This window comes from Hemiscyllium ocellatum, chromosome 32, assembly GCF_020745735.1.
Source record: "Hemiscyllium ocellatum isolate sHemOce1 chromosome 32, sHemOce1.pat.X.cur, whole genome shotgun sequence".
Classification (NCBI taxonomy): domain Eukaryota; kingdom Metazoa; phylum Chordata; class Chondrichthyes; order Orectolobiformes; family Hemiscylliidae; genus Hemiscyllium; species Hemiscyllium ocellatum.
Window position 1 is genome coordinate 43,055,325 of NC_083432.1, and position 72,089 is coordinate 43,127,413.

At 44.4% G+C, this 72,089-nt stretch overlaps 1 protein-coding gene across 1 annotated transcript; it reads right to left on the minus strand.

The window, feature by feature from the left end:
* Positions 1-4,825: 4,825 nt before the first annotated feature.
* Positions 4,826-42,874, minus strand: LOC132830950 (alpha-2,8-sialyltransferase 8F-like). Its single transcript, XM_060848913.1, has 8 exons — positions 42,828-42,874; positions 41,316-41,402; positions 36,863-36,937; positions 31,825-31,908; positions 23,868-24,012; positions 16,682-16,794; positions 6,562-6,654; positions 4,826-5,649 (listed from the first exon to the last, which is right to left on the minus strand). The coding sequence occupies exons 1-8, from the start codon at positions 42,872-42,874 to the stop codon at positions 5,181-5,183; spliced, it is 1,113 nt and encodes a 370-aa protein (XP_060704896.1). The 3' UTR covers positions 4,826-5,180.
* Positions 42,875-72,089: the final 29,215 nt, after the last annotated feature.

Consider the following 72,089-nt stretch of genomic DNA (forward strand, 5'->3'; position numbering starts at 1 on the left):
GCAGCATCTATATTTACCTTCATATGCATACATGAAGGGTAATATGTACGGTATTGCATTTTGATGGGCATTCATTCGTGCATACATCTCTGTATCCACAGTGTATAATCGCATATGCAAGATATGTGCAAATTCACACTTCATTGTCTCCGGGTCAAATCTCTGGAATTCCCTGACAGTGCTAATGGAAACACCATCACCAAACAGTGTGCAGTAATTCCAGATGGAGAGCCTTCATTTTCTCAAAAGGTAACTATGGCATAAGCATTAAATGCTGCCCTTGTTGGTAATGCTGTTGAGAATGAACGTGAAACTAAAGAAACCATATAAAATGTCCATTTAGATGAATTTGAAAGGCCAGTAGTTTTCTAAAATTTTTCACATTAACAATTAGCATGTGTTATAATTCCCTCCCCACACCTTCTTAAAATAACCATTAATAAAGGACAAGAACCACCAAAGCTTCAAAATTAAATCAAATCAATTCAAAATTAAAATTGCCTTCCTGTGGGTGATGTCAATGTTAGTGATTGTCTTTTAAATACAGAGGCAGATTGGACAATATAACAGCCAGGATACCTTTCCACCTACAATGGCCCACCTGAGAGCTGGGCAGTGGCAGAAAATCTATCACCAGAGACTATCCATTGATAGTGGCTGAGTGACCGGATCAGCTGCTAGGTAATCCATGGATACAGACTGCTCTGTAATCAGGGGATTGAGAGGATGGATCCCAACGTTTCTGTGCATCTCAAAATAACAATCCCAGTCCATCCAGGACCCAGAATGATGTGGAACTAAAATCGTGACGCCAAGCTGTTGGCTTGGCCCAGTAAGAAACTCACTGCTGCCTCCCATCAGGTGCTGAGTTAAAGTTGGCATCATCCAAACTCTCCATGTGTAATAAACAGGGCCCTGCAAGTTAACAACATTTTCTTGACTCTCTGCAGCTCCAGGGCATGTCAATCACTTGGTTTGGTTTAACTTTCCATTTGTTTTCCTAAACATGATCCCACTCAGACACACGTTCAGAATGCTGACAGCCACACAAACTGCTGGCATGCATTTCCACACATGTGCAGTTGAGCTTCTCAACGTGCAGTCACAAGTTGTAAGGCAGCCATACCTCTGTGAATTTCTAAGTTATGAACAGTTGGACAGTTGTCCTCCCGCTCCCTGAGTTCCAACTGAGGGGTCATAGCAATCTTCGAGCCTTAGAACGGTGTTATAGAGGAGAAACATTTGACTTATGTCAAATTGCACTGACTTACAGTCCCAAATACACATATGCATAGCCAGATATATTCAAACAGATAGGCACTTGAGTTATTACGTTCTTAAAAACATATGTAGCCTCAGACATACACAAACAAACTTGAATCAACGTGTATAACTTTAAGAAAGCAATTTTCAGAATTGCTGGTAATGCAACTTACCCTAAAGTGCTTCATCTTATGAATGAAAGTTTAGCTGCAGTCTGAAAATAATTGTACTTTAAACATCCTTAATGACTTTCCCTGTGTTAAACTACTCAAGCGTACATCATAGCTTTAAGTCTAACTGAATCTTCTCTCAGTGTCACTCTGAAAGTTCTCTGGAGGCAGTACACATGTTTATCTGAAAACCAAGGAGGGTTTTCTTCACTATGTAAACGTCAAGCTGAAATCGGGTGCAAATTATCATTCTCTAAATGACAAAGGGTCAGTTTTCCCAAAGTCGGGGCATATTTTTGTGCTAAAGGTTTTCAACTTCCTGGAGAGTCCTACTTAGGAATTGTGGAGACATGGTGTATGTAAGAAATGCCTGGAGCTGCAGAGTCAAAAAGAATTATTATTGGACTCTCTTTGTCCCTCCCCAGGTTATTACAACAAAAGCAAGGGACAACAAGCTTAAAAGTAATTTGTTACCCCTTGTTAAATCAGCTAAATCATTGAAAGTGCTCTACTCAGGTGGCACTGAACTAAGCAGAACAAGAGATCTGCAGGAAACCCCATGGTGTAGGGACCCTTTATGTTGGGTTACTAACCTGGGTAAATGAGGTTAAAGTGCCAATCAGTCACAATATAACTGAATGATGGAACAGGCCAAAGAATCAGAGTCATACAGCAGACACAAGACCCTTCAGCCCATTGAGTCTGCACAGACCTACTTACCCTAAACGCACTTTACAGCACTTGGCCCTTAAATTGCCATGACATTCAAGGCACGGTGGCACAGTGGCTAGCACTGCTGCCTCACAGCGCCAGAGACCTGGGTTCAATTCCTGCCTCAGGCAACTATCTCTGTGGAGTTTGCATATTCTCCCCTGGTCTGCGTGGGTTTTCTCCGGGTGCCCCGGTTTCCTCCCACCATCCAAAAACGTGCAGGTTAGGTGAATTGGCCAGGCTAAATTGCCTGTAGTGTTAGGTGTAGGGGAATGGGCCTGGTTTACTCTTTGGCGGGTCGGTGTGGACTTGTCGGGCTGCAGAGCCTGTTTCCACATTGTAAGTAATCTAGTCTAATCTATGGGCTAAATGCAAGAAGTGGTGCAGGTAGGTTAGCATCCTATGGGCTGAAGGGCCTCATCTCTGCTGTATGACTGACACAGGCTGTTTTATTCTTCGATTATATCGTGACTGAACAACACCTTTACCATGCTTGGTACCCCAGCATTTTAAAAGTATTGCCAAACCAAAATAAAATAAATTTGAAGATTTTCTTTGGATCCCTGCTCCAATTCCCCACCCGTCCATTTGAAATACTTCAACTAGATATCTCGTTAATCTTCCAAACATAACAGAATATGAATCTATGCATCCCATCATCAATTAATGATAAATTCAGCTCATATTATTCTAATGAATCTACATTGCTTCCTGGTAACGTCACAATATCATTGCAAACATTGACGATATTAGTCATGAATCTAGAGTACAATCCTTTGTCATTCCTTTGCTGCTCTAGCAATGGCATTAACATAAAATGGATTTGAACCATTAGACAGAGGTCACAGAAGGACCTTAGTTTAGTTGGGTGCACACTTGCCTCTCAGTCATGGGTTTGTTGACTGAAGTCCCATCCAGAGGCTACAGCCTGAAATCTAGTGTGATGCTTGCACAGCACTATAGAGAGAGTGCTGCAGTGTTGGAGGTAGCAACTTCTCAATGAGAAATGTCCCTTTAAGTAGGCATAAGAGTTTCCATGGCTATTGTTTTCAGAAAAAGAGAGGTGCAAAAGGAACTTCTCATGTCCGACTCAATATTGATCCTGTAACCATCAGATCATCTGTCCATTATCACTATTTGTGGGATCCTGCTGTGCTCAAATTAACAGTTGCGTTTCCTATATTATAACAGTTACATTTCAAAAAATTCTTCAGTGGCCAAAAGGTATTTTGGAATGTCCTGAGGTCGTGAAAAAGTGCTATGTGGAAGTAAATTCTTGCTTTCTTGCAGCTTGCACTGGTCCAAACCAGTTCATTTGACATAAAGCACAGCTGGAGAGTGGGACATTATGATCCCAAAGAAATCCATCGACAAATAAAAGAGAGAGGCAGGTACAGTAGTGGTGTGGCATTTTGTACAGTTACATGCTTAACATTTGAATTCAAAGCCAGCAACAGGTTTTGCAGCAAAAATTTGTTTCCTCCTGCCCATGAAAATGGAAGACTATAAATCATGTGTTTCATTTCAATGCCACTGCCCTTTGTGGGTCCAGCAGGAGGCTGGCACAGAAAGGCTGCCGAGACAGAGAGGTTGTACAACTTTCGCTCACACGGCAGACTGCAATAAATGGTGATGGATCCACAGTAGGGAGATGGGGGTTTCAAGGGCTAGGGAAGGGGTTGGTGGCCATAGGAAAACAATAGCATTCCTATCCTCCTGACTGCATTAAAAAGAAAATGGCAGACTTACAATGGAGGTTTCTGTCTCCAGAGTAGCTGCACTCCTGCTTCAACCGAGCACAAACACAAGACTGGTCCCCAGCTACAGACCCCAGCTAAAGGTCAATCTTTTGGCCCAATGATTGTCGCAACATTCTGATGTGCTTCAGCTCAGAAGGTCCCAACCATTGCCTTTTGGTGGCTGTGCTGGAAATTCCCAAGCTTAAAAACTTGTAAGGGTTAGGTTCTGAATGGATGAGCAACCAACTCCTTTTGGAAAAACTACTATCCAGCTGCTGTGTTTTAAGAGCAGGCTGTGGATGAGGGATGGGTGGTAGGGGGAATACTAAAACAAAGGGTTAAAATGCACACACACACACACACACACACACATTAAGCTGACTGTCTCAATGAACAGAGCTGAAAATGTGTTGCTGAAAAAGTGCAGCAGGTCAGGCAGCATCCAAGGAGCAGGAGAATTGACGTTTCGGGCATGAGCCCTTCTTCGGGAGCTGAAAAAGGGCTCATGCCCGAAACGTCAATTCTCCTGCTCCTTGGATGCTGCCTGACCTGCTGCGCTTTTCCAGCAACACATTTTCAGCTCTGATCTCCAGCATCTACAGTCCTCACTTACTCCTGTCTCGATGAACAGACAATAAAAGATGCAGAGACAGACAATAGTGCTGGTTGTCTGATTGTTATCCATGCTGCACCACGCTGCCTGGTCTGGACCAGAAATCCAAACTCAAGGGGAAAATCAAACTTGAAACTGAAATTTGATAGAAATGAATGCTTGTTTGTTTGTTTGTGTCGGAACATTCTCGAGAGATGAAAAATATTCCACGTTGACCGCATCTTCCAACAGAAATTAGCTTTTACTCCATTAAAACAAATTTCTGATCAGCAGGTGAAGGAGGATCCAGGAAAAACGGAGAATGAGAAACTGTACAAGTAAAAATGTTGAGAAGGGGAGATGTTTGTAGAAAAGGAAGAGGCAAGAGCTTTCCTCGCTCTTTCTTCAGTTATTGTGCTTCAGGATCATTCTCCATGATTAAACTCCTGAGCTCCTTATTAGGCTATCCCCATTTTCAACGCAAGGTTTTGGCTCAGGTCAAGAAACCCATTTTATTGATTGGTTAATTGTCAGTGATGATGGGATAACCCCTAGCTCCAATCTATATCTATGTTTTGTCTCCAAACAAGTTACAGTGAGACAAGTGAACTTAAGCGATGATCTAAAGAGCTTGCTGGTTGGAAGTGAAGCTCTTCATAGCTCATTTCACCCAGTCAGAATATTATTCTAACTCAAAATTGTGTTTTACTCCACCTGGCACCGAGCCAGCTGAAGTTTGAGAATTCCTTTACTGTGCATTCGTAGAAGATGTTGGAACTCTGTTGGCATAGAGTGGACATGTCGTTTGGGCAACTCATTGTCATAGTAGTGATGTTGTATGGCTTTACCTTCAATATTTTTTGCAAAGGGCCAGAAGCCATAAATCAACACTTCGTCACACAGTTCCACTGCAAGGCTTATAATCATTAAGCCAGTGGAGAGACGATTCACTTTAATGCCTTTGGAAAGCCAAAACCTGCTCAAGTCTTGCATGTACTTGGGGTGAAAAAACACAACTTTCTGCTTTGCCTGGAAATCTTCAAGTGTATAAAGAGCCCTGAAACTGAGAGCCGTGTTCTGGCCGTAGGAAAAAGCAGGAAAGAGGAGAAGGGCTTCATTGTAGACAATGGTGTCAGTATAAAAAGATTTTCTCCTATTGAGGAGTCCTGCATATCTGTCAGAGAAAATAAAAGCATTCACTTTTACTTCACAATATTTTTATTCGTTGAATATACAGCTTTCTCCCTTACCCCTTTATCAATAATATTTAACTACCACTACCTATCCCCACTTTTGTATGCATCCTATTTACTCCATTCAACATGGAAGCAATACCAACTATTTCTAAACTTCTAGTTAGAATAATAGTTTGTTTAGAACAAAAGAATAAACTCTTGGTCTATACACTGTGCCTGCTTTAAACATCTGCAGAGGAACTATATTTCAGATGAGAGACTGAACTGAGGCCCTTCCTGCCTGATCAGGGAAAGATATGTGAAAGATGTCAGAATTCAATGAAGAGCTTTCTATTAGTTCACTTTCCTCTGCAGTATGTCCAATTTCACCCTGTGAAATAGATGCAATCTCACTTGTTGACAATGTTTTGCAATACTCAAGTCACTGAGAAGCCCTTGCTCATTTTTTCACAGTACATTAAACAAATGATCAATAAATGATCACTGAATGTCATAAATCCAATGCTTCTTGCCAAATTACTGGATTCAATCATTAACCAAGAGAAGACAATGGATTTCCTCAGAGGTTCCTACTAAATAAACTGCCTTAGCCAGCAACTGGGCAGAGCCAAAGTCCCATCGCTTGGTTTAATCTTCGCCTCAATACTCCTCCAGTGTTCAGAATATCTCTGGACATCTCCCCCTCCCCCCCTCCAAAACAACATTGGTTGAGGCGCCACCTTGGGCTGGTGCGTCAAGCCCAATAGCCTAAGGCAACCCGAAACATCAAGTTCGTGCTTTTCCCCCATTTCCACACATCACCAATTCCCTCTTTACCCACCACAAAGGATGGAAGCATTCAAAATACGGAGCAACTAGAGGTGTTTGAGTAGCTAAAGGCGGGCTCTCACCTATTTGCAATGATGCTTGGATTTGCTGTCACCAAATTAGTTTTTATTCCAACATCTTGGGTAAACTTCCCACCCACTGGAGGGAGGTTGCACCTGGAAAAAGAACACAAATGTTGTTACGGAACAGACCAAACCCCCTCAAAATATTCAGAAGATAGTCTGAACGCTAACTTCTATTTATTTTACAGTGTTACATTCCAGATTCAATTCGATTGGTCAAACTACTGGATTTAAAACAAAATGCAACTAGAAAGAAGAAATGGGAATCACTTAACTCCATTGAAAATCTTTAACAGGACAATAGATACATTCATTATTACTAATTAACTGTTGCTATAATAACATCCTATAATCACACCTTTGGCAAAAGGCAAATTCCGAAAACTAATTGTCTCAGATGTAATTCCCTGAGCAGACAGATAACCCCTAGCTTTTGGTTATAACTGAGAGAGAGAAAAAAATAACTTACACTTCTTCAAGACCCCAACAGCAAAAGCTGCTGAAAGCAAAAACTGAAAACCCTGCTTCTGTTGGAGCTTGACTCCACCCATTCGGGCTGCAACTATTGTTCCATTTTTAAAAAAAACTATGGCTTCACACATTGTTTGCTCTAGAGGCTCTGGTAGACTGCTCGCTCCCTCTGCCTTAAAATACACTTCAAAAAAAAGGTCAAAATACACCTCCTAAAACCACAGTATCATCACAACATTCAGTTCAAGAACTCCCCAGAAGGATTCACATTTGGGAGCTTGGCACAGTGATCCAGCCAAATTAAAAGATTATCTTCACAGTGCTCTCCCAACATAAAACTACTACACTCCAGGACTGATAAACAGAGGTAGGGTCTGAAGGGCTAATCTAGATTTGCTGAACAGAATTGTTCAAGGTTCAGTAATTGTTTTGAGTAAAAAGTGAGGACTGCAGATGCTGGAGATCAGAGCTGAAAATGTGTTGCTAGAAAAGCGCAGCAGGTCAGGCAGCATCCAAGGAACAGGAAATTCGACGTTTCGGGCACAAGCATCATTTTCCTGATGAAGGGCTTGTGCCCGAAAAGTCAAATTTCCTGTTCCTTGGATGCTGCCTGACCTGCTGCGCTTTTCCAGCAACACATTTTCAGCTCAGTAATTGTTTCAGCTAGGAAACATACACTACATTTTCATAGTGCAACTAGTTACATGTACTACATCCCGGTTACATTCTCATTAGAATGTTTCTTTCTTAAAGTGATATGAGATCAACATTCACCTCTCCAAGAGTGTGTCCTGCACACAAGAGAAACCAGAGTCTTTTCGTTTTGGGTCACCACTGTGTAAATGTGGCACAGGATGCAAGGGAATTACAGGATGTTAAATCATTGCCTTGTTTGTAATTCACTTGAGGGATATGGGGATCACTGGCTTTTATTGCCCATCCCTGGTTGCCCTTGTGAAAGTGGTGGTGAGCTGCCTTCTTGAACTGCTGCAGTTCATGTGCTGTAGGTGCTTGACAAGGCATGATGTGGAGGAGCTGGCTCAAAGTGGACAGGATCTCTAAGAAGATCACGCATATCCGTATAGATGTCAAGTTTCTGCAGAAATGCAACAAAGGAGGAAAGATCCCAAAAGGATTACGGATTATGAACCCACTCAAGTCGACCTACAACACAGGCTATGCTGATAGATTTTGCTGCCACACCTCTTGCAAACAATGCCCATTGGGAGGGAGAACCAGGATTTTGACCCAACAACACTGAAAGAACAGCAATATATTTCCAAGTCAGATGATGAGGGACTTGGAGGGAACATGCAGTGGACATGATCCCATGCATCTACTGCCCTTGTCCTTTCAACCTCCTAGCCCTTTACCTGTAAATCTATTGCTATGAAGAGAAATGAGATATGATGGGGTTATTTCCTATACATCACAGAAGGCTTAGAAGAGATCTGACTGAGGTGTGAAGATCTGAGGGATATAGATAGGGTCAATAAAATTAAACTTTTCCCGTTAGTAGAGAGGTCAATAACCAGGGGTACAGGTAAGGGCTAGGAGGTTGAAAGAAAATTTGAGGAAAATCTTCTCACTCAGAGGACTGTTGGCAGCTCAACTCACTGCCTCAAAGGTTTGTAGAAGTGTATTTAGTAGTATTTAGGTGAGCAATTTTCATCTTTCATGAGATGTGAGCATTGCTAGAAATGAGCACTGTTGCCCATTCTTAATTGCCCTTGGGAGAGTATTAATCAGATACTGCAGTCCATCCTGTGTAGAAATACGCCAATATCATTAAAGTTCCTCCAGAGTGAGGAGTAAATCGCTCAATTCCATCCGTCAATGCTCTCACTAATGCTTTCTTCCAATCTCTTCTGTCAGGCAGAAGATACAGAAGCTTGAACACATGCACCATCAGGTTCGAGAACAGATTATTAGACTGATGAATAAATTCTCAAACTTCAAATAATGTTGACCTTGCTTTGTGCAACTCCTGTGCAGTTGTAACCTGTATGCCTTACTTTGTATATCCTTGCTTGCTATGATCTGCCTGCTCGCAAATAAAGCTTTTCATTGTACTTAGGTACACGTGACTATAATAAATCAAAGTTTAGATCAGAGTGGTGCTGGAAAAGCACAGCACGTCAGGCAGCATCCAAGAAGCAAGAAAATCGACGTTTCGGGCAAAAGCCCTTCATCAGGAATACAGGCAGGGAGTCTCCAGGGTGGAGAGATAAATGGGTGGTGGGGAGAAGGTAGCAAAGAGTACAATGGGTGAATGGGGGTGAGGATGGAGATGATAGGTCAGAGGGGAGGGTGGGGGAAGGTAGCAAAGAGTGCAATAGGGATTGGAGGTGGGGATGGAGATGATAGGTTAGAGGGGAGGGTGGGGGAAGGTAGCAAACAGTGCAATAGGAGAATGGGGGTGGGGATGGAGGTGATAGGTCAGAGGGGAGGGTGGGGGAAGGTAGCAAAGAGTACAATAGGTAAATGGGGGTGGAGATGGAGGTGATAGGTCAGAGGGGAGGGTGGAGTGGATAGGTGGGAAGGGAGATTGGCAGGTAGGGCAAGTCAGGAGGATGGTGTTGAGCTGGAAGGTTGGAACTGGGGTGAGGTGGGGGGGGAGGGGAAATGAGGAAACTTGTGACGTCCACATTGATGCCCTGGGGTTGAAGTGTTCCGAGGTGGAAGATGAGGCATACTTCCTCCAGGCGTCGGGTGGTGAGGGAGCAGCGGTCAAAATCAGCTGTTGAGGAGGAGTTCCAGGATTTTGACCCAGCAACACAGAAAGAACGGAGATATATTTCTAAGTCAGGTTGGCAAGTGGTTGAAACGGGAACTGACAGTTGGTGCTCCCATTTATCTCTGTTCTCATCATTCTAAGTGGTTAGAGGTCAGTTTTGGAAGATGCTGTTAAAACACTCTTGGATTATAGATGGTGCAGCCTACTGCAACTGTATGTATGTTCTCCATCAAAACTGACTTATTCATATATATGGCATTGTTTAGTAGAAGCAAGACTGCAACTCTTATATAATGCTTTGAAAGGTGCTATTAATATTTCCGATCATTGTAGTGGAGAAATAGCTGGATGGAGTCATAACAATAAGCCTAGATTCTTTATTCACACCCTTATTTCAGAAACAAACTGTATAACAAACAAGTTTAACTTAATGTGAGGAGTCACAAAAAAGCATTGGGCAGAAACTGTGAAAGTAATTCTTGGCATCACTCAGTTCTTTCACTATTCATAGACCAACCTTTTTACTATTCCTTTTGAACCTCTGAATTTATTTGGAGACACAATTCATGTCCAACCCTACTTTTAAAAAAAATCACAAAGAAACAATACTTTAAATTGACATAATTTTGCTTTAATTATTCGTTGTCAAGCACCAAGTTATTACCTCTAGTTTTCTGCATGGAGAGACCACTTTTGGCTAGCAAACATTTGCAAGACTGCACTTATTAACGTCTGAACTTTTGTGTTGTGAAAATGCGGGGTATCTGTGAGACATTGAAAAGCTGGAAAATGTTGTTAATAGGAAAGGATCTGTACTCAGGAGATTAGACAAGATGCCGTTTTTTCTGTATCATTGTCACATTGGTCTAGGATTTTTAACAGAATACCACAGCACTTCCGACAGTAATGAGAGTTTCTCTTTTACAAAACGCGCTGTAATCTGTTCCTGATGAAATTTCACATCACAATTTATTCTGAAGGGGATTTGATAATTAATCTCCATTTAATAGATAGAGAAAAGGTTTGAATTCACGATGATTTTGACTTTGTGCCAAGCACAGTTTTTTGGAAAACTCTCTAAGCACTTATCTCTCTGAGATGTGAATACAGATTTTTAAAACATGCACACTTTTCTAACATCTTGTAGTCAGTTACCTGGACGGCTGGTTTGAGATACAGAATGACACCAACAGTGTGGATTCAATTCCTGCATTGACTGAAGAACATCACTTCTCAACCTTTCCCCTTGCCTGAGAGGTGGTGAGGAGAAAGTGAGGTCTGCAGATGCTGGAGATCAGAGCTGAAAATGTGTTGCTGGAAAAGCACAGCAGGTCAGGCAGCATCCAAGGAACAGGAGATTTGACGTTTCGGGCATAAGCCCTTCTTCAGGAATGAGCAAAGTGTGGAACGTGCACCACCACAACGCCTCATGTGTGGCGTTGTGGTTGTGTAGGTGATGACTCTCAGGTGCAACCACTAACCAGTAGTCTCTCTCTCATGAGAGAACAGCTCTATGGTCTGGGAATACTATTGAGACTTTAACTTCATCTGTACGGTACTTGTTATTTCAGCTGTGCCACAAAGACACATGGAATTGAGCCATTTGCTCCTCATTTCTGGCATAGATTTATAATCTTGATCATCCTATGGTGGAGAGTGGGAATCCTTTTCTGGTTTGAGAAATGTTAAAACAGCAGATCTTAAGATTCACATTCCTTGTTTTCAAATCCTTCCATGCTTTCTCCCTTTTTCTATCTCTGCAAATATGCTCCATCTCCACCACATCGGGATAGTTTTGTTCCTTTATTTTGGATACTTTAATATCTCCAGGTTTAACTGGCCCCATAGCACACCACCGTTGGAATAGCCTTCTTACACTTCTCCATGTGTGTCTATCTCACTAATGTCCTTCAGTATATTGCTGAGGGGGAGTATGTGGGCGAGAAGGAGATGAGCAGCAAAGAATATCTCCTTGGAGGCTTTGGAGGAATTGTATGAGGGTTGGGAGGAGAAAGAGGAGAAGCCATGGCTGAAGAGGTTCTTTCATCAAGTTTTGAGAAGATTTGCAGGTCAGGTTGAGATTCTGGATGGAATCTCAAGGAAACCTAAACACATAAATAGAAAGCGGGTCATAACACCAGCGCTCCACCTGAGGCTCACTGATGATGTTACCTAGTACGGTGATGAAACCTTCCAGCTCAGCGAGCAAACTTATATCTAGATGCTCGTTCATATTCAGGTTTCCAGAGAAAGTAATGCTGTAGAGGTGCACAGTGAAGTGACGTTTCTGGATGTGTAGTTATCAGTGTCCAATGCTGCAGGATGAAGGATAAATAAAACACCACTGTTGCTGTCATAGGATATTTGCAACTTGCATTAGAGATAAAGTTAAAAATTGCACAACACCAGGTTATAGTCCAACAGGTTTAATTGGAAGCACACTAGCTTTCGGAGCGACGCTCCTTCATCAGGTGATTGTGAAGGGCTCGATCGTAACACAGAATTTATAGCAAAAATTTGCAGTGTGATGTAACTGAAATTATACATTGAAAAACTGATTGTTTTTCAATTTTTCAATGTATAATTTCAGTTACATCACACTGCAAATTTTTGCTATAAATTCTGTGTTACGATCGAGCCTTTCACAATCACCTGATGAAGGAGCGTCGCTCCGAAAGCTAGTGTGCTTCCAATTAAACCTGTTGGACTATAACCTGGTGTTGTGCGATTTTTAACTTTGTCCACCCTAGTCCAACATCAGCATCTCCAAATCATGGATTAGAGATGTTCTACTGCAGTGTTGCAAGTGGATGGACGCCAAATTGGATTGATTGTTAAAAGACTGTTTGGGAGAGATGGATCCTAAGTTAGGCAGCAACTACCTGGGGAAAGGAGATGAAAGATAGAACATGGATTGATAAGAAACAAATGCAGAAATAGGAGTATAGGAGTCTTGCTGTGGCTGTACCGGACATTGTTTAGGCCACATTGGAATATTGTGCGCAATTCTGGTCTCCCTTCTATCGGAAGGATGTTGTGAAACTTGAAATGGTTCAAAAATTATTTATAAGGATGTTGCCAGGTTTGAGCTCCGGGAGAAGCTGGGGCTGTTTTTCCTGGAACGTCAGAGGCTGAGGGATGACCTTATCGAGGTTTACAAAATTATCAGGGGCATGGGTAGGATAAATAGACAAGGTCCTTTTCTTGGGGTGTGGGAGTCAAACACTACAGGGCTTGGTTTTAGGGTGAGAGGGGAAAAATTTTAAATTCAGCCAAATGGGGGAGGGTGGTGGTGGGAGCGGACAGTTCAGGCCTTTGCTCTGGGAAGAAGCTGAGAGCCCTGAGACCATTCTGTAGGGGATGGATGTGTAAAGGGATTGCATGTCCATGGGAAAGAAGACTGCAAATTGGAAACTCCGAAACTGGGTGTAGAGCGTCAGAGGAATCGCGGAAGGATTCAGGAGGATTTTCAAAAACATTGTAATGCTTTGAAGTTTGTTAGGAAAATGGAACAAGTTAAGGAGGAATCATTGATCACCTTCACCAGGAGGAAGTGAGAGTTGAGTGGTCAGGGAAAGGGAAAATCAATAAATAAATAGAAAACAACAACAATGTTTCTGAATCATTTTCGAAGTACGAGAAACATTCAGTTTAGAACATACAGGAGGGAAGCAGAGGACGGATAGTGAAGCTGCAAAGATGGGAATTCAGGGTTAGAGCAGACAGAAGGGTGGAGACACGAGGGCAGTTACTGGGAGGGTGGGGAGAATTAGAGAAAACATCTCAGACTTTATGTCAAACTTAGTGACAAATAGACCCCTTAGATCCTCCAACCGAAGGGATAATTTTTTAACTTTGAATCTTATTTCAAGCCCAAAAGTATTTTAAAAAATATTTGGTGTTCTAATAAACTACCAAACAAATAATTTATTACATACTTCCAAGTATGAAACAGAGTGACAGTATCTGATCTTTTCTATCGCAAAGAGCTTCCAGTTTATGTATTAATTGCTTTGGAGATGTGGAGTTAGAATTTAACTCTGTTTGGAAATATTGAATATTGTGTATTTATGCTGTAATTTTGTTTTCTTGAAATAAATTGCTTGCCACCATCACTAATGGCTGTATTTTTTGTATATTTTACATTGAATTCAAGTACTACCATCTGCAGTGGCAGGACTCAAACCCAGGTCCCCAGGAGATTATCTGGGTTGCTGGATTAACAGTCTAGCCATAATACCACGAGTCCACTGCCTTTCCAATCTTTGTGTCACAACTGTGTTTCCTCAAAAAGAAGTTCATTTGGATTGTCCTGACCTAGCAATTGTGACAAGTCCAAATTTTTATTTGTCTCAGCTGCCGTGTGGATGTCTGCTGCTGTCCACTTGCCGGTTTTCCGGATGCTATTTAAAAGGAAAGCACAGCAGGTATGTGAGCAATGTACAGTTACACACTCCATTCCCAGAAGAGGCTAAATCTCAAGCGTTTTTTGATTAATCCCTGAGTTATTTCAATGGGAGGCTAAGTTGGTACCTGCTCCTGCAGGGAGCTTGACCGATAAGATGGGTGAACGTGGAGAATTGATCAGTATTTGGGAATATGATATTGTTACAATTGCCGAGGCATGGTTGGAGGAAGGACAGGGCTGGCAGCTCAACAGGAGTTTTAGTCAGGATGGTGGGGAGCGGAGGAATAAGATAGGTGGGGCATTGCGTTATTGGTAAAGGAAACAACGGTCATAAGGAAGGGCATCATGCAAGGGTCTTCAATGTGGTCATCTGGACAGAGCTTAAAGGGGTGATTACCTCGCTAGGATTGTACTACGGGGCTCCCAATAGCAAGCTAGAGGAGCAGTTATGTAAGCAAATCCAAGGACGATGTGAGAAAAAACACAGGGGACTTTCTTAACATTAACTGGGATCATCTCAGCGCGAAAGGATCAGACAGGGTGGAATTTTGTGAAAGACATTCAGGAGAGCTTTTTGTGCCAGTTTGTAAATAATCCTATTAGAGATGGCACACTGCTAGATTTGGGATTTGTTGGTCAGTGTAGACAATGATGGGCTGAAGGGCCTATTTCTCTGCCCTTCGACGCTGAGTGCTTAAGGAAATGGAGAGGCTACGAATCAAGCTGACTGCTTGGTCCTAGACATTCCTGATGAAGAGCTTATGCTCGAAACATCAACTCTCTTACTCCTCGGATGTCGGCTGACCTGTTGTGCTTTTCCAGCACCACACATTTGACTCCGATCTCCAGCATCTGCAGTCCTCACTTTCTCCTTGTCCTGGAAATTGTCGACCGATGTGTTGTTGAAGTAGAACTCATCCAGACAAGTGCAGAGCACTCAATCACACTCCTGACTTCTATCTTGGTGGTAGCAGACAGGTACTGGGCTGTCAGGAAGTGAGTTGCTTACCACAATGGCCAGCCACTGACCAATTCCTGGGGCCACAGTATGGCTGATCCAATGCAGTTTCGAACCAACAGTGTTTGCTGACAGTGGAGGATTTCAGCAACAGTGACACTGTTGATGGTTATAGTCTGAACCTGGTCCAAGTCTTTCCCAATGAATGTGGACTCTGCCTGACTCTTCTCTGTTACTTGCGATTTATCAGCCCCAGTCTGATATTATCGAGGGCTTGCTGCATATGGACATGGATTGCTTCATTATTGGAGGAATCGTAAATAGTGCTAAATATCCAACAATGACATCCCATTGCTAACCTCACAATGTCAGGAAGATCATTGGGGTGGCACGGTTGCTCAGTGGTTAGCTCTGCTGCCTCACAGCACCAGGGTCCTGGGTTCAATTTGTGGAGTTTGCACATTCTCCCTGTGTCTGCGTGGATTTCCTCCAGGTACTCCGGTTTCCTCCCACAATCCAAAGATGTGCAGGTCAGGTGAATTGGCCATGCTAAATTGCCCACACAGTGTTAGGTGCATTAGTCTGGGGTAAACCTAGGGTAGGGGAATGGGTTTGGACAGGCAATTCAGAGGGGTGCTGTGGACTTGTTGGGCTGAAGGGCCTGTTTCCACACTGTAGAGAATCTACTCATCGATGAAGATGGTTGGACCGAGGACTCGAGTTATGTCTTAGAGCTGAGGTGATAGACTCCTGTAACCACCACCATCTTCTACAATGCTCGGGATGACTCCAAACAGCAGAGATATTTCCCTCTGAATCCCATTGTCTTCAGATAAATTTGGGCTCTTTGATGGCACATTCTCAAATGTTGCTTGAATGGCAATTGCAATAATTCTCGCATCACCTCCTGATGCTAGCGCTGTAGTGACAGCATGTTGCAATGTTGCGATCTGCTCTCTCAGATTAGCCGGTCTGCCTTGGCCAATATTTACCCCTTAAATCAGCATTACAAAAACAAGTTACCTCGTCACTATCACACGGCCACATGTAAGAGCTTGACATGTGTAAAACAGCTGCTGCATTTCCCGCACTTTCAGAATGGCTACACTTCAGCAGAAGTGCTTCATTGTTCGAAAACAATTGCCTGACGTTGTGAAACGTGCCAGTTATTTCTCCCAGTTTGCAACTTCACACAAAAACAACATGCCGAGGTGTTGGACTGGGGTGGACAAAATTAAAAATCACACAAGACCAGGTTATAGTCCAACAGGTTTTTTGGATTTTCAATTAAACCTGTTGGGGCGATAATCTGGTGTGATATTTTTAACTTATTACACAACAACAACACTGCCCAAGAGTTTTCGTTCTTGGATCAGAACAAGGGAACTGTTGCATTGACAATCTGCAACAAAAGATTTGCTTGTTGGTTTGCACAACTCAGTGCAACCATTCGTCTCGTTCCCTCCCCTCCCCTGAGCCAGGTTCTGCTTCGAGTGAATGGACTCCTTCGTTTGACCAGGATTTAGTTTGTTGCTGCGAAACTTACCGGAAAACAAAATCGGCCTGATCGATTTCAGCCCCACAACTGCTGTTAACCAAGTTCCCACCATTGCCTACGACTGCACATCGTTTGTTTTGCAGGTTGATAAAGGACATATTCTACAAAAGAAGGACAAATAAACCTTCAAAATTAGGGAAAGATGGTCCTGGTGAAACAACACCTGATGGTTAACGGGCCAGGTGCTGGCAAGTGGGACTTATCTGGTCAGCTTGGATGAGTTGGACAGTCTGTTTCCGTGCTGTACATCTCTGTGACTCTATGACTCCCTTAACATATAAGAAATCAAGGCAATTCACAGTTGTATGCCAAATGAGCAGACACCTGGCAAATGAATCTCAATGCAGAATAATGTGAGGTAAGGCATTTTAGCAGAAGAAAGACAGAGACAATACAGGCTCAGTGATATATCCCTGAGAGGAATTCAGGAGCAGAGGGACATTGGGGTTTATTGCATGATTCTCTGAAGGTGACCAGGCAAGTTGAAATAATTGCAAAGAAGATTTGGAGGCTCAGAGTATAAAAACAAGGAAGTGGTGCTTCACCTCTACAAATAATTAGAGGGACCACATTTGGAGTATTGTATTCTAAGCACCTTATTTAACGAAGGATGTTAAAGCTCTGGAGACAGAGTTCAAACAAGATTGACAAGAGTGTTTCTAGAATGAAGGATTTTAGATCGAAGGAAAGATGAGAGAGATTGGGCTTGCTCTCCTCGAAGCACAGAAGATTAAGAGGTAACTGTATCGAGTGTTCAAATTACAAATGATTTTGGTAGGGTAACGAAGGAAATTCTGTTTCCACTAGTTAGTATGTTATAAACTAAGGGTCAACATTTCAAGACTATCAGCAAGAGAGCCAAGAGTGAGATGGGGAGAAACTTCTTTACTCAGAGAGTCGGTAGGATTTGGAATGGGCTGCCTGGGAGGCAGATTCCCAGAAGGTTTCAGAATCAAGCTGGAGATATGTTTGAAAGGGAGAAAGTAGAGGGTTATGGAGATAGGACTGAAGAGTGGGACTGGTACAGAATGGGGCTGAATGGCCTCCTACTGTCCTGTAAAGATTTTACAATTCTACGTATTATTAGAATGCTCACTGATTTTTCTGTTTTGGCTTGGAGCTGTGAACGGAGCTGAACACTGAAGGCTATCTTTGGGCTGAGAGCAGCAGCCACAGGAGTTCCCTGACTGGTGCTATTAACTTGGTCCAATCAGGGAGTCCTGGCTGACAGATATTAACAGGAGTGTCACAGAGGCTCTGTTCACTCTGGGATGCTGTTCTGAGCTAGCTGGGTCAGTGAAACATACCATGCACTGTGTGTACATAAAGGGTGGCTTAATGATCGGATACCCTCTTCAAGGAGTTATTTCACATTGGAGGCTGCCAAATAAGGTAAGAGCCAATGTTGTTAGGGGCAAGGTACTCACAACAGATACAGAATTGGCTGACTGGCAGAAGGCAGACAGTAGGGATGCCAACTGGTGACTAGTGGAGTTCCACAGGGGTCTGTGTTGGCAGCGCAACTTTTCCTGTTATACATTAACAATCTGCATGAAGGAACTGAGGGCATTGTTGTTAAATTCACAGATGACATAAAGATAGATGAAGGCAAAGGCAGTGTTGAGAAAGTTGGGGGGGGGGGGCTGCAGAAGGACTTGGACAGGCTAGGAGAGTGGGCAAAGAAGTGGCAGATGGAATGCAATGTCAGAAAGTGTGAGGCTATGTAATTTGGTAGGAAGAGCAGAGGCATTGATTATTTTCTAAGTGGGGAAAGGTTTTGGAAGTCCGAAGCACAAAGAGACTTGGGAATCCTAGTTCGGGATTCTCTTAAGATTAACATGCAGGTTCAGTTAGCAGTTAGGAAAGCAAATGCAATGTGAGCATCTTAAATGATGGGAGGGGCAGAACTTTAGAGTTCCCCTTCAGACAGGTGGCGGGGTAATGCTAATTGTGGAATAGTAATGCAGAACCTTGGACTTGTGTTGTCAGGAGGGGAGACTGAATCCCACCACACAAAATGGTGAAATTTGAATTCAATTTAAGAAAAATCTAGTCAGGTGATGATAATGTAGCCATCATCATAAAGATCTATCTGCTTCAACAATGTTCTTTAGGGAAGGAAATCTGTCATCCTTATCTGGTCTGACCAACATGTGACCTCAGATCCACATCAATGATTCAATCTTAAAGGCCCTTTGAAACAGCCCGATGAGCAACTCAGTTCAAAGGGCAATTAGGGACTGGCAATAAACACTGGACTCGGCAGGGACACCCATATCCCACAAACAAATATACAAGGAATCTTGGAGCTAATGGGCCAGGCAGCTGAAGGTACAGCCATTGGGGAAGCAAACAGAATCATGGATGTGGAATTAGGGCCAACATTGGAGATGTGCAGAGATTCCAGAGGTCAAGATATGATTACAGAATTAAGGAGGGTCAACAGCGTGGAGGAAACTGAAAGCAAAAGCAAAAGGCAGGGTTTTTTTTTTAAACAGCAAGGTATTCCTGGACTGAGAACCAAAGTATGTCAGAGAGCATATGGAAAATGGAAGTGTAGTGATTGGCACCATGGTCAAGTGGATCTCTGACTGAGATCCTTGATTGGGGTTCTTAACCTGGGCCAATCAGGGAGCCCTGGCTGACAGAAATAAACAGGAGATGGGCACTACTTGTCACAGGCCACTCGGGTGTTTCCCTATCTTCCTTCTGGTGGAAATTGAATAAAGATTCATGCACTTTGTGTCTCTCACTGTGTCTCACACACACCAAGGGTGCTGGGGAAAAATAAGCACTACCGCAGTTAGGCAGTACTGTGGGGGTTAAATTAAAAAAAAATAAAAATTGCACAGAGCATTTAAAAAAAAATAAACAGGAGATGGGCACTGCTTGTCACTGGCCACTCGGATGTTGCCTTTCTTCCTGGTGGTGGAACATCAATAAAGATTTACACGCTTGTAGTTCTTCACTGTGTCTGACACCTGCACACACACGACATGGGTGCTGGGGAAAAACAAACACTACCGCTGCTAGGCGGTACTGTGGGGGAAGATTAAAGAAAAGGAAAGAGAAAAAAACTAAGAAGAGTGTCAGAGGTTCTGTTCACTCTGAGAGCTGCCTCTGAGGGAGCTGGGTCAGTGAGTGAAGGACTCTCCACTTTTCTGTGTTAAGGAGGAGAGGGGAGGAGACTGACTTCTGAACAGCCTTGAACCACACAGTCAGTGCCTTATTTACAGCTGTTGGTGCCTTCCTATTGAGGAGGGGTTTATTTTGAATTGTTGTTTTTCTTTATTGTTTATTGTGATTGTTTGTTTTCTGGCTTTTCTTTCTGCTTATTTCTGTATGAAAACAAAAGAAAAAATAAACGGGAGATGGGCACTGCTGGTCACTGGCCACTCGGGTGTTGCCTTTAATACAGATTTACACGCTTGTAGTTCTTCACTGTGTCTGACACCTGCACACACACACAACATGGGTGCTAGGGAAAATATAAGTGTGAGGGAAGGAAAATAAAGGAAAAATTAAAAAAAATAAACAGGGGTGTCAGACATCCTGCTGACTGGGAGCTGCATCAATGGTAAAGGACTCTCCATTCTGTCTGTTAAAGAGGGAGACTGACCTCTTAAATGCCTAGACCACACAGTCACTGTGTTAATGCTGCTGTTGGGTTTCCTACTGAGGAAGAGAGTTTTCTTTTTTCCTTTCCCCTTGTTTTAAAAAGAATAAACAGGACATGCCTCAGGCGACTGACTGGGTGGAGTTTGCACGTTCTCCCCGTGTCTGCGTGGGTTTCCTCCGGGTGCTCCGGTTTCCTCCCACAGTCCAAAGATGTGCGGGTCAAGTGAATTGGCCATGCTAAATTGCCCGTAGTGTTAGGTAAGGGGTAAATGTAGGGGTATGGGTGGGTTGCGCTTCGGCGGGTCGGTGTGGACTTGTTGGGCCGAAGGGCCTGTTTCCACACTGTAAGTAATCTAATCTAAATTTGAAATGCCGTGTGTTGGGGACAGACAGAGACAGAGAGACAGAGACAGACAGAGAGAGAGAGACACAGAGACAGAGAAACAGAGACAGAGACAGAGACACAGAGACAGAGAGACAGAGACAAAGAGAGAGAGACAGACAGACAGACAGACAGACAGAGAGACAGTGAGAGAAAACTGGTGGTGGTTTAATCTGAGGATCACCATGTCTGGGGGAGGGAGGTGGGGACACTGTTGAGAAGGAGAGGGTCCTTCATGGTGACCTCAGCCAGTGTGGGACTTAAACCCACACTGTTGGCTTCACTGAGTAAATAGATGGAGCTACGGACTGATAAACCCCAGGGTGGTAATCAACTTGATCCTCAGGATTTAAATCAAGCTGATCACGAGGTAATAGGAGCATTGGTGTTGAACTTTAAAACATTTGCTAGCTCCTGGAAAATATCCATCAGATTGGAAAGCAGGAAATATAATTCCTCTGTTCAAGAATGGAGAAAGGGAGAAAATAGAAACAGTTGACCAATTGGCTTGATGTTTGCTGTGGGGAAGGTGTGAAAATTAATTAAAGAGACTATAGCTAGGCACTTGGAAAAACTCAAGGTAGTTGGAAAAAGTCAGCAAAGGTTTATGAAAGAGAAGTCGTGTTTAACCAACTTACTAGAGTTCTTTGAAAGAGTAACATGCATAGTGGTAAAGGGGAGCCTGTAGTCTCACTGTATGTACTTGGATTCTATGAAGTGTTTAACAAGGTGCATTGAAAAGGGTATTGTGCAAAGGAGCAGATTAGATTAGATTAGACTTACAGTGTGGAAACAGGCCCTTCGGCCCAACAAGTCCACACCGACCCGCCGAAGCGCAACCCACCCATACCCCTACATTTACCCCTTACCTAACACTACGGGCAATTTAGCTTGGTCAATTCACCTGACCCGCACATCTTTGGACTGTGGGAGGAAACCGGAGCACCCGGAGGAAACCCACGCAGACACGGGGAGAACGTAGCTGGCTGGCAGAAAACAGAGTGTAGGAGAAAGGGAGGACTGCAGATGCTGGAGATCAGAGTTGAGAGTGTGATGCTGGAAAAGCACAGCAGGTTGTGGCAGCATCCGAGGAGCAGGAGAATCGATGTTTCATGCATAAGCCCTTCATCAAAAAGGAAAACAGAGTGTACCTAAACGTGACAGAATCCAGCAGCGGTCTGTGCCTGAGTTTTTTTTACAATTTATATCAATCACCCAAACAAAAGGATGAAAGACTGGGTAGGTACATGTTCAAATGACATAAATGTCACAAAGTATTTGAACAGGACTTACAGAGGGTGCACAAAGGTACAGATAAGGTGAAGTGAGTGGGAAAAGATCTGGCTGATAGTGTATAATATGGGAAAATGTGAAGTAGTTTGCAGGAAGAATAAAGCATTACTGAATTCTAGAATGACTACAGAATGACTACAGAAATGTTTTCTCGCACGAGTCACAGTACATTAATATGCAGGTACAGCAAGTAACGGAAGAATAGCATTCCAATAATGCTTTTATTACAACTGACATCAAACATAAAAGGAAGGATGTTGTGCCTGAGTTAAAAAGGGCACTGGGGAGACCACAGTATGAATATTTAAATAAAGATGTAAATAATATGGAGGCAGTTGAGAGGTTTATTAGATCAATACCTAGAATGATTGGGGAGTTTATGAGGAACAGATTTGGACTCTTCACTGGAGTTTATAAAAGATCCTCAGATGAAACCACCATCAGTTTTCTCTCTCTGTCTCTCTCTCTCTCTCTCTGTCTCTCTCTCTCTCTCTCTGTCTCTGTGTGTCTCTCTTTCTGTCTCTGTGTCTCTGTCTCTCTGTTTCTGTGTGTGTCTCTCTCTCTGTCTCCGTCTGATTAGATTGATGTTTACAAGATTCTGAATGGTCTTGACAAGGTGAAAGAATGTTTCCTCTTGTGGGTGAATCCAGAATTAGGGGGCATTGTTTTAAAAATTAGGGTGATGAGAAATTTTTCCCTCTCAGTTGTGCAAATATGGAATTCTCACCTCAAAGAGTGGTGAGAGAGACTCAGTGATGCTGATTTTTGAGATGAAATTTGACAGATTGTTATTGAGCAATCATATGAAATGGTTAATAGGGAGTTGATAAACTTTGAAACCCAATATGTTCAGCCACAATCATATTGAAGCACACCGCAAGCTATCGGGACAGCCCAAATGCTTCTAATTCATTTGTTATTTCTCTATTCACCTGTGATTGATGACAAATGGCTCATGATTGAAAGAGCAATTCCTCACAGATGACCACTGGTGGTCTTGTGGTATCATTGTGGGGTTGTTAATCCAGAGGCCCAGCTCAAGTTCCCGGGAACTGGGTTTGAATCCCGCCACAGCAGATGGCGAAATTTGAATTCAATAAAAATGCAAAATTAGAAATCTAATGATGACCGTGAAGTCATTGCCAATTGCTGAGACATATGGCAGGCAGGATTCTGACACCCAAGGCCATAGAGTCCTGCAGCACGGAAACAGATCCTTCAGGCCAACCATAATCCCAAAACTAACCTAGTCCCACCTGCCTGCTCTTGGCCCATATCCCTCCAAACCTTTCCTCTTCCGATCCAAATGTCTTATAAATATTCTAACTGTACCCACTTCCTCAGACGTTTGTTCCACACACAAACCACTCTCTGTGTAATAAATTTGCCCCCATGTCTTTTTTTTTAAATCTCCCCCGTCACCTTAAAAACATGCCCCCGAGTCTTGAAATCTCCCATCCTATAGGAAAGATGCCGCCATTAACCCTATCCACAGCTCTCATGATTTTATAAACCTCTATAAAAGTCACCTCTCAGCCTCCTACACTTCAGTGAAAGAAATCCCAGCCATTCTTTATAACCTTCCATACCTGACAACATCTTGGTACATGTCTTCTGGATCCTCTTCAACCTAATAATATCCTTGCAACAGACAAGCCTCCAGGTGTGGGCTGTATAACCAATTTGCTGAAACGATACATTGCTCAACAAAGGGGTGGTTTCAGTGACCAAACTGACACAACTGGGCAAAATGAAAAATGCAATGCTTGATTCTCAATGCAAACCAAGGGGCTGAGCTGACAGGTGCACTGGAGAAGTATCTAATATTGCAACACCAGTCCGGTGCAAAACAATGGTGCCAGTTTAAAGTGCGGTGCTTACCTGGGGAAACAGTGCGAAAGTCTGTGGAGTAATTTTTATCTTCCTTTTGGGTTCCACTTCATAAGTTAGCTCAGTCCCCAACGGCGTGTTCTTTTGAGTGACCACAAAGTTGTACGTACAGTTACAGCATTGCTTCAGTTCTGATCTGAAAGGCAGGCAGAGATCAACTTGAATAATGTTCCCAACTGCACAGCATAAGCATAGCCCATGATGCGAGTCAGCAGTGTTCACCAGTCGCCATTAAATATCTGCACATATAAACTTCTCACAAACAAGCAAAAGGTTGTTGCCAGGGATTCACAATCTGTCTCTCTAAATCAATGGAAAGCAGTCATCTTCCATAAAACAGAGCCAGCTTTGTAAATAATCTAGGTTTTGAAGACACGAGCAATGTTATAACTGAACCATGAACACAAAACTATCAAATCTTCCCCAAAAGGCAAAATTTACATACGAGATAGTCCTGGGACAGCTCTCTTTAATAAAGGAATAAATGTTATTAATAGAGGATCTTGAATTGGAGGATCAAGATGTAGTATCAGTTTGGTTGCAGCTAACAACAGCAAGAAACAGCAAATATTGGTGGGAGTTGCTTATAGTCCAAATAGTAAAGATGAAGGAGGTTTAAATCATGAAAGTAGAGATGCATATAAAGTTGGTAATATAGTAATAATGGGTCATTTCAGTGACTGGGTAAAGGGTGCACAGTGGCTCAGTGGTTAGCACTGGTACCTCACAGCACCAGGGACCTGGGTTCAACTCCAGCCTCCGTGCAAAATCCACACAATCTCCCAATCTCTGTGTGGGTTTCCTCCGGGTGCTCCGGTTCCTCCCACAGTCCAAAGGTATGCAGGTTAGATAAATTGGTCATGCTAAACTGCCCATAGTGTTCAGGGATGTGTAGGTTAGGTGCATTATTCAGGAGAAATGTAGAGTGATAGGGAAATGGGTCTGAGTGGGTTACTCTTCAGAGCGTCAGTGTGGACTTGTTGGGTCAAATGGCCTGTTTCCACACTAAATGGATTTTATGATTCTATGAATTCAGCACCGATACGTCAGAGGATAAAGTCCTGTATGTGATATGAGCCTCTTGACTTTTCATAATCAGCAGGCTGACCATAAATCACATTAAACTGCTGTCTTGCTTTCCAACAAACAACATGGACTCCCTTCATAACCTTGATGTTTTTTTAAAAAAAACTTGCTTCTGAATCTGGAATCTGTCATATCTTCCAGGTTCGCACACTGTCCACAAGTATAGACATGTGTTCCTAACAAGACATTAAAACTTAGGACAAAGGCGCAGACCTAGATTGCTGTTACGTCTTTAATCTTTTGGAATGGGTTGCAGGTTTCTATTCATTATTATGTAAATCCCAGAATGTCTTTCAAGTCACATTCTTGAGATAATTTGTTCAATATATCTCAGTGTATAACACTATGATCTTTGTTGTGGTTCTGTTTGCTGAGCTGGGAATTTGTGTTGCAGACATTTCGTCCCCTGTCTAGGTGACATCCTCAGTGCTTGGGAGCCTCCTGTAAAGTGCTTCTGTGATATTTCCTCCAGCATTTATAGTGATTTGTATCTGTCGCTTCCGGTTGTCAGTTCCAGCTGTCGCTGCAGTGGCTGGTATATTGGGTCCAGGTCAATGTGCTTATTGATTGAATCTGTGGATGAGTGCCATGCTTCTAGGAATTCCCTGGCTGTTCTGTTTGGCTTGTCCTATAATAGTAGTGTTGTCCCAGTCGAATTTATGTTGCTTGTCATCTGATTGTCTGGCTACTAATGATAGCTGGTTGTATCCTTAAAAAAACGCAGACAGATGACCAGGTTCAACCTGCGAAGAATGAAACCTGGAAGCAACAACACTCCAAGATTCTATGGACTACCCAAAGTGCACAAACCAGACATCCCACTCAGACCCATACTATCACTACCAGGGACACCATCACACAAACTGGCTAAAGAACTACAGCAGAAACTGAAACACCTGATCAGCGGATCCAGACACTCTATACAGTCAACACAGGAATTCTTGGACATCATCAGAAATATATACATAGACAAGGAAGAAACTATGGTCTCATTCGATGTAACGGCACTGTTCACCTCTATCAACAAAACCCGAGCCAGAGAAACAATAGCCAACCTGCTGGACATACAGAACAGACAACAGGACGTTGAACCTATGAACAAAGACTGCATACTCAAACTACTGGATCTGTGCCTCACAACACACTTCACATTCAACAGCCAAATATATGAACAACTCAACGGTACACCCATGGGCTCACCCATCTCTGGACTCATAGCAGAAGTGGTAATGCAAAGATTAGAACAAACTGTCTTCCCACAAATTCAACCCAAACTCTGGGTCAGATGTGTGGATGACACATTTGTAATCATTAAAAACACAGAAATAGAGAACACACACTGGATCATCAACGCCACACTCACAGGAATCCGATTCACTTGAGAGGAAGAAAAGGACAACCAACTCCCATTCCTAGATGTGATGGTACAGAGAACACCGAACGGAGAATTCAACACGAAGGTATACAGGAAAGCCACACACACAGACCAAGTCCGAAACTATGAAAGCAACCACCCCAACACGTACAAAAGAAGTTGCATCAAGACACTGTTCAAAAGGGCCACAACACACTGCAGTACACCAGAACTGCAAAAAGAAGAAGAACACCTCTACAATGTATTCGCCAAAAACGGATAACTGCGCAATTTCAACAGATGCCTAAGGGAAAGACAACGGAACGAGGACATGCCGCAACCCAAAGGACGAGCCACGCTCCCATACATCAGGAGCATTTCCGAACTGACAGCCAGACTGCTGCGACCACTAGGACTCCTAACAGCACACAAACCAACAGCCACTCTCAGGCAACAACTCACCAGAACAAAGGACCCAATACCCAGCATGAGCAAAACCAATGTAACGATCTGCATCCATGAACACCAACTAGCCACGAAACGACACGACCAGCTATCCTTAGTAGCCACACACTCAGATGACAAGCAACATGAATTCGACTGGGACAACACTACTATTATAGGACAAGCCAAACAGAGAACAGCCAGGGAATTCCTAGAGGCATGGCACTCATCCACAGATTCAATCAATAAGCACATCGACCTGGACCCAATATACCGGCCACTGCAGCGGACAGCAACTGACAACCGGAAGCGGCAGAGACAAACCACTATAAATGCCTGAGGAAACAACACAGAAGCGCTTCACATGAGGCTCCCAAGCACTGAGGATGTCACCTAGACTGGGGACGAAACGTCTGCAACACAAATTCCCAGCTCGGCGAACAGAACCACAACAACGAGCACCCGAGCTACAAATCTTCTCACAAACTTTGAACTATGATCTTTTGCAATAAATTCTGTGTCCTATGATTCTGACGCACTAGCTACCTGACGATAGAGCAGCGCTCTGAAAGCTTGTACTTTCAAATAAACCTGTTGGACTATAACCTGGAATTGCATGATTTTTAACAATAGGCTGAATAATTTCCGTCTGCTCCCATGTTGCATTAAATTTTGCTTAAATGGATAGAGACACTGTTCTCAACATCTTGGAAGATGGGGCAGAGCTCTGTGGGTAACCACAAGATCCACAATAGGTTTAAAAATCTTTACTGAAGGTTGAACAGACAGGCAATCCTTTCCATAGATAGAAGGCAGAGGAAGATTGACCTGATGACTATCATTAAGATTATGGAGATATTACTTGGGCATATTCTTAGAGATGAAGTTTATTTGCAAGCAAGACCATCACCAAGGACTATAAATATACGTCGCAAATAAAACAAATTTATCAGAGAGAAGAAACCTCTTCAACCAGAGTGTGTGGTTAAATATGGAAGTCACTACCGCAAGGTTTATTTGAAGCAACTGGCATTGATGAATCCAACACAATTTATAGAGGAGCTGAATGGCCTATTCCTACTCCTAGATAGGAACAATGGAACATCCCAAAAGGTTTCACAGGTGCATTATAAAACAATGCAGGACATCATGCCAACAATTGACAATAGACAATTGGTGCAGGAGTAGGCCATTCTGCCCTTCGAGCCTGCACCACCATTCATTATAATCATGGCTGATCATCCTTAATCAGTATCCTGTTCCTGCCTTATCTCCATAACCCTTGATTCCACTATCCTTGAGAGCTCTATCCAACTCTTTCTTAAACGAATCCAGAGACTGGGCCTCCACTGCCTTCTGGGGCAAAGCATTCCACACAGCCATCACTCTCTAGGTGAAGAAGTTTCTCCTCATCTCTGTCCTAAATGGCCTACCCCTTATTTTTAAGCTGTGTCCTTTGGTTCAGCACTCACCCATCAGCGAAAACATGTTTCCTGCTTCCAGAGTGTCCAATCCTTTAATAATCTTATACGTCTCAATCAGATCCGTTGTTGTGGTTCTGTTCGCCGAGCTGGAAGTTTTTGCTGCAAACGTTTCGTTCCCTGGCTAGGGAACATCATCAGTGCTATTGGAGCCTCCTGTGAAGCGCTGCTTTGATGTTTCTTCCGGTATTTATAGTGGTTTGTTCTTGCCGCTTCCGGGTGTCAGTTTCAGCTGTAGTAGTTTGTATGTGGGGTCCAGGTTGATGTGACTGTTGATGGATCTTCTTGCCATTTCCGGGTGTCAGTTTCAGCTGTAGTGGTTTGTATATGGGGTCCAGGTCTATGTGTCTGTTAATGGAGTTTGTGGATGAATGCCATGCCTCTAGGAATTCCCTGGCTGTTCTCTGTCTGGCTTGTCCTATGATGGTAGTGTTTTCCCAGTCAAATTCATGTTCCTGGTTGTCTGAGTGTATGGCTACTAGGGATAGCTGGTCGTGTCGTTTTGTGGCTAGCTGATGTTCATGGATGTGGATTGTTAGCTGTCTTCCTGTTTGTCCTATATAGTGTTTTGTGCAATCCTTGCATGGTATTTTGTAAACTACGTTAGTTTGGCTCGTGCTGGCTATTGGGTCCTTTGTTCTAGTGAGTTGTTGTCTGAGTGTGGAAGTTGGCTTGTGTGCTGTTATGAGTCCTAAGGGTCGCAGTAGTCTGGCTGTCAGTTCTGAGACGCTCCTGACGTATGGTAGTGTGGTTAGTTCTTTTGGTTGTGGCATGTCCTCGTTCCGTGGTCTATCTCTTAGGCATCTGGTGATAAAGTTGCGTGGGTATCCGTTTTTGGCGAATACCTTGTATAGGTGTTCCTCTTCCTCTTTTCGCAGTTCTGGTGTACTGCAGTGTGTTGTGGCTCTTTTGAATAGTGTCCTGATGCAGCTTCGTTTGTGTGTGTTGGGGTGGTTACTTTCATAGTTTAGGACTTGGTCTGTGTGTGTTGGTTTCCTGTTGGAACCAACTATGATGGTTACCATCATAGGACAAGCCAGACAGAGAACAGCCAGGGAATTCCTAGAGGCATGGCATTCATCCACAAACTCCATTAACAGACACATAGACCTGGACCCCATATACAAACTACTACAGCTGAAACTGACACCCGGAAGCGGCAAGAACAAACCACTACAAATACCGGAAGAAACATCAAAGCAGCGCTTTACAGGAGGCTCCAATAGCACTGATAATGTTCCCTAGCCAAGGAACGAAACGTTTGCAGCAAAAACTTCCAGCTCGGCGAACAGAACCACAACAACGGACACCCGAGCTACAAATCTTCAACCAGACTTCAATCAGATCCCCTCTCAGTCTTCTACACTCAAGGGTAAACAAGTCCAGTCGCTCCAATTTTTCAACATAAGATAGTCCTGCCATTCCAGGAATTGACCTCGTGAACCTACGCTGCACTCCCTCAATAGCCAGAATGCCTTTCCTCAAATTTGGCGACCAGAACTGCACACAATATTCCAGGTGCGGTCTCACCAGGGCCCTGTACAGCTGCAGAAGAACCTCTTTGCTTCTATATTCAATCCATCTTGTTATGAAGGCCAGCATGCTATTAGCTTTCTTCACTACCTGCTGTACCTACATGCTTGCCTTCATTGACTGGTGTACAAGAACACCCAGATCTCTTTGTACTGCCCCTTTACCTAACTTGTTTCCATTTAGATTGTAATCTGCCTTCCTGTTCTTGCCACCAAAGTGGATAACCATACATTTATCCACATTAAACTGCATCTGCCATGCATCTGTCCACTCACCTGATCTGTCCAAGTCACCCTGTAATCTCCTAACATCTTCTTCACATTTCACACTTCCACCCAGCTTTGTATCATCAGCAAATTTGCTAATGTTATTATTAATACCATCTTCTATATCATTAATATATATTGTAAAAAGCTGCAGTCCTAGCACTGATCCCTGCGGTATCCCACTGGTCACTGCCTGCCATTCTGAAAGGGAACCGTTTATCACTACTTTTTGTTTCCTGTCAGCCAAACAACTTTCAATCCAAGTTAGTACTTTGCCCCCAATACCATGCCCCCTACTTTTGCTCACTAACCTCCTATGTGGGACTTTATCAAAAGCTTTCTGAAAGTCCAGGTACACTACATCCACTGGATCTCCCTTGTCCATCTTCAGAGTTACATTACACCCAGAAATGTCCGCCATTGTTCCTCCACTATCATCCCTGCTAAGGTATTGCACCATTGAACTTTGGCCAGCTCCTCCCTCATAGCTCCATAGTTCGCTTTATTCAACTGAAATATTGTCACTACCGATTGTACCCTCTCCCTTTCAAATTGCAGATTATGGTCACTACCTCCTAATGGCTCCTTCACTTCGAGGTCCCTGATCAATTCTGGCCCGTTGCACAATACCAGATCCAGAATTGCCTTCTCCCTGGTCGGCTCCAGCACCAGCTGTTCTAAGAATCCATCTCGGAGGCACTCCACAAAGTCTCTTTCTTGAGGTCCAATACCATCCTGATTCTCCTAGTCTACCTGAATGTTGAAATCCCCCATAACAACTGTTGTAGCATCTTTGCGACAGGCCAATTTCAGCTCCTTATTCAACTTACACCCTACATCCATATTACTGTTTGGGGGCCTGTAGATAACTCCCAAGAGGGTCTTTCTACCCGTAGAATTTCTCAGGTCTATCCACACTGACTCTCCATCCCCTGATTCTAGGTCGCACCACGCAAAGGACTGAATATCATCCCTTACCAACAGGGCCACCCCACCCCCTCTGCCCATCAGTCTGTCCTTACGATAGCATGTGTAGCCCTGAATATTCATTTCCTAGGCCCTGTCCACTTGAAGCCACGTCTCAGTTATCCCCACAATATCGTAGCTGCCAATTTCCAAAAGAGCCTCAAGCTCATCCATCTTATTTCTAATACTTTGTGCATCCATATATAGTATTTTTAACTTGTTACTGCCCTCACTCTTCCTATCAACCCCTGTGTCACTCAACCTTAGGACATGATCCCTTTTTGAGTCTTCTGCTTCATTGATACCGTTATCTTTCTTGACTTCCCTTGTTCTAACTTTCCCTTCAATTTCCTTCTTAAACTTCCAGTTTGTCCCCTCCCTCCCGCTATTTAGTTTAAACGCAGCTGTGTCGCAGTAGCAAACAAGGAGTTACGCAGTCAGCTGACCAAAGGTTTGGTCGAAGAGATACATTTTAAGAAGCATCTTAAAGAAAGAAAGCAGAATCGAGTGTCTGAGAGGGGTATCAAGGTCAAGCCAACACAAACATGAGATGCACATGAGGTCAGGATGAGAGACCTGTAGATGTCAGGAAGGCTCACGGGATTGGATAAATTAAATTTACATCAATGATTCTGATTAAGGGTGTGATAGAAAGCAACAGAAAAATCTGACAATGAGAAAAGGGATAGAATCGTATGTATAGAGCATAAAAAGGCTGGTATAAGCTCATTGAATCACATGGCTTGCTCTGCATTGTAAATATGTTTTAGGATGTTTTTCAAAAATATCAACATGTACCACTCTAGGGCAGAAAGTACCTGAACTCTTCAATTGCTGCCTCCTGCTTTTGCCACTGGCAATGCCAAATCTCGGTGATGTTTTTAAGAAGGTCTTCAGCCTGTCTGCAATTCAATGTCAAAGGAAAAGATAAGGGGCTTACGGAGGGACAAACATTGATTTCATCAAAATGCAGAGGTGCACAATGAGATTTGCAATTGATCTGATTTTGGAAGTCGGCAACAAAAAACTAAAGACAGGTTACAAATGAGCACATTTCCACACCTTGATTAAAACAAATCCACTCCATCTCAATTCCTCTCAATGATTCTCCCCCAGACATGCAATAGACTCTCACTCAAAATGGGTGAGCCAAAGGTTGCTTATACCAAAGGGCTGTTTTTACATAGCCACCTGATGAAAGCGCTCCGTACGCTGGTACCTCCAAATAAAACTGCTGGACTATAACCTGGTGTTGGGTGATTTTTAACTTTGTCCACCCCAGTCCAACACCAGTTCCTCCTCATCATGTTTACATAACTAGTTGATTGGGAGAATGATTGCTGCTTAAAATGTAAATGTATAGTGCTTGAAACTTAAGTCAGGATGGTCTATAATTGAAGAGTTTAGAGTCCTATAGATGTACAGCATGGAAACAGACCCTTCAGTCCAACTTGTCCATGCCAGCCAGATATCCCAACCCAATCTAGTCCCACCTGCCAACACCCGGCCTATATCCGTCCAAACCCTTCCTATTCATATACCCATCCAGATACCTTTTAAACATTGCAATTGTACTAGCCCCCACCACTTCCTGTGGCAAATCATTCCATATACGTACCACCCTCTGTGTGAAAAAGTTACCCCTTAGGCCTCTTTCATATCTTTCCCCTCTCACCCTAAACCTATGCCCTCTAGTTCTGGACTTCCCCATCCCAGGGAAAAGACTTGTTTCCCTCAAACAAATGAGGAGGGATAATTTTACACCCGGTGTTTTTGTTGTCGCAGGGAACACTCCCTGCCAGACATTTTTCAAAAAGTGCCAATGAATTTTCACTTCCTCATACGAACTGTTCCTGGTTCCTTCAACATCCAACCTCACCTTTCCCTGTTCACTTGCCACCTCCCCCCCATCTCCAAATATTTTCCTAATCAATATGTCATTTGGCACCAAAGTTTAGCCTCAACAACAGATTCCTCGGATCCTCAGGTTAAATCCTCATTCACAACTCAGCCTCCAGAACAAGCAGTATATCCCTGTTCTTGGCTTTCAGTCAAGTTGCTGGACTCCAGTCCATGCTTATGACACAAAGTCACATCTTTTCCCTCAAATGACTTTCCACTGAAGCCAAGGCTACTCTGCAAAAACCAGAACCTTTCAAGTGGTCTGTTATCATCAAATTAATTTCCTTTTAAGAGTGTTCTCCCCTGCACAGGAGCATAGTTTAAAAAGGAGGCGTGCTGTTCAAGATGAAGATGAGGAGGCAGCTTTTCCTACAGAGGGTTGAGTGTCTATGAAACTGCTTTCCCAACAGCGTTGTGGAGACAGCATCCACAACCCATCCAGTTGGGTTTCCTCCGGGTGCTCCGGTTTCCTCCCAAGATCCAAAGATGTGCAGGTTAGGTGGACTGGCCTTGTTAAATTGTCCCATAGTGTTCAGGGATGTCTAGGTTAGGTGCATTAGTCGGGGTAAATGTAGGAATGGGTGGGTTACTCTTCTGAGGGTTGGTGTGGACATGTTGTGCCAAAGGGCCTGTTTCCACACTGTAGGGATTCTATGAAACTATGACTCTCTTGATCCCCTTATTAATCAAAGATGATCACACAAGAATGTTCTGTATATGGAATGCCAGAAGAAGTGGTACATTTACAACAGTTAAAAGACACTGGGGCAGATGCATGAATAGGGAAGGTTCAGAGGAATATGGGCCAAAGCACAGGCAAGTGGGACTTGTTTAGATTGGGGAACCTGGTTTGCATGAACTGGGTGGACTGAAGGGTGTGTTTCCATGCTGTATGGCTCTATAAGCACCTATGTATCTCTGTCTTAAATATACTCAATGACTTGGCCTCCACAGCCCTCTGTGGCAATGAGTTCCACAAAGTCACCAGCCTCTGCCTGAAGAAATTCCTCCTCATCTCAGCTCGAAAAGATTGTCCTTTCACTCTGAGGCTATGCTCTTCAGGCCTAGTTTCTTCTGCTAGTAGAAACATCTTTTCACATTTGCTATGGCCAAGGCTCTCGGTAGTCTGTAAGTTTTAATGAGATCACTCCTCATCCTTCTAAATCCCATCGAGTACAGATCCCTAATCCTGAACCTCTCCGCACATGACAAGCCCTTCATTTCTGGAATCATTCTAGTAAAAGTCCACCAGGTCCCCCCCCCAAAAGCTGGAATATTTGTCCTTACATACAGGACCCAAAACTGCTCACAATATTCCAAATGCGGTCTGACCAAACTTGATACAGCCACAGCAGTACATCTCTGTTCTTATATTCCTGCCCTCTTGAAATGAATGTCAACATTGCATTTGCCTTCCTAACTACCAAGTCAACCTGCAGATTACCTGTAAGGGAATCCTGAACTCAAGTCCCCTCATGCTTCAGATTTCCAAAGCCTTCCCCTTTCTAGAAAATAGTCTACATCTCTATTCTTCCTACCATCGTGCTTAACCTCACATTTTCCCACAATGCATTCCACTTTGCCCACTCTCCCAACCTGTCCAGGTCCTTCTGCAGCCTCACAACTTCCTCAATACATCCCATCTCTCCACTTATCTTTGTGCCATGTGCAAACATAGCAACAATGCCCTCAATTGTTTCATTCGGATCGTTGGTGTATAACGTGAATAGTTGTGGTCCCAAATGCAAAACTCCACTAGTCGCTTAATTTGTCTATTCATGTGTAAAAATCTAACCTGATTCAGGTGTACGATACTGGGCAAGCGCTGCATTAATTGGAGAGGTTATTTTTCAGATTAGACATCCATCTGATGTGGATGTTAAGAAAAATAAAATCCCAGAGCACTAGTTTAAAGAATATCATGGCCAATATTTATCTCTCAAATCAACATCACTAACACAAATTATCTGGTTAAATATCAAATGTTTCTGGGAGCTTGTTGTACATAAACTGTCACATCCCAAACTTTACAACAGTGTACTTATGTAAAGTGCTTTTGGGATGTCTTTAGGTAATGACAGACACTATAGATAGTAGTCCTTTTTATTTTAAATAGATTCTCTAGATGGCGCAGCCAATTTGGGGAAAGTATATAAGAGCATGCTTTTCCAAACGTTTTAGAGAACGAGGGAAGAGTTTTGTGGCAATGACCTCTGAATGATGTTAAGAAATGTCACCTTGGCAGGCCCCCATTGGGGGCATCATAACAATGTTCTCATTCATATTGGATCAAGCACAGATTGGCAGCCATTAGTTTTGTGTGGACGGTGTTCTTCTAACGTGACACAGGAATAGAACACAAGTCCACATTCTTCAAGTAGTCAGAATGCAAGATGATCCTTATAAACTGCCCGCTGCTTATTTCAATAACCTTCTCACGTGGGCACATAGTGTCCACTTGGTGGGGGGGGGGAGCAGTAGGTGGAAGGGGGAAAGAGGTGAAGAGGTGCCACTTTGAACCAGTGGTGCCAGACAGTGCCAACAGGAGTTCTCCCATGTCATATTTTGGGTTTCTTTGTAAGATAGATAACAGCAAATAGAGTGAATTGTCATTTGTATCAGGTGCTAACCAGAATGGTCAACGGTAAGCAAGATGGAAATCAGCGTGTCATCCTGGAGTTCAGAGTTTCTTGTGATCACACGGCTCACTTTCAATTAAGACATGGGAACATGGTCTTCAGCTGCACGTTCCTGCCTTTTCCCCATAAACACCGATTCTCTTTCTGATTAAAACTCTGTCCATCTCAGCCTTAAATATACTTCACAAGCCCAACTCTACAGTTCTCTGTAGTAAAGAGTTTCACAGATTCACAGCCCTAAGAGGAAGTTCCCTCAAAAGATTTGCAAATATGTTGCCATGGTTGGCGTATTTGAGCTATAGGGAGAGGCTGAATTGGATGGGGCTATTTTCCCTGGAGCGTCACAGACAGAGGGGTGATCTTGTGGAGTTTTGTATAATCATGAGCAGCATGGATAGAGTGAATAGCCAAGGTATTTTCCCTGGGATGGGGGCGTCCAGAACTACAGGGCAAAGGTGAGAGGGGAATGATTTTAAAAATATCTAAGGGACAATTTTTGTGTATGGAATGAGCTGCCAGATGAAGCAGTGGAGGTTGGTACAACTACAACATTTAAAAGGCATCTGGATGGGTTTATGAATAGGAAAGATTTAGAGGGATTTGGCTAACTGCTGGCAAATGGAACTTTATTAGTTTCAGATATCTGGTTGGCTCGGATGAGTTGGACCGAAGGGTCTGTTTCTGTGCTGCATGACTATCTCAATCTTTAATAAGTAACATCTTGTTCTGAGATTATACCCTCTACTTCTGAGTACTCCCACAAGGAGAAACATCTCAACATCTACTGTGAAGTCCAGCAAGAATGTTGTTCACTGTAATATTGCAGCGTTTACGGGCTGAAACTTTGAAATTCTTTGCAGTTAGACACATTTGAATCACAGAGCCCCTAACCATCATGACTGCCATGATACAAATTGATAAACTGAGACCAAGAGTGGAAGTTTATGGAAATACAGAAGAACTCTGGTTGTACTGGACAAGTGGCCAACAGTCCTGCTTCCTAATTATACAGACATGGAGACCTCTGCCTGAAAGTTTAGGGACTCCCAGTAGAAGGGTCAAAACAGAGGTGGAATTGTCCTCTCGAGCCCACCATGCTGACAGTCACAGAATGACAACAGCGCCCTGAGCACTAACCATCTCTTTCAATTCCCAGGCTCTGGAGAGGCTGGTCCAAATGTAGTCAGTGGGGCGTGATGGAAATAAACCGTATGCTTCAGACAGATAAGCAGGTCAATTCGTTTATTAGCATCTAAAATCATTCAGAAAATCTTGCAAGATAACATTGAGCAAGAAACAAGGAAAGTTGACTCACCTTTTAATGGGAGATGATGCAATCTCCTTGTAAAGCCTTGCACACTCTGTTGCATTCTTATCCCAGAAATTCTGACTAAACAACAAAATAAGTTTTATTATTGAAGAACCGTGTTGAGTGAAAAGGATATTATAAACTGGAGGGGGTGCACAAAAGATTTACCAGGATGTATCCGGGAATACTGGTTTGAGTTATAAAAAAGAGCGTGGGAGATTGCAACCTTTCGAGGTTTATAAAATCATGAAGGACATAGATAAAGTGAATTGCAAGAGCCTATTCCCTCGCATGGCGCGTTCAAAACCAGGCGGCGTATTTCAAAGGTGAGAGAAGAAAGATTTAAAGAAGACCCAAGAAGAAATTTTGCTCTTTCACACAAAGAATGGCTCGTGTGTGGATCGAACTGCCAGAGGGAATGGCGAATGCAGGTACAGTTACAATGTTTAAAAGACATTTGGATACGTTCATGAATAGGAAAGGTTTGTTGGGAAATGAGCCAAACACAGGCAGGTGGGACTTGTTTAGTTTGGGGACAGGGTTGGGTCAAAGAGTCCTACAGCATGGAAACAAACTCTATGAATCACTGTGTAGGGGAGGCAGTATTGCCATTGAATAGTAATCCAGAGATCCAAAGAAATCCTTTGATTTAGATTAAATTAGATTAGATTCCCTACAGTGTGGAAACTGGCCCTTCGGCCCAACAAGTTCACTCCGACCCTCTGAAGAGTAACCCACCCAGACCCATTCTCCTACTCTGTATTTATCCCTGACTAATGCACCCAACACTACGGGCAATTTAGCATAGCCAGTTCACTGAACCTGCACATCTTTGGACTGTGGGAGGAAAACGGAGCACCTGGAGGAAACCCACGCAGGCACAGGGAGAATGTGCAAACTCTACACAGACAGTCACCTGTGTCTGGAACCGAAGCCGGGTCCCTGGCGCTGTGAGGCAGCATTGTTAACCACTGAGGTCAAATTTGTCTTTAATTAATAAACCTGCAATTAAAAGTTAGTCTAATAATGATCATGAAACTATTTTTAATTGTCATAAAAGTCAATCTGCCTTACATGCCTAGCAATCTTCCATCCCTACCTAGTCTGGTCTACATGTGACTCCAGATTCACAGAAATGTAGTTAACTCAATTTCCCTTGGAAACAGCCCTAAGGTCACCATAAAGTGGGCGGCACAGTGGCACAGTGGTTAGCACTGCTGCTTCACAGTGCCAGAGATCTGGGTTCAATTCCCGCCTCAGGCGACTGACTGTGTGGAGTTTGCACGTTCTCCCTGTGTCTGCGTGGGTTTCGTCCGGGTGCTCTGGTTTCCTCCCACAGTCCACAGATGTGCGGTTCAGGTGAATTGGCCATGCTAAATTGCCTGTAGTGTTAGGTAAGGGGTAAATGTAGATTGTTAGATTTTTGAGATTTAGCAACTCTAGACTGGGCATCCATAAGGGTTATCGCTGTGTGGGTCATCAGCGATAGGGTTAGGGTTAGGGTTAACCCTATTGCCGTGGGTCATCAGGAGACATACACTCAGAGCACAATCTTCAATTTTATAGGCTTGACACATCCCTCACGGCACCATTACCATCGAGGGAGGGGGATCAACCAAGAATTAAAGATGTAGTGCAAAAGGGCGTGCCTGGAGCAACACTAGCCATTCCTAGACACAAGATGCCAAAGAGATATGGCCACAACTTCCAGATGACTCGTACAACAAACAGTGCAAGCAGCTGCAATAGACAGAGCCAAGCAATCCCACAACCAACAAATCAGAACTAAGTTCTGCAGTCCTGGTATATCCAGTTGTGAATGGTGGTGGACAATTAAACAATTCACGGGTGGAGGAGGCTGTGTAAATATCCTTGCCTCAGTGGTGGGGAAGCCTTACACATCACTGCAAAAGGATCAGGCTGAAGTATTCATGGTAATGTTGAGCCACAGGTTCTGAGTGGGTGATCATTTTTTCCAGAGGTGCTCAGCATCCAGATGCCAGTCTTCAGCCAATTCAATTCATTCAAATTAATATCGAGAATAGGCTGAAGGTGCTAGATACTGTAAAGGCTATGGGCTCTGACAACATTCTGACCATAGAATGGAGTTTGATTCCACCCTCAAGCAACTGTCTGAGTGGAGTTTGCCCGTTTTCCCAGTGTTTGCGTGGGTTTCCTCCAGGTGCTCCGGTTTCCACCCACAGTCCAAAGACGTGCAGGTTAGATGAATTGGCCATCCTAAATTGCCTAAAGTGTTCAGGGATGTTTAGGTTAGGAGCATTATTCAGGGGTAAATATAGAGCAATAGGGTCTGGGTGGGTTACTCTTCGTAGGGTCAGTGTGGACTCATTGGGCTGAAGGGTCTGTTTCCATGCTGTAGGGATTCTATATATAAAAAAAAGTCTTGTGCTCCAGAGCTACCAGACTCCAAACTATATTGTTCCATAATAGCTCCAACATTGGCACCTAACTAGCAGTTTTAAAAAATTACCCAGGTATGTCCTGTCCACTGAAAAAAGGACAAGATACAATCAGAGAAATGTAGCCCCAGTATACTCTACCGTCAAAATGATAGAGATGATTGTCAACAGTGCTATCAAGTGGCACTTACTCAATAACACCCTGCTCACTAACACTCAGATGCATTCTGGCAGACCCACTCAGCTCCTGATCTCATTACAACCTTAGCTCGAGCATAAACGAAAACAGCTCAAGAGAGTCAGAGAGAATGATTGCCCTTGACATTAAGGCAGCATTTGACCACGTTTGACATCAAGGAGCCCTATTAAAACTAGTGTCAATTGTGACAGAACTGTGCCTTGAAGAGAGATGTGTTGGGTGCTGTTTCTCTAATAGAGGGGTGTGGTGTCTAATAGAGGGGTGCGGTGACAGTGTTACCAGAACATCTCCTTTAGACTGGCGCTTGGCAAAGAGCTTTTCAATTCTTGCTGTGTGTGTGTTTTTCACGAGATGAAAAAAGATCATGTATGCAGGGTCAGGGTTCAAACAGACCTAAAGAGGCTTTCAGTTAGTGAGAAGATTTCTGCTGGCAGCTGACCCAATGGATTTCTCTGCTGGAGTGAAGTCTTAGACAGGCAGGCTGCCTCTTAAAAATCAAAAGAGGCAGATTGTTTCATTTTTCTGGACTGGGGAGAGAGACAGCACATGAGAATCATAGCTGTTTTGCTGAATTACATTTTTGCCAAAGGGCGTGTCTGTGGGAAACTGCTTACATTAGAACAGTTAAATCATATATTATCTTGTGAAGTAATTCAATAGAGTTATTTTAGTTACACTCTAAGAATAATACGGGTTTTGATTAAAGCCTATTGGTGGACCATGCAAGTCACATCTGGAACACAGCACCTTACACTTGCCTTTAAATAACAAAAAAGTCAGGGTCAACCCTATCTGACTTTAGTTTTGGGGGGTCTAGTCTTGTCCATAACAATGGGAATCAGCATTAAACCTCTCCATTGGAGACAGTCATCCCAAGCAGAAAGGAAGATGTTTGTTACTCTGAGATGCAGACAGGTTTGGTGCACAAAGTTTAGAATGCAGGTACATCAAGTAATTCGGAATGTTAACAGATTATTTTAGTTGATTGTACTCACTTTTCCTGTCAAAGGAGACACTGCATTTATACAGAGGTCTGGTGAGAACACACTTAGGGTACTACACACAGTATTCGTCACCTTATTTAAGAAAGGATGTAAATGCACTAACACACCCAGATCTCTGCGCTTCGCAAAGCGCAGAAATTGCTCACCAATAACAAAATGCTTTTTTGATTTATTCCTCCTGTCAAAAATGGACAATTTTCCATTTTTCCATGTTATACTCCATTTGCCACATCTTTGTCCAGTTTCTTTATCTGTATCTTTTTGTAGCTTCCTTATGTCCTATATATTTTCCTACTTTGCATCATCAGCCAATTTGGAAACAATATCTTCTATCTCTCCATCTAAATCACTTTTTCAGTTGAGGTCCCAGCACCAATCCCATGCCACACCTTTCATTACATCTTACTAACTGTGTGGAATTTGCACATTTTCCCCATGTCTGCATGGGTTCCCTCCCACAGTCCAAGGACGTGCAGGTTAGGTGGATTGGCCATGCTAAAGTTGTCCCGGGATGTGCAGGCTAGGAAGGTTAGCCAATGGCAAGTGCAGGGTTACAAGGATAGTGTGTGGGGGTGGATCTGGGTGGGTTGGTCTTCAGAGGGTCAGTGTGGACTTGATGGGCTGAATGGCCTGCCGCAACACTAATTCTATGTAATGACTTATTTTAAAATCAGTAAATGTTCTTCTCGTTTCTTTATCTCTGTCCAATTATCAACACTATGGTCATTGCTACCAAACTATTGCACTGGGATTGGATTGTCACTGAAGGGTACCTGGTCAAATCGAGGCCAGTAACCAGCCGAAACCTTCTTAGATTTAGCCCCACTGTTTCTTACCTGGAAGCACACTTGTCGCAACCTCTGTCGCCAGCTTTCTTTTCAATGACATGTATTTGCCCTTCTTTAGGGTAGGTGATCTGTGACCTTGAAAAAGGAAGCATGAGCTAGCATCAGTTTTACTAATATACATAACAAAAACTGAAAGAACTGCTGGTGCTGTAAATCAGAAAAAAACCCAGAAATTTCTGGAAAAACTCAGCTGGTTTGGCAGCATCTGTGGAGAGAAAACAGAATTAACAGTGATCCTTCCTCAGGACGAATATACTGACTAATATTTTTGCCTGGAACAGAAAAAGGAGAAAGTGAGGACTGCAGATGCTGGAGATCAGAGCTGAAAATGTGTTGCTGGAAAAGCGCAGCAGGTCAGGCAGCATTCAAGGAGCAGGAGAATCGATGTTTCGGGCATGAGCCCTTCTTCAGGAAAAGGGCCAATGGTAACATCGACCAGAATGGTCACCATGATTTTGTAACCATGGTTTCTTTGTTACAACAACAACACGGCACGGTGTCTCAGTGGTAAGCACTGCTGCCTCACAGCGCCAGGGACCTGTGTTCAATTCCCACTGTGGGCAACTGTCTGTGTGGAGTTTGCACATTCTCCCCATGTCTGCGTGGGTTTCCTCCGGGTGCTCCGGTTTCCTCCCACAGTCACAAAGATGTGCAGGTTAGGTGAATTGGCCATGCTAAACTGCCCATAGTATTAGGTGTATTAGTCAGGGGTAAATGTAGGGGAATGTGTTTGGGTGGGATGCTCTTCGAAGGGTTGGTGTGGACTTGTTGGGCTGAAGGGCCTGTTTCCACACTGTAGGGAATCTTAAAAAAATCTAAAAACCTAAAACAAAGTATGCATTCATATAACCCCTTTCACCATACTATTAGAAAAGACAACTTCCTACCAAAGATGCTACATAAATATAACAAAGCGCCCCAACACACTTCATATGAGCATTGTAAAACAAAGTGTGACACTGAGCCATATAGGCAGATCACCAAAAGCTTGCTCAAAAGGTGAGTTCTAAGAAGTGTCCTTCAAAAGGAGCATTTAAAAGCTAGTGAGGTGCAGGAAGGAAGGAATAGGAGAGTGAAGATGGAAGGAATAAAATTTCATAATGAGACATTTATAAATAAATCATTTTTATGTTTATTCATAGTTAAATACCATGTCTTTGTCAGAGAACTAATACTTAACTTTCCCCTTTACTTGTCCTTTACAAAGTGCGCGACTTTACCCACCATTAAGTAGATTAGGTTTTACTGTCATATGTACTGAAGTCCAGTGAAAAGTGTACAAATCACCATTCTCCAGCACCATCTTAGACACAAAGGTACCTAGGTACAACATCTTAGATGTAAAGTAGAAAATAAAGAAATAAGAAATAAATAAAAGTTTAGCATTACAGTCCTTCTTAACGGTTTAGCCAGGGAGGTGGATCCAGGCTGCTGGACATCTGACACTGAAGTCATCACCAGTAAGTGGTCCCTCAATATGCCACTGCAGAAATGTGTCACTGTTCTTCAGTGCCATCTTGCTTCACCAATGACCCACACGGTCTCATGGTTGCAATCTTGGCAAAGCAGCTGCTGCTGAAACTACTGGTTGCTGTCCACAGAAGGTAAGTATGGTTAAGGTTAAAAAAAAACAGAAAGAAAAAGAAACTTAAAGCAGATGGAGCAGAAGAGTCTGCACTTGGCTTTATCTCGTCATCGAATAAAAAGCGAGGTCTGCAGATGCTGGAAATCAGAGCTGAAAATGTGTTGTTGGTTAAAGCGCAGCAGGTCAGGCAGCATCTAAGGAACAGGAAATTCGACATTTCTGCTGGACACATTTTCCTCATTCCTGATGAAGGGCTTTTGCCCGAAATGTCGAATTTCCTGTTCCTTGGATGCTGCCTGACCTGCTGCGCTTTAACCAGCAACACATTTATCTCGTCATCACCAACACCGCCACAAGATGAGAAATATGCAGAAAGGAAACATCTGATAGGTATGTCATATCAGAGCTTATTATCACATGGCTTGAATATTTAAGCAGTAGAACAGTGAATGCAATATACATTGGGGAGGTGACCGCCTAGTGGAATTAGCACTTGACTGATGATCCAGAGATCCAGTTAACATTTTAGGGACTGAGGTTTGAATCCCAGCATGGTGGAATCTGAATTCAATTAAAAAATGAAAATCAGCAAGTAAGAAAGTCTAACGATGACCATGAAACCATTATCGATTGTCTGTAAAAACAAACTGGTTCACTAATCTATCTGAAGGAAGGAAATCTGCTGTCCACCTTACTATATAGTTGACCCTCAATTACTCTCTGAAATGGCCAACCAAGCCACTCCAGTCCATAAAATAGATTTCTTAAAAGTCTTTTAAAGAATATGGACATCTCAGTATCAACTTAGGCATCAGAAACAACAAACTCAAGCATATAGAAACATGAAATCTTCTTTACTAACAGCTGGGAAGTCTGCCAAAGTTGGGAGAGCTGTCTCACAGACTAGTCAAGCAACAGCCTGACATAATCATTCTTTCAGACAAAGGTCCCAAACATCAACATCACTGGTGTGTCATGTCCCACCAGCAGAACAGACCCAATTAAGACCGTGGCACATTGGAGGCAATATGCCAAAGAATTCTCAACAGTGAATCTAGACCCCAGGAAGTCTCACTGCATTGTTGAGAGGAGAGAATAGAGTACATGCTTAGAGATAGACAGAAAAAGAGACAGGCAGGCAAAGTGTTTTAGATTAGATTACTTACAGTGTGGAAACAGGCCCTTCGGCCCAACAAGTCAACACCAACCCACCAAAGCGCAATCCACCCAGACCCATTCCCTTACATTTACCCCTTCACCTGACACTACGGGCAATTTAGCGTGGCCAATTCACCTGACCTGCACATCTTTGGACTGTGGGAGGAAACCGGAGCACCCGGAGGAAACCCACGCAGACACGGGGAGAACGTGCAAACTCCAGACAGGGAGTCACCTGAGGCAGGAATTGAACCCGGGTCACTGGCGCTGTGAGGCGGCAGTGCTAACCACTGTGCCACCGTGCAACCCACTGTGCCACCCTCTGTGCCACCGTGCCACCGTGCCACCCATGGTGTTGGCTGATGATAAGCTGAGATAGAGCGCCAGAGAGAGTGAAGATGAGAGAAGCATAGGCAAGCATGGTGATTGCTCATTAGGCAAGAGAACACGAGAGTGAGGCATTGGAAAGCAAAGTGATTGCTGATGATAAGAGGGAGAGTGAGAAAAAGGCATGAGGGTGCAAAGTAATTGTTGATAAGCTGAGAGAGATAGATATGCTAGAGTGATAATAAGAAATGTAAATCATTGAAAATGGGCTGGCTGTGCTGGGGGAAATGCATACAAAACAGAGGTGTGGCTGTAGATAATAATATGAAGGAAGGTGTTCACATTCTTAAACTCAATGTTGAGTCCTCCAGTCTGTAAGGTATTCAGCAGAACATCAGAACTAGGAGCAGGAATAGGCGATCTGGTCGTTTGAGCCTACTCTGCCATTCAATCAGGTCATAGCTGCTCTTTATGTGGATTCAGCTCCACTTACCCGCGCTCTCACCATAACCCTAATTCTTTTATTGTTCAACCAAAAAAATCTATCTTAGCTTTCAAAACATTTACTGAAGTAGCATCAACTACTTCCCTGGGCAGGGAATTCCATAGATTCACAACCATCTGGGTGAAGAAGTTCCATCTCAATTCAGTCCTAAATCTGCTCCCCTTCATTTTAAGGCTCTGCCCTCTTGTCCTAGTTTCACCTGCCAGTGGAAACATCCTCTCTACTTCTATCTTATAGAAATATATAAAATTATGGAGGGAATAAATAAGGTCACCCCTCATTCTTCTGAATTCCAATGAATATAATCCCAGTCTACTCAGCCTCTCCTCACAAGCCAACCCCCTCAACTCCAGAATCAACCGAGTAAACCCCCTCTGCACCCCCTCTTGTGCCAGTACATCCTTTCGCAAGTAAAGAAACCAAAACTGCACCGTACTCCAGGTGTGGCCTCACCAACACTCTGCATAAGTGCAACATAACCTCCCTGTTTTTAAAATCAATCCCTTTAGCAATGAAGGACAAAATTCCATTTGCCTTCCTAATTACGTGTTACACTTACAGACCAAACCTCTGATTCATGCACAAGGACACCCAGGTCCCTCTGTCTAATAGCATGCTGCAACTTTTACCGGTCAAGTAATAATCCTTTTTGTTGTTACTCCAACCAAAATGGATAAATTCTTATTTATTGACATTGTACTCCATCTGCCAGACCTTTGCCCACTTACTTAAAGTATCTACGTTCCTTTGCAAAGTTTCACAGACCTCTGCACACTTTGCTCTGCCACATATCTTAGTGTCATCTGCAAAACACACACTACATGTGGTCCCCAACTCCAAATCATCGATATAAATTGTGAATAATTACAGTCCCAACACTGATCCCTGAGGCACACCATTAGTCACTGATTGCCAACCAGAATAGCACTCATTTATCCCCACTCTACGTTGTTGCGAAGTGGCGTGTTGTTCCTCCACCTTACTATCAGCTCTCGATACCATGCAGCATCCTTTTTCCACTAGAAATCAGATACTTCAGATCATGTGCTTGATCTGGGGCCAAGTAGCTAATTAGGACTTTTCATGCATCCCTTCAAAGAATGTCAACCAACCAGAAATTGAGAAACTGGACAGTAATAAGAATAGCAAACAGGTATCAGTCCAATATTCCAATCTATCATACCACTCATCACCAACTCATCTGCCAACATTAAATAATTTTACCAAAATTCCTACTGTTAGGGTGAGCATGTGGACAGAAATATCATCATGCTGAATGGGTTTTTTAATTTATAAATTTATAGGTTATGTACAATAACACCATAACTCTGAGCATGTTATCCTCACTTAACTAGTTCACAGTCAGCCAGTACAACTCATTTGTGAATTTTTTGTATGGTAACAGTAATGAAATAGCAAATCAATAGACCTGTTTGCTGTCCCCTTTACATTGCTTTGATCTGTAAATACATTTTACCCTTATCTATATAGCTTTATGGATTCATAGTTTATGCCTACATTTTTCTACAATATATGTCTTGGCTAGGCACTAATACTGACACATCAATGCACCAACGTATGGCTACAGATAATGGTAATACAGGTATGTGCAAATAATGTGAGTTATGTCATTAAGATTAAAGGGATGAACTGGGATGTTGTGGTGTTTCGTTTGTAAAGTAAATCAGATGTCCAGCCTAATGCTTTGGTGACAATGACTCCTAAATTTTAAATCCCCTTAAGAAAGTGCAGAGTCAAACGGAATATGAGACTACTGATGTAAACACAACCTGGTTAGCTTCATAAACTCATGAGGGGCATGGATAGGGTAAATACACAAGGTCTTTTCCCCACGATGGGGAAGCTTAAAAACAAGAGGCAGAGGTTTAAGGTGAGAGGGGAAAAGTTTAAAAGGGACCCAAGGGGCAACATTTTCCACGCAGAGGGTGGCACGTTTATGGAAGTGGTGGAGGCTGGTACAATGACAACATTTAAAAGGCATCTGGATAGGTATAGGAATAGGAAGGGTTTAGGGGGATATTGGCCAAGTGCTGGCAAATGTGACTAGATATACGTGGGATATCTGGTCAGCATGGACGAGTTGAACCAAAGGGTCTGTTCCAGTGTTGAACACCTCTATGACTCTCTTTGGTCTGGTCTATGACTCCAGATCCATAGCAATGCAGTTGCCCCTTTACTAACAAGTCATTACAGTCAAGAGCAACTAGTGACAGGTAACCAACTGCTGACGTTTCCAGCAACAACACCTCATGGAAGAAAGAAGCAAACACAACTGCCCCACCCACTCTGCCGAGGACATGGAGGTCCTGGGCCTCCTTCACCGCCGCTCCCTCACCACCAGACGCCTGCAGGAAGAACGCCTCATCTTCCGCCTGGGAACACTTCAACCCCAGGGCATCAATGTTGACTTCAACAGCTTCCTCATTTCCCCTTCCCCCACCTCATCCTAGTTTCAAACTTCCAGCTCAGCCTGTTCCCATGACTTGGCTGGACTGGTCCAACCTGCCTATCTTCTTTTCTAAAACAGTTGTAAAACAGTTTTCAGAAAGGGCACACAAGAAGTTCAACAGAATAAATTTGATAGGCAAAGTAAGGTAATCAAGAAGGTGAGTGGGAGTGAGGTTAAGTGAACAAAAAGCTGGTACAAACTCTCAAACAGACTCGTTACCACAGCCACATCTCTCAAACAGACTCGTTACCACAGCCACATCTTCTCAAACAGACTCGTTACCACAGCCACATCTCCTTCCTCAGCACCGCCCTCCTAACCTGCAATCCTCTTCCTGACCTCTCCGTCCCCACCCCACTCCGGCCTATCACCCTCACCTTGACCTCCTTCCACCTATCCCACCTCCATCGCCCCTCCCCCTAGTCCCTCCTCCCTACCTTTTATCTTAGCCTGCTTGGCTCTCTCTCTCTTATTCCTGATGAAGGGCTTATGCTCGAAACGTCGAATTCTCTATTCCTGAGATGCTGCCTGGCCTGCTGTGCTTTGACCAGCAACACATTTGCAGCTGTGATCTCCAGCATCTGCAGACCTCATTTTTTACACAAACGTGATAAGCCTGGTGGCTTGAATTGCATCAATGACTGGTCAATGTTGGCGTGCAGATGAAGGATAAACCAGCAGAAATGCACAAAGCACTGCCTGTGCAAAGCACAAATAATGAGGCATTAATGGAATGCCCATTATATTTAAGAAAATGACAGTGAATAAACAGGTCTGTATTTAAAAACTACAGTGAACACACGGAGAGAGAGAGAGAGAGAGAGACTTTGTGTTTAATTGTGAATATGGGGGTAAGACCCCCCTCTTCCTGTTAGTATTCTTGCTCAGTTTGACCAATCTATCTATCGTCATTCTACCAAAGTACAATGGGGTAAAAACAATGACTGCAGATGCTGGAAACCAAAATCTTGGATCAGTGGTGGTGGAAGAGCACAGCAGTTCAGGCAGCATCCAACGAGCAGCGAAATTGACGTTTCGGGCAAAAGCCCTTCATCAGGAATAAAGGCAGTGAGCTGGAAGCATGGAGAGATAAGCTAGAGAGGGGAGGGGGGGGGGGGAGAGAGTAGCATAGAGTACAATGGGTGAGTGGGAGAGGAGAAGAATGTGATAGTCAGGGAGGAGAGGGTGGAGTAGAAAAGAAGATAGGCAGGTTGGACCAATCCAGACAAGTCATGGGAACAGTGCTGAGCTGGAAGTTTGAAACTAGGATGAGGTGGGGGAAGGGGAAATGAGGAAGCTGTTGAAGTCAACATTGATGCCCTGGGGTTGAAGTGTTCCCAGGCAGAAGATGAGGCGTTCTTCCTGCAGGCGTCTGGTGGTGAGGGAGCGGCGGTGAAGGAGGCCCAGGATCTCCATGTCCTCGGCAGAGTGGGAGGGGGAGTTGAAATGTTGGGCCATGGGGCGGTGTGGTTGATTGGTGCGGGTATCTCGGAGATGTTCCCTAAAGCGCTCTGCTAGGAGGCGCCCAGTCTCCCCAATGTAGAGGAGACCACATCGGGTGCAACGGATGCAATAAATGATATTAGTGGATGTGGTGGTAAAACTTTGATGGATGTGGAAGGCTCCTTTAGGGCCTTGGATAGAGGTGAGGGTGAAGGTATGGGCACAGGTTTTACAGTTCCTGCGGTGGCAGGGGAAAGTGCCAGGATAGGAGGGTGGGTCGTAGGGGGCATGGACCTGACCAGGTAGTCACGGAGGGAACGGTCTTTGCTGAAGGTGGAAAGGGGTGGGGAGGGAAACATATCCCTGGTGGTGGGGTCTTTTCGGAGGTGGCGGAAATGTCGGTGGATGATTTGGTTTATGCGAAGGTTGGTAGGGTGGAAGGTGAGCACCAGGGGCGTTCTGTCCTTGTTATGGTTGGAGGGATGTGGTCTGAGGGAGGAGGTGCGGGATGTGGACGAGATGCGTTGGAGGGCATCTTTAACCACGTGGGAAGGGAAATTGCGGTCTCTAAAGAAGGAGGCCACCTGGTGTGTTCTATGGTGGAACTGGTCCTCCTGGGAGCAGATACGGCGGAGGCGGAGGAATTGGGAATACGGGATGGCATTTTTGCAAGAGGTAGGGTGGGAAGAGGTGTAATCCAGGTAGCTGTGGGAGTCGGTGGGTTTGTAAAAAATGTCAGTGTCAAGTCGGTCATCATTAATGGAGATGGAGAGGTCCAGGAAGGGGAGGGAGGTGTCAGAGATGGTCCAGGTAAGTTTAAGGTCAGGGTGGAATGTGTTGGTGAAGTTGATGAATTGCTCAACCTCCTCACGGGAGCACGAGGTGGCGCCAATGCAGTCATCAATGTAGCGGAGGAAGAGGTGGGGAGCTATTTTTCCCTCTCCAGACGCCCCCAACAGTACCCTTCCACCGACACTCTCATTCGTTTGCCCGAACTGGTCCTCACCCTTAACAATTTCTCCTTTGAATCCTCCCACTTCCTCCAGACCAAAGGGGTAGCCATGGGCACCCGTATGGAGCCCAGGTATGCCTATCTCTTTGTTGGCTACGTAGAACAGTCCATCTTCCGTAGTTACACTGGCACCACTCCCCACCTCTTCCTCCGCTACATTGATGACTGCCACCTCGTGCTCCCGCGAGGAGGTTGAGCAATTCATCAACTTCACCAACACATTCCACCCTGACCTTAAATTTACCTGGACCATCTCTGACACCTCCCTCCCCTTCCTGGACCTCTCCAGAGCCTCAAATACAAGTAAATACCACCTTGTACAATTGTCTTTGGGTTTTGCTGCAACTATGGTGGAAGTCAAACCCTAGTGGTTGATTGTTCTCCATATGCAAAGGCTGAGCAGAACTGAACTGCTTTGGTAGCAATGTGTACGGACAAAGTTTTTTAAAAATGAATAACATATATCTTTGCCATTTAAAAATGGCCTTTTAGAAACAAGATATATTAATTTCAGGTTTGTATTTACATCTCATGAACTTGAATGCCATTGGCTGCCGGTGATAATCAATCAGCTAACATGCTTCCAAACCATCCTCAATGTTCCTCAGTAAGCACAGTGGTCAGCACTGCTGCCTCATAGCACCAGAGACCCGGATTCAATTCCCGGTTCAGGCGACTGACTGTGTGGAGTTTGCATGTTCTCCCCGTGTCTGCGTGGGTTTCCTCCGGGTGCTCCGGTTTCCTCCCACAGTCCAAAGATGTGCGGGGCAGGTGAATTGGCCACGCTAAATCGCCCGTAGTGTTAGGTAAAGGCGTAAATGTAGGGGTATGGGTGGGTTGCGCTTCGGCGGGTCGGTGTGGACTTGTTGGGCCAAAGAGCCTGTTTCCACACTGTAAGTAATCTAAAAAATCTAAAACTCTTTTACGAGGTTACACACCACAAAATCCTTGTGGAAACAGTCCATCTAATCCCTGGAGAATTGGCTAGCCTTGGACTTTCTGAGTTCCCTGATGGTACAGTCAAGATCAGAAACAGAGTGTGGCAGATCGTTTCCCACCCATTACTCCTTCGTAGCCTCCAACAAGGAAGTAAAAATCCACACAACTCCGCCACGTACCCATCCCCCCCCCAAAAAAAACTTTTTTAATAGAAATCTTGATGTAAAAACCTTAATTTGGAAAAAAAATTGGTCTTTGAGAGCTGTTAGTACTGTGCTGTTGGGTTTTATAATTAACCAGGAGGGAACAGCGAACAAGTGAAGATACTCAAAGTCAACTTGCCCAAGCAAGAATGTTCAAATCGTCAACTGGAATTGGGTGGGGTAAGGGATCAGCAGCCGGACTTCTTGGGTACCAGACCCCACACACAAAAAAAAAGCCAGAAATATTCCCAGCCTCTAGATTACCTACAGTAACACATCCCAATCCCTCCATCTCAAAAAACTTCGAGGCTAAGTGAGAAAGGAGACTGCAGTAAATGTCGAACAAGGATATCAACTACTGCAAACGTGTTGCTGGTCAAAGCACAGCAGGCCAGGCAGCATCTCAGGAATAGAGAATTCGACGTTTCGAGCATAAGCCCTTCATCAGGAAAGGATATCAACTAGCCCAGAAACAAGTGAGCTTCTTTTTAAAAAGAAAGAAAATGACCTACCTGTAATTCAACTGGGTGAAGAGCACTATGATAACGAAAAGAGAAAGCGCACTGATGCACATTGTCTCCTTAAGAAAGAGGGGCATAGCGAGATTCCTGAAATGCAGCAGAGAAATGAGGATTTCTTGTTTTGGCTGACCGTACAGGTTATCCTTTTGGGTGTCTGTTTTCTTTATTTTTCTCCAGCTTTCTGGAGAAAAGGCACATCAGGCGTTCACACCGGAGGTTAGAACGCGATTCCCTGAGACTAGCGTCGAGCTCGTTGTATTTCCAATTGCTGCGACCATTCAGCCCCTCTTTGCTGCACTCCCCCTGTCCGGGCTAGCGCTGCCGATTACCAATGACCTGTCGTGGGATCAAACCGTGGCTTCACTTTGCAAGACCAGCGTCCCATCTGCTTATGAGATACTCTCGGGTCTGGCTGCTATTCAAAGGAAAAACTGTAATCATCAGTGGCGAGGGTTAAAAAAATCTTTTGCCTCCTGTGACTAGAGCACGCTCCCAATCCCCGACAAGCTGCATCGCCTCTAGGATTTTTTTTGACATGTACTGTATATCCCCATAGAGGTCAGGATTAGTGACAGATTGCTGAGCCAATCATTGGGTCGTTTCTTCTCTTTTAACCAATGCCATGGAAGAAGGCAGATCTTCCTAGCCTCTACGCTTACTGTTCGTGGAACGTGGTTCGAAGTCAATCCTAAACCAGCGTTCGAGTGCGATGTACTTTGTACCATGCTCATCAGAGGACTGGTGTGATAGTGTCCCTGCCTCTGAGCTTGGAGACCTGAGAGCTGAAGTCCTACCTGCCCCAGAGGTGTGTAACAACATCTCTGAACAGGTTCCTTCGAAAGTATCGCCAGCATTGGTGGCAATGTCCCTGGTTCTGAGCCAGGGGACTGAGTTCAAAGCCTCACCTGCCCCAAAGGGGTATTGCAATAGCTTCGGATAGTTTGAAGAGGAAAATGTCACCAACACACCTTAGAGCCAGCTTTACCTGAGGGTGGCACGATGCGTTAATCAGCAGCAAGTTTATAAAACGTTTCGGGACAGAATGACTCGCCAGGAGGATGTTCAGTCCATCAAGTCAGTCTTAGCTCTTTCAAACAATAATCCAGCTAATCTCACTGTCAGTCACCCACATTCTTTCCTTCCAAATATTCATACATTGTGTTTTGATACCAATTATTAACACTGACATATCATTTTAGAACAATTCATTCCACGTTCTAATCATAGTTCTATTTTCTACGTGTTCCATCTGAGTCCGCTGCAAATCACCTGAAGTTTTAGTCCTCTCCTTTTCAGGAATTAAATTTTACTTGAATTCCCTCCCTACAACTTTCTCTCATTTCTTTCCCAACCCTTGGCTTTAATTGGTTGTGGAAATATACTCTTTCTCCTGCCAGTCATTAGGTTCTTATAACTGTGACCCGAAATTCTGGAGTACCTGAGACTTTTGAGAGTGTCAACAGCTGGAAAACATTTGTTGGATAATGAATAACGTGGAAATTGGATCTGCCGCTGTCTTAGTTTGGAAATATCTCTCAGGGAAGTCAAATGTTCTCAGCCAATGGTTAAGCAAAACATTCCTCTTGTTTCATGGACCTCTTTCCACCACCCATTTAGGCATTCCACGTGAGACCTGCCAAAAGAAACATGAGTTTTAAAGATTTAATGTGCTCATCTGTGTTTTTTTCTTTATATCTGTGTTTAAAAAGTTGGCTTTGCCATTGATAAAGGAAGAATCAACATTTTCATTTTGAATTTACACCATCATCCAGTGGCAGTTCTTCCCAAATAATTTCCCTGTGAGCCCCTGACTGTACTAAAGCCTCAAGCTATGGGTAACTCCCAGATTAAGTGATGGGATGGATGTGTGGAGGGGAAGGGTGAGAGCAAACTCTCCCAAAATGGGTGTCAGGGATCCCAAGTAGAGTTGTAAGCTGAGGTTTTGTGGGTTGCGAGCTCCAAGGCAGAGTTGATTACTGCAGGATTCTGTCCCCACCCCCTCAACCATCTGAGCCGCCTGTTGTGAAAGAGCTTCAGAACCCTGGAGCAACATTGCAATGATGTCCAAGAGCTGCTCCTCACTGGGTATAAATAGCACATGGCATAAATAGAAGGGAGAGAGGAGAGAGAGAGAACACATACAGTGAAGTAGACAGACTAGCATTAGGCAATGGACTGTCTTTAATTAATCTAACAGTAAGATTAGAGCCTAGTTTTTTTTATTATTAATAATTCATGGGATGAGGGCATCACTGGCTAGGCCAGCATTTATTGTCCATCCCTAAGTTAAGAGTCAACCATATCGCTGTGGGTCTAGAATCGCATGTAGGCCAGAAGGGCTTTTGCCCGAAACGTCGAATTTCCTGTTCCTTGGATGCTGCCTGACCTGCTGCGCTTTAACCAGCAACACATTTTCAGACCAGATAACGATGGCAGTTTCCATCCCTAAAAGGCATTAGTGAATCAGATGGGCTTTTTCAACAATTGACAGTGGATTTATGGTCATCATTTGAGATATTTATTGAATTCAAATTCTACCATCTGCCATGGCAGCATTTGAACCCAGGTCCCCAGAACATTACCTGGGTCTCTAGATTAACAGTCAAGTGGTAATACACTTTTCTGATTACATGTGTTGCAATATCTAGAATTAATATGTAATAAGCAGTGTGATGAAGAAACCCAATCTGAACCACAGTTCTTGACCTTGCTTTCTTGATCTGTCTGTCTTGAATCCACACTCAATGATGTCAGCATTAAAACCACGTAAACTAAAGATGGTGGCAGCAGTGGGATCTGCAGCCTAGAAAAACATAAGCTGCAGTAAAGATCAAGAAATAGACTCGGAGACCTTGGCAAAAGAGAAAAAAATCACTCATTCAAAATATTATTGATCCAACATTTAAAACCAGCTAGCAATCAGAAGAGCCAAAAAGCTGAAAAGCTGCTGTGAAGAAAAAAAAATGCTGAACAGAAAAATCCTGGAGAGGAACTCGCCAAAAACAAGTTTAAGTCTGAACAAAAGTTTTCTTTTACAGCCAGCAATAGGGGAAACAAATTTTCAAAAACAATGACGCAGTAAAAGCTGATTAAGATAAAAATTCAGCACTGAAACAAAAGCTTTGATTACCAGACTCCTGAAATAGTTTTGATTGTTGAGAAAGAAGTGTCATTTAAAAATGTTTTGATTTCACACAAAAACTTTGACTGGAAAACAGAGCCAAGACTTCACATAGTAAATTAAGAATAATGAAGCTGTTTACTCAATGACAAAGTTAACAACAAATAAGTTTAGCTACAGGCTTAAAGTAAATCAATTGATGAAATTAAGAAAATCATTTATGAGAATTTGAATGTAACAGAGAAGTTTGTTAAATTCTTACTATTCAAGCAAGAAATTCAAGTTTTATTCAGCAACTAAAATGTTTGAATGATTCTAATGTGAAAAAAAACAGAAATAAATAACAAAAGCACAAATCAATGATCATCTAGGTCAAAAAATATTCAACAATCTCAAATGACTATCAACAATCAGTCAATATAATATAATGCACGAGTTTTGAGAAGATTTGTAGCTCAGGTTGAGGTTCTGGGTGTAGATTTCCTTGCTGAGTTGGAAGGTTTGTTTTCAGACGTTTGTCACCATACTAGGTAATTTATGGGTTTAGATTTCCTTGGGTTAGTCATGTCATTATGATGATGTTTATAATGACATCACCAACCCATAGAAACCTAAACACATCAATAGAAAGCGGGCCATACAACCAGCGCTCCACCAGAGGCTCACTGATGATGTTACCTAGTACGGTGATGAAACATCTGAAAACAAACCTTCCAGCTCAGTGACCAAATCTACACCCATAATATAATTCACCTGCACTTTCCAACCAAAAAATTCAAACTATTGGATCCATCTGATAGATCAGCAAATTGGCAAACATGAAAAGAGCAATAACTAAGGGTTTAAATAGCTTCAGCATTGGACACCAAATCAAACACAACACAGGTTAGCACACTCCTCTGCAGAAGAACCTCGATTATCCAAATATCAATTATCCGAATATTGGATTATCCGAAGGAAATCTCAAGGTCCTGATAGAAACGCTATATCAAAGATATGTTTCCAACACTGTTCACGTCTTTTTTTTAACAGTGATTAAAAGTGAGCTGGGCTCACTGAAATGCTGCTGAGAACAGTCCTGGACATCAATGAGAGCCCAGACAGCATCTCCAAATGACTGACTGCCCGTTCTCTCTCTCTCTCTCTCTCTCTCTCCCCACACCTTCCCTGGGGTTCTGCACAAGGGTATACCCTAAATCCCCCCTTCCCCAGATAATCTCCCAATATTGTCCTGTACAGGGCAAAGGTGGAATTTGTCAAAAAGTTGTGTGTGTGGCTAGCATATGTGCGTATGTGTGAGTGCATGTGTGTGTGTGGTGGGGGGGGGTGAGTGTGTGTGTGTTTGTGCATGTTTGTGCATATGTGTGTGTGTGTGTGGGGTGGGGGAGTGAGTGTGAGTGTTTGTGTGTGTGTGTGTGAGTGTGTATGTGTGTGTGTGCATGTGTGTGAGATGGGGAGTGAGTATGTGTGTTTGTGCGTGTGTGTGTGTTTGTGTGTGTTTGTGTTTGTGCGTGTGTGTGTTTGTGCGTGTGTGTGTGTGTGGTGGGGGGTGAGTGTGTGTGTGTTTGTGTATGTGTTTGTGTGTGTGCGTGTGTGTGAGTTTGCATGAGTGTGTGTGTGGTGGGGGAGTGAGTGTGTGTGTGTTTGTGCGTGTGTGTGTGTTTGTGCGTGTGTGTGAGTGTGTGTGTGGTGGGGGGGTGAGTGTGTGTGATGTGTGTTTGTGCGTGTGTGTGTGTTTGTGTGCGTGTGTGAGAGTGTGTGCGTTTGTGCGTGTGTGTGTGTGTTTGTGCGTATGTATGTTTGTGCGTGTGCTTGTGCATGTGTGTGTGTGTTTGTGCGTGTGTGTGTGTTTGTTCATGTGTGTGTGTTTGTGCGTGTGTGTGTGTTTGTGTGTGCGCTTGTGCATTTGTGTGAATGTGTGTGTGTGTTTGTGCGTGTGTGTGGGTTTGTGCGTGTGTGTGAGTATTTGTGCGTGTGTGAGTGTGTGTGTTTGTGCATGTGTGTGTGTTTATGCATGTGTGTGTGTGTGTGTGTGTGTGTTTGTGCGTGTGTGTGTTTGTGCGCACGCGCACTATTTGGAGACTCACACCCCCCCTCCCAACAGCAGCAGCAGCAGTCTTGTTGTTAGTATCCAGTCTGACTGCCCCAGAGAGGGGTGGGGGAAGAAGAGGGGCAGACAGGGGGCGGTGTTGGATGGGTTGGGGGGTGGTGTGGGGTGGATGGGGTTGGGCGGGCGCGGATGGACAGAGTTGGGGGTCGGACGGCGTTTTCCTGGGGGGATGGGGGGGTGGGCAGGGGCTTGCGTGCGGTGTGTTTCTGCCTAGTCTCCTGAGTGGGGAGCAGACATAACAGAAATCTCCAAGCCCCAGAGGAAAGACATTGAATCAATTAACCAAATAATCAATTATCTGAACAAAATAGTGCCTACCCATCTCATTCGGATAAACGAGGTTCCTCTGTATATGGGAAGAACTTAAGACGATGTGTTTCACAGACAAGAGGTCAATGAGAAAAAAATTATATTTGACAATGTAACAGCTTTTGACAAATATTTCTCTTTAAGAACAAAAAGGATACGGGTGAGATTGTGCTTCAACAGCTGATGCCAATTCCAGAGTCTGTTGATAGGTTTATTAAAGCCTCATATATATGATATAAATCATTTAACATTGCAAACTTATAATATCCCATTTGTTACAGAATTATGTTTGATCTCTTACTTAAGTCAGTGACTTCTTCAATGAAGGGAGGATATAACTCTAGAATGAGTATCCTATATGGGCAGAGGATAAAGAGGTTGAAAGGTTGTTTAAGAAGCATTGTACAGCAAAATTTCATTCAATGCAGAATATTCCATAGCAAATGTTGACGACATAAGGCACAATCAAACGGTTGACCGGAGGAAACAGACCTTCCATCAGCCAACTATACAGGATGTGACAATATCAATGTGTAATCCTAAGTAATCTGATGTTACAGTATCTTGACACAAGTGTTGCCCAAAACACCCACTTCAGCGTAGATGGCATAGTCCAGCCAAACCCTTATATTGCACTTCTAGGACATTATTGGATATGGCAACCCAGTATGCCAGCATCAAGAAAGAAGTTTTAGTAGTGACATGGGACTGTGAAAATATCTCTAATCACATTTCAAACTTCAAAGTCATGATGAGACCAATCATAAACCATTGATCTCCTTACTGGATGAAAAGGAGTTTGCAAAAATGACTCCTCGTGATTCCTATGTGAGCCTCAATGGACTGAAGCTTACATGAAATCAGCTGGATGTCAGTTTCATCGAGCTTCAGGGAGAGTTTGGCCCCCACAAGACTTAGCAAGGTTTCACACCATCACCCCAAACTCACCTCATAAAAACATGCAATGCGCTCATGGCTAATCATTCAATGCAGTTCCTTGTTCCCATTTTCTTCCGAAAGCCTTTTATTCCTTTAGCCTTAAGAACTACCTCTAACTCTTCTTGAAAACATTCAATATTTTAGCCTCACGCTCTTTCTGTGGTAGAGAATTCCAGAGGCTCACCATTCCTTGGGTGAAGGCATTTCTCCTCATCTCAATCCTAAATGACCTACCTTAGACTGTGATTCTGGGTTCTACAGTCACTAGTTATTAGGAACATCATTCCAGCCTCTGCTCTATCTAGTCCTGTGGGAATTTCATAGGTTTCAACAAGATCCCCTTATTCTTCTAAACTCCAGTGAATATAGTCCAAACTGATCCAGTGCCTCTTTATATGTCAGTCCTGCGATCCCAGGAAGCAGTCTGGAAAACCTTTGTATTCCTCCAATGGCTAGACTGTCCATTAACTACCGACCATTTCCCTATGATCACCCTTTCATCCTATGCTAATCCGATTCTGCAACTTGGCCATAGATGGAAGCACTCATCTCTGCCAGGGTATCCCAGGGCCCCTGCCACTGGTGATATGTTTAAAGATGGTGATATGTTCAAAAGGCCATGATGCACCCATTCAAGAACTGGCAGGTCTGGAGTTGCCCTGCATGTTTGTGGACATTTGCCCAGTTCTTGCTCCTCTCCCGCTGTCCCCACTGTGAATGCATTCTCTCTTTAGTCTCTTGTATAACAAATGGGATTTCCAAGGTATCTAGTCTGCAGTCAAGAGGAGGACACTGCTGCACATTCCCCTTCCTGAGGGAGGGTGCACAGATTCCTCACAGGATGTCCTGGCATAGCTGCCTCCTACATGCATATAGACAATGCTAAGAGAGTGAGCCAGCAACCCTGAGATGCAGCCTGGTCCCGTTAGTGAGCTGGGGGCCTGTCCCTGCCCAGAAAATGTCCTTCCAGCAGTAGTCCATTGACAGTGCATCCAAAGTCTCACGTTAATGTGCAGAACCATACCGCAAGAAGGTCAAAGATGTACCATGATGTTGCAATGAGGCCAATGGGATTCTGATGACCATGAAAGTAGGTCACTGCCCTCAGAGTATTCCCTGAGACATTGCTGACTGGTGTCCAAGATGGATGATCATTATTAAATTGGAAAGATTACAGAAAAGATTTACAAGGATGTTACCAGGACTGGAGGGTTTGAGTTATAAGGAGACGCTGGATAGTCTGGAACTTTTTTTTAACTGGAGCGTAGGATTTTGAGGGACAGCCTTATAAAGATTTATAAAATCATGACAGGCATGGATAGGGTGAAGAGCCAAGGTCTTTGTCCCAGGGTAGGTGAGTTCAAAATTAGAGGCATTGGTTTAATATGAGAAGGGAAAGATTTAAAAGGGATCAAAGGGACATTTTCACACAGAGAGTGGTGCGTGTATGGAATAAACTGCCAGAGGAAATGATAGAAGCTAGTATAACTACAACATGAAAAAGACATTTGGACAGCTACATGAATAGGAAAGGTTTAGACGGATATGGGCCAAATGCCAACAAAAGGTTTAGTTTGGGAAATCTGGTCAGCATAGATTAATTGGACAAAAGGGTCTACTTCTGTGCTGATTGACCCTGTGACTCTATGACTCAGTGAGCTGGAGACACTTTCATGTCAAGAATGCTCAGTGTCTATTTTCTATTCAGTAAATGGTAGAATGGGAGTGTATGTATTAACAAACCAAAACTAAGTAATAATAAGAGTGACAATGAGCGATAACCATTGTTCATTCGAGTCTCACCAATTCCAAGCGAGAATTTGAGCACAATGCCTGGATTTTTTAAATTCATTCACAGGATGAGGGTATCACTGGCTCAGGAAGCATTTATTGCCCATCCTGAGTTATTAAGAGTCAACCACATTTCTATGGGCCTGGGGTCACATGTAAGCCAGACCAGGGAAAGATGGCAGTTTCTTTCGCTAAAGAGTATCAGGGATCTTGCTTGCAAAATGTGACATTTTCGTATCAACCTATAGAAGGATATCACTTGGCATTACACCATGAACCATGTCATTCAGGGTCTAGCAAGATTAACACCAGTCTGTTCAAGACAGATATTAGACATTGGCAGATGGTCTCTTCAGAGCTATGGCGAATGTACCCATGTTAGACCACGCTGATTTCGGGAATGATACCCAGCTAACCACATTGGCCAACCTTGTCCAAATAATATAACCTCATCCAGGAAGAATGATGCAGAGAGCATCCTTGTGCACATGTATCAAACCAAAAGATGGTCGGGATTTCAATGCACTTGCTATAAACCCAGGCAGCATCTCTCTGGTTTAGTCAGCTGGTAATTCCCCAGTCATTGTTGAACAAGCTTCTTCAGAGGATTGTATGGGTGGCACAGTGGCTCAGTGGTTAGCACTGCTGCCTCACAACACCAGAGGCCCGAGTTCAATTCCAGCCTCGGGCGACTGTCTGTGTGGAGTTTGCACGTTCTCCCCTTGTCTGCGTGGGTTTTCTCCAGGTGCCCTGGTTTCCTCCCACAATCCAAAAATGTGCAGGTCAGGTGAATTAGCCATGCACAATTGTCCAGAGTGTTAGGTGAATTAATCAGAGGGAAATGGGCCTGGGTGGGTCATTCTTCAGAAGCTTGATGTGGGCTTGTTGGGCAGAAGGGTCTGTTTAACAGGAATTTAATCTAATCTGAGGATCGAGGAAGGTTGGTTTGGCATAAACAAGTGAGGGATAAGAGCGGTGACTCAGTGGTGTAGGGCAGTTTGGTGGCAAGGGGTCATGCAACTAATACTATATATGTGCCACACATGGTAAGGAATAATGGGAAGCTCTCAATGATACTGAATTTCCTGATTGAACCTTTTAGGTTCAATCCTGATTTAGGCATGGACCTCTTCATCCAGTGAAGGCCACTCTTATTTCATTGCAGTCTATTACTGCCTGAGATCGTAAAACTGACATCACTGAGCCTCATGGGAGATATTCACTAGACACAGTATTCCAGAAGTTGTTGTTGTTTCCAACAATAGCCCACAGTTTGCTAGGGAGATGTTCAAAGCATTTCGACGGACACTCAGCTTTTAGTCTGTAACCTGGGTACCCCCCCAGTCTAGTGGAGAGGCAGAATCTGTGGTTCAGACTGTGGAAAATCCCGTTCCGCTTATTTACAGCTCCACTCTGCTCTCCTCAGAGCTGTCTCTACCAGAACAAGTGATGGAGTGCAGGTTGAATATGTGATACCCTATGTTATCAAGCAATTTACTTCCATGAGGTGATTGTGGGATATTTCACATTACTTCTCAGAGTAGGCAGACATGGAACTACGATCAACCTTACTCTGCCAAGATATTGCCTACATTGGTACGTGGGTAACCTATCTGAATAAAGAGATCTTCAGAGAAAAACCTCCTGTGCAGCACTAATTATAGCTTTTCGGTATGACCAAAGATCCTACCTATTTGAACTGATGTTACTGCATCTCAGTGTTCCAAACTAGACATCAACCTTCCTCATCACGGGATCTTCCTGCATTTGTTACACCTACGACTGATCCCTTGGTTTGCATTATCTGGTCAGAGAATGTGGCCAGGCAGCCAGCTGAATTAAATCTCTGATCCAACAGAAACCAGCAGAGAAACAGAAAGCTCACCAATTTTACCTCTACGTATTATTTCTGGACCTCTTTATACACTTTCCTGGCCCTTGTACCAACACAAAAAAATATTCAGACAAACACTTGAGGAGTGAGAGAGATAAGGAAGAAAGTTACAGCAATTGTTGTAAAAAGATGTCGTAAAAATGCTGTAAAGACTCTTTTAAGAATGTACATTTAATGTTCATGATGGGGAAGTAAAGTTTGGAGAGGAATGTTGTGTAAGATCTTCAGGACCCTGGAACAACCTTGAGATGACGCCCCAGAACTGCTCATCACTGGGTATAAGTAGCACAGTCTGGGCAGGGTTAAGGGAGAGAAAGAAAAGGGAAACATGCATCAAAGCACATGGTAAAGACTGACTAGCATTAGACAATAGAGTTTTTGGAACAGTTTTTTTAACTGTAAGATTAGGGCCAATTATATTGCTGAATATGATATTGAGTCATAGACATGTACAGCACAGAAACTGAGCCTCGGTCAAATCCGTCCAAACCAACCAGATATCCTAAATTATTCTAGTCCTATTTGCTAGAATTTGGCCCACATCTTTCTAAATCCCTCCTTTTCATCTACCCATCGAGGTGCCTTTTAAATGTTGTAACTGTTTCAGCCTACACCTCTTCCTCTGGCAGCTCTTCCCTACACGCACTACACTCTGCATGAAATAGCTGCCCCTAAGGTGCCTTTTAAATCTTTCCCCTCTCATCCTAAACCTTTTCCCTCTAGTACTGGATTCCCCCAGCCCAGGGAAAAGTCTTTGTCGATTTATCCTATCCATGCCCCTCATGATTTTATAAACCTCTATAAGGTCACCCCTCAGCCTTCGATGATCCAGTGGGAACAGCCCTAGCCTATTTAGCCTCTCCCTGTCGATCAAACCCTTTAATCTGGGCAACAACTGTGTAATATTTCTCTCTGAACCCTGCCAGGATATGCTGTAGTATTATATCTGAATATGCCGTAAACAGTGTTATTCAGAAGTCCAAACTAAAAGATGGTTCTTCATCTTTCCATCTCCTCAACCAGCCTATCTTCACCAAAGTTCTTTGATGTGAGCATGACGTGACTACATTAAGCCTCCCCTCTACTCCCACTGCCTTCTCTCTCTCACTATGGGACTATAACAATGTCCAAGGATTGAAATGAGGTTAAGGTGGGAAAATGTTTGAGAAATACAGGGTTAGAGAGTTTGTTGAATGGGTAGCGAGTGGTGGACCAGGGGTTAAAAAACTGTTGGGCTTGTCTTGAGTGTAAAAGCAAAGACCCACTTTTTAACAGTTTTGATTGGTAACAGAAATCAGACGACAGAGATCAGATAATTAAGTGACTCCCATGGGCAGGATATAACAGCACATTAAAGAGGACAAGTTGCTTTCAAAACTCAGTCTGATCTCCACTCCTGCCATGGAGCACACGACCCCAAATTCTCATCCCAGAAATCACCTTCCCGCTTTGGGAAGCTCTCTACTGTAATCGATGAAGGATTAAGCCCCTTCAACTCTGTCTCAAAGGTATGCTTAAACGAAACCACTCAGAAATCACAAACATCACCCATGATTCATCTTCCCCTTTTACCCCAACACCCTCATGATAGCCCCTCACTTTCTCCTGCTCTCTTCAGCTCCATGTTCGGGAGACTGCCCGGGAATTCTGATGAAGTGGCTCAGACTGGGATATGAGCTTTGTATTTTCTCTACTGAAGTGTTGGAGAGTTTGCTCGAATGTTGAGGGTGTTTTCTGTTTTAAATACACACCTCTCCAAACTCCTGGGAGAACTGAACTAAAAATAGAAGGGGCTTGGTTAGGTCTCAGTAAATTGCCCGAATCAAATTCTAATAATAACGTTCACTAGACCACATGATGACAGGTTGTAGAGAGGGAAATTGCAGAGCTCTGGAGAGGAGGAGACAAGTTGAAAAGCTCTGACAAAGCGTTGTGTTATGATCCCAGCTGATGTTGCTGGTGGACGTGTCTGAATCCAGACTGAAACTTGTCCTGATTCGAAACATCAAAATAAGAAACAATAAGAATCAGGAGCAGGAGTAAGCCATATGACCCTTTGAGACGGCTCTGCCATTCAGTAAGATCATGGCGGATCTTTTTGAGGTCCGCCCTCTCTCTCCATAACACTTGATTTCTATACTGTTCAAACAATTATCTATCCAAACTTTAAAACCATTCAATGAGGAGGCCTCAACTACTCCCCTGGGCAGGGAATTCCATAGATTCATAACCCTCTGGGTGAAGAAGTTCCAGCTCCATTCAGTCCTAAATCCGAGTCCCCTTACTTTGAGGCAATGCCCTCTTGTCCTAGTTTCACCCGCCAGTGGAAACACCCTCCCTACTTCTATGCTATCTAATCTTTTCATAATTTGATATGTTTCTATAAGATCACCCCTCATTCCTCCAATCCCAGTCTACTCAGTCTCTTCTCACAAGCCAACCCCCTCAACTCTGGAATCAGCCGCGTGAACCCTCTCTGTACCACCTCTAGTGCCAGTATATCCTTTCTCAAATAAGGAGACCAAAACTGTACACAGTACTCCAGCTGTGGCCTCATAAGTCATTTTTTATTATAATTTAACAAGGTTATCTGTCAGTGAAATATAAACACGCATTTATGAGGAGATATTATATAAGCTTCTGTCCCCAGTCAGGTGCCATTTATAAGACCATAAAATAGAAGAGTAGAATTAGACCATTCAGCCCATCAAGTCTGATCTACCACTCAATCATGGCTGACATTTTTCTCAACCCCATTCCCCTGCCTTCTCCCCATAACCCTTGATCGCTTTACCGATCATGAACTTAGCAATCCCGCGCCAGGATGGTGTCACAGTCAGAGGTCCCAGCTGGAGCTGCTCTGCTCCGCCCTTTCACTTTTTCTTTTCTCTTCCTCTTCCTCCTGCCTCTTTTTTTTATTCAACAAATGACTTCCATCTAACTGGAGGGGAACGGGGGAACTGGCCAGTCCCGGAGGCAAGCCGCGGAGTCAGGAGCACCACGGGGAGAGAGTCCCGGAGCAGAGACCCACACGGGGAGACAGTCCCGGAGCAGAGACCCGCACGGGGAGAGAGTCCCGGAGCAGAGACCCGCACGGGGAGAGAGTCCCGGAGCAGAGACCCGCACGGGGAGAGAGTCCCGGAGCATAGACCCGCACGGGGAGAGAGTCCCGGAGCAGAGACCCGCACGGGGAGAGAGTCCTGGAGCATAGACCCGCACGGGGAGAGAGTCCCGGAGCAGAGACCCACACGGGGAGAGAGTCCCGGAGCAGAGACCCACACGGGGAGAGAATCCCAGAGCGGAGAGCAGCACAGGGAAAGAGTCCTGGAGCAAGGTGCACCGGGGGGGAGCGACCCAGAGCGGAGACTGGCACGGGGAGAGGGCCCCGGAGCAGAGACCCGCACAGGGAGAGAGTCCTGGAGCAGAGACCCGCACGGGGAGAGAGTGCAGAGCGGAGAGCAGCCCGTGGAGAGAGTCCCAGAGCAGAGACCCGCACGGGGAGAGAGACCCGGAGCAGAGACCCGCACGGGGAGAGAGACCCGGAGCAAGGTGCACCAGGGGGAGAGCGAGCCGGAGCAGAGACTGGCACGGGGAGAGAGTCCCGGGGTGGAGAGCAACATGGGGAGAGAGTCCCGGGGTGGAGAGCAACACGGGGAGAGAGTCCCGGGGTGGAGAGCAACACGGGGAGAGAGTCCCGGGGTGGAGAGCAACACGGGGAGAGAGTCCCGGGGTGGAGAGCAACACGGGGAGAGAGTCCCGGGGTGGAGAGCAACACGGGGAGAGAATCCCGGGGTGGAGAGCAACACGGGGAGAGAGTCCTGGGGTGGAGAGCAACACGGGGAGAGAGTCCCGGGGTGGAGAGCAGCACAGTGAGACAGAGTCCCGGGGCGGAGACCTGCACGGGGAGAGAGTACCGGAGAATGGTGCAGCAGGGGGAGAACGACCCGGAGCGGAGACTGGCATGGGGAGAAAGTCCTGGAGCAGAGACCCACGTGGGGAGAGTCCAGAGTGGAGAGCAGCACGGGGAGAGAGTCCTGGTGTGGGGAACAGCACGAGGTGAGAGTCCCAGAGCAGAGACCCGCACGGGGAGAGAGTCCTGGAGTGGTGAGCAGTACGGGGAGAGAGTTCTGGAGCGGAGACCTGCACGGGGTAGAGTCCCGGAGCAAGGTGCAGCAGGGGGAGAGCGAGCCGGAGCAGAGACTGGCACGGAGAGAGTGTCCCGGAGCGGAGAGCAACATGGGGAGAGAGTCCCAGAGCGGAGACCGACATGGAGAGAGAGTCCCAGAGCGGAGACCTGCCCAGGGAGAGAGACCCGGAGCAGAGAGCAGCATGGGGAGGGAGTCCCAGAGCGGAGACTGGCAAGGGGAGAGAGACCCGGAGCAGACAGCAGCACGGGGAGAGAGTCCCAGAGCGGAGACTGGCAAGGGGAGAGAGACCCGGAGCAGACAGCAGCATGGGGAGGGAGTCCCAGAGCGGAGACTGGCAAGGGGAGAGAGACCCGGAGCAGACAGCAGCACGGGGAGAGGGTCCCAGAGTGGAGAATGGCAAGGGGAGAGAGTATTGGAGCAGAGAGCAGCACGGGGAGAGAGACCCGGAGCGGAGAGCAACATGGGGTGAGAATCCAGGATCAGAGACTCGCACGGGGAGACAGTCCCGGAGCAAGGTGCAGCAGGGGAAGAGTGACCCGGAGCGGAGACTAGCACGGGGAGAGAGTCCCAGAGCGGAGACCAACACAGGGAGAGGGCCCCGGAGCAGGGACACGCACAGGGAGAGAGTCCTGGAGCAGAGACCCACACGGGGAGAGAGTCCAGAGTGGAGAGCAGCACGGGGAGAGTGTCCCAGAGCAGAGACCCACATGGGGAGAGAGTCCCGGCGCAAGGTGCAGCAGGGGGAGAGCGACCCGGAGCGGAGACTGGCAAGGGGAGAGAGACTCGGAGCAGAGAGCAGCACGGGGAGAGAGTCCCAGAGCGGAGACCGACATGGGTAGAGGGCCCCGGAGCTGAGACCCACACGGGGAAAGAGTCCTGGAGCAGACACCCACACAGGGAGAGAGTCCCGGGATGGACAGCAGCACGGGGAGAGAGTCCCGGGATGGACAGCAGCACGGGGAGAGAGTTCCAGAGCAGAGACCGGCACGAGGTGAGATTCCTGGATCAGAGACTTGCACGGGGAGAGAGTCCCGGAGCAAGATGTAGCAGGGGAGAGTGACCCAGAGCAGAGACTGGCATGGAGAGGGAGCCCCAGAGCGGAGACCTACATAGGGAGAGGGCCCCGGAGTAGAGTCCCGCATGGGGAGAGAGTACTGGAGCAGAGACCTACACGGGGAGAGAGTCCCAGAGCAGAGAGCAACACAGGGAGAGAGTCCCAGAGTGGCGAGCAGCATGGGGAGAGAATCCCGGAGCAGAGAGCAACACAGGGAGAGAGTCACAGAGCAGAGAGCAGCACGGATACAGAGTCCCGGAGTGGAGAGCAGCACGGGGAGAGAGTTCCGGATCAACGAACGGTGTGGGGAATGTCCCAGTGAAAATCTACCTTGGAGCAGCTGAGAGCCGGTGTGGAATGGACTGGAGGCTTGTACTGGAGTGGGGACGGTTGGTGAACTGGAGTCTGTGAGTGTGGTCAGACCACATGGGGAAGCCCCTGCGCTGAGCTACTGCAATTTAATGTTTATCTGTAATTCATTTATCTGACTGTAATGTCTATCCTTTTAACTATGTCTTACTTCCACCTTCCCCTATTCAATCACTGCCAAATAATGCAACAACTTTTCTTTATCTTCCTGTTTTTTGTATCGATGATGTGAATCTCAGTATTTGTACCTCAGATGGTGCCATTTGAGTTGACATTGTAAAACCTTTCACTGTCCTCCTGTGCTTCTGTGCTTGAGTATACGAAACCGTAAAGGCTATTCTATTCTATTCTATTCTATTCTATTCTATGCAATGACTAGGCCTCCATAGCACTCTACAGCAATGAGTTCTCCAGATTTCCCACTCTCTGGCTGAAGAGATTCCTCCTCATCTCAGTTCGAAAGGGTCACCCCATCCACTCTGAGGCTGCGCTCCCAGATCCAAACTGTCTTCTAAAAGTGGAAACATCTTGTCCATGTCCTCTCTATCCAGGCCCCTCAGTATTCTGTAAGTTTCGATGAGATCACCCCTCTTTCTTCTAAACTCCATCAAGAACAGACTCAGAGTCCACAACCGCTCCTCATCTGACAAGCCCTTCATTCCAAGGTTCATTCTGGTAAACCTCCTCTGAACCATCCAAGCCAGTACATCCTTCTTGAATTATGAGGCCCGAACCACTCACAATATTCCAAATGTAGTCTGACCAGATTCTTAAACAGCCTCAGCAGTACATCCCTGCACTTGTATTCTCGTCTCTCAAAATAAATACTAACATTGCATTTGCCTTCCAAACTGCCAACTGAACCTGTTAACCTTAAGAGAATCCTGAACTAGAACTTCTAACTTCCTTTGTGCTTCAGATTTCTAAAGACTTTCTGAAGTGTAATCTCTATTCTTCCCACCAAGGTGCCTAGCCTCACACTTTCCCACATTGTATTCCATCTGCCATTTCTTTGCCCACTCTTAAGACCATAAGACCATAAGACATAGGAGTGGAAGTAAGGCCATTCGGCCCATCGAGTCCACTCCGCCATTCAATCAAGTCCTTCTGCAACCTCCCTACTTCATCAACATTACCTGTCCCTCCAACTGTCCTTGTGTCATCTGCAAAATTAGCACCAATGCTCAATTCTTATTTCTAGATTGTATAATGTGAAGAGTTGTGATCCTGACACTGACCCCTGCAGAACTCACCTAGTCACCAGCTGCCATTCTGAAATAGACCCCTCTATCCCTACTGTCTCCTTCTGGCCCTCAGCCAATTCCCCATCCATGCCAGTACATTTCCCCAAAGGCCATGAGCTCTAATCTTATTTAACAGCCTTCCGTGTGGTACCTTGTCAAAGACTTCCTGTAAATCCAAATATATTATGTCCACTGTCTCTAACTTCCTCATTTGAACTGAACCTAAAATATTTTGAATTAAGAATTTGAAAACATGTTGATTTTAAATTCTGTTCCCCACCGAGTGGTTTAACGTTTGCTCTCTCCTGCCATAAACCACCATAAAATAAATAAACTTCTATTAAAACTCTAGTACTTCTTACATTCACTCGTTTTAAAATTATGGTTTGCTGAAAGACTGGCCTAATTAATTTTTAAATTCCCTCACCAAAATAGATCAATGGCCATATGCCACTAGTTTGAAACCAAAACTCTAAAAAATGTATTAATATATATATCAATTACACACAGCTTTTATCATAGTTGGCACAGACACAATGGACTGGCTTGTCTCTTTCTCTTCTGTTGCAATGGGAGCTGAATTGCAAGGGACCAAGGCAGACTGGGAGGCTCGAGTTAATGTGAATGAAGGCTAACCTCTCAAAGTATTTCATAGTGAGGAAGGTCAGAGCTGCTGGGTGTTAGCCGTTGAGGCATGCTGCATGGTCTTGTTTTGGATGATGATGGTGTGCTTGGAGCAGGTGGGGACTTCAGATCATACCAAGGAGAGGTTATAGATGAATAATCCTGACAGTGTCTGAGTGCATAGCTGGGGCTCCATCTGGGGCCAATCACTTTCCACGGGTTCCCTCTCAAAAGGGCTGATCTGACACCTGCAACAGTCGGGGCAGGTGACACTGTTTCACTGCTCTTCTGTTCAAAACGAGGGTAAAATACATTGGGCACATCACAGAGGGATGTATTTTTGTCCACTATTATAATGTGATGGAGATGGCGTTGTCCAGGATACTGGCTCTAATGTCTGATTCTGCGAGTATGACTCTGTCAGGCTGTTCCTTGACTAGTCTGTGAGTTAGCTCTCCCAATGTCAGCACAGACCCACCTACCCCCAACCAATGTTTGACAGGGCTGGGTCTGCCATTGTCATTTCCCATTACCTATGTCGAAGTCACATGCTCCAGGTGTAGTTTCACTCCTTGTTTTAGACTTTGTTTTTTTGCAGTTTGATAAAGCTGAGAGATTTGCTCGGACTATTTCACAGGGCAGTTCAGAGTAAATCACATTGTGGTTCATCTGGAGTCACGTGTAGACCTTAAGGACATTCTTTGCTAAACATTTGCTTTCAAGTTGGTTTAGCTTCTTGTAGCTAAAACACTGTTTTCCTGACAATGACCACACTTTTATGCGATGATCTTGACAAGATTTATAACTTGTCCTTCAGCGTTTTTTTTTCTGTGAGCCCACCTCTCCACATTTCTCCCAAGTATATTCTTGGGGTTTATTTGATTTTCCCCACAGGTTGAAATACCTTCTCTCCATCTGCCCAATTAAACTCTGAACTGACAATCTTTGTCAGGCCACCTCTCAGGCTCCTCTTCTGGAGAAGAAGCCTGAGCCTTCAGAACATAAGAAATAGGAACAGGAGGAGGCCGGTCAGGCCCTCGGGCCTGTTGCATCATTCAATAGGATCATGGCCGATCTGACATTCTACACATTCACATGCCCTTTGCCCAGTACCTGACTCCTCGACTGGTCAAGTATCTGTCTCTCAGCCTTAAATAAATGCAACGACTCTGCCTCTACATCTCCACGTGACAAGTAGTTCCAAAGACTCGCAACCCTCTGAGAGAAAAAGTTCCTCCTCATCTCAGTCTTAAAATGGCAGTCATTTATCCTGAGATTCTGTCCTCTGGTCCCAGGGAAAAATTCTGTCAGTATTTACCTTGTCAAACCCCTTGAGATCACCTCTCATTCTTCTAACACCAGTGAGGAGAGCCCCAACCTGATGAGCCTTTGCTCAGACAATCCCTCCAATCTAGGGATCCTCCTAATGAATCTTGTCTGGACTGCTTTCAATCAAAATGATACCTTTCCTTAATACAGAGGAACCAAAACTGACTTGGTCACACCAATAGCCTGTCCAATTTCAGTAAGACTTCCCTCCTCTTTTACCTCAATCCCCTTGAAGAAAAGGGCCAATATACCATGAGCCATTCCTAATAGCCAAAACTTATTAATCTGTGTTCTCTCAATCCTTCGTATAATATAGGGCTCAGGATTGTGCACAGTACTCCAAGTCTGGTCCACACAAAGGTCTCTGCATTTCTCTGCTTTTCAATTCTATCTCTCCAGAAACCCAGACAGGGGGATTTTACCCAATACAGCTACAGTCGCCAAAATGTGACATGACTTTTACCAGAAAAAACAGTGGTAGACATCCATCTGCTACTGCCTTTTAAGACTTGGTTCTGTTGCCGTCAGGCAATGTCAGTCACTACTGTTCAGTTAAGTGCATCTGAGTAACATGAGATGATTATTTATAGAATAGGATCTCTGTCACATTGACACAAACTGGATCCTTTCAGGTCATATAATGTGAGTGCTATGAGTTAGGTTATTAGTGATTTTACAGGAATGAAATACACCCCCAAACCCCCCATCCCAATTTTGGATAAAATGATAGGTTGTTTTACAATAACAGAGATATGATAAAGCTCAAAGGCATTATCACATAATGTTACTTTAGCACCACTTTTCTTCAATAAAAAATATAACTAAATTCACTAGTGAAATACCTCCACAGAGGCCAGTATCCCGTCACCAGGTCACCCTTTATTTACACATGCATAGTATTTGACACTGGTCCGGCTTCCTCAGAGCCAGCCCTGAGAGTGAACTGAACCTGTGATACACTTGTTAATTGTTGAAAATGTGTTGCTGGTTAAAGCACAGCAGGTCAGGCAGCATCCAAGGAACAGGAAATTCGACGTTTCGGGCATAAGCCCTTCATCATTTTTTTACCCGAAGTCTGCAGACCTCATTTTTTTACCCGAAGATCTCCAGCATCTGCAGACCTCATTTTTTTAACCCTTTATACACTTGTTAATATCTGTCAGCCAGGGCTCCCTGATTGAACTGGGTTGTCAGCCCCAATCAGGGAACTCATATTCTCTGAGGTCCACCTGGCTGACCCTGTAATGATCATTACATTCCTCCCCATCTGGTTCAGGGGCATAGCGCTATTCTTTCTCCTATAGCCTCTTCTGGGGCATTTTCACACCAGGTCCTGTGCCTCCAGCTCAGCCTCAGATATTGACCGCATGGACTGAACTGCAGCCAGGCTCTCGCGCTCAGAGTGTATCAGGAGAAAATTCATTCTCTTCTTCAGGCGGTAAAGTCATTCAGGCTGCGCCGTGTCCATCTCAGACTCTGATGTTTCTTCGACACAAGACAAAGTGGGAGAATGCACAGGTTCTGACAGCCTCTCCAGCTGTTCTGAGGGGCCGGATAGGTTTTGCTCCATTTGCAATGTTGCGGTGTTCATGTGATCCACGTGCTTGCTCAGGACTGCCTCACCTAGCTGACCTTTGTATGTCACGTGACCTGGTCTTATGTCAACC

Coding starts and splice junctions, on each gene's coding strand:
- LOC132830950 (XM_060848913.1), bottom strand. CDS start 42,874: ATGAGACCGTGTGGGTCATTGGTGAAGCAAGATGGCACTGAAGAACA. Junction 24,013..31,824: donor GCAGCAATTGAAGAGTTCAG/GTACTTTCTGCC, acceptor CCTGCCTTTCAG/ATCAGAACTGAAGCAATGCT. Junction 5,650..6,561: donor CCAAGCATCATTGCAAATAG/GTGAGAGCCCGC, acceptor TTTCTCTGACAG/ATATGCAGGACTCCTCAATA.